The 72,089-nt window shown below is 35.8% G+C and overlaps 2 pseudogenes; one reads left to right on the forward strand and one right to left on the reverse strand.

The window, feature by feature from the left end:
- The first annotated feature begins 26,084 nt into the window (after positions 1-26,084).
- On the forward strand, positions 26,085-45,870 carry LOC105704623 (peptidyl-prolyl cis-trans isomerase FKBP2-like; annotated as a pseudogene).
- A 355-nt stretch (positions 45,871-46,225) lies between these two features.
- LOC105704622 (kelch-like protein 11) lies at positions 46,226-47,348 on the reverse strand (annotated as a pseudogene).
- Positions 47,349-72,089: the final 24,741 nt, after the last annotated feature.

The raw sequence follows: 72,089 nt of genomic DNA on the forward strand, positions 1-72,089 counted from the left end.
GATGATAAAAGAAAAGCTGTTATTTCACTCCTTCTCTAAAAGCAAGCCACTCTCTTTTGTGCATAATAACTAAGCAAGACAAATTCCAAGTTTCCATTTCTAAGACTCTGATTACTCTTATTATTTCATCAATATAAATTGCAGTATGAACTATGCAAATGTGTATTCTAATGTTGCATGTACTATACATCTACTTAAATCTTTTTTATTCCTTTTCTTCTATGTAGCAATATAAAGTTTTTTACCAACTCAAGTTTTAAAATCACTAAGCTATTTTTCATGTTTGAATATTGTGTGTATGTATGTGTGCACACACACATCTATGAACAATCAATAGCACTGCATTTCTCACTATATGTTTACAAATTTATAAAATTAATTGGGCAGTCTGCTTTTTTCAATCAACATTGAATTATCCTTCTACTTATAGTAATATAACATAAATGAATACAGTTTATGCATTTTAACTACAGTAGCTTATTATCTTATACATTGGTTCTTATTTTCAAACTGTGTACTGGTAAACATTTATGGATATTCTCCTATAGTGCACATCAAGAATCAAATTTCTGAGCATTTGCAGGTGGGTGCAAGTAGTCTCAGCTATTCCAGAGGCTAAGCCAGGAGGATCACTTGAGCCTCGACGTTCAAGACTGTAGTGTGCCATGATCACAACTGTGAATGGCCCCTCCATTCCAGTCTGGGCAATACAGCAAGACGGCATCTCAATTCAAAACAGAGAATCATTTGCACTAAACATTGCTGACTGGCTGTCTCACGTGTTTGTACAGATTTGCACTCCCACTACTTGTTTCCAAGTTCATTTTTCTCCCACCTCCTCCCCACTTGTTATATTAACAGATGGCAGCAATTTTTTACACAATAAAGATGTAAAGCAGATCAATATACTATAATAACTTGGGAAGATGCCCAGAACATACTTTATTCTGGAGAAAAAACAAGAGCAAATGTTGAATTGGAAGGTTCAGTATGACCTAATTTTGGTTGAAATATACAATAAGCATGTGTAATAACAAATTACAGGATCTGAGCTGATGCATATCAAACAGCTTGAATCATTTATAATCATTACCTTAGGAGCATGAACTTGAAGTACAAGAATAAAAAACTAAGCTTTTACTTGTGATACTTTGTATTACTTAAAATCATTATAAACAGCAAGAAATACTTAGTAATTACAAAGTAATTAATTGTAGTCAGTTAAAAAATATAAAGAGAGCAGAAAGAGCATTCTAATATCATTGTATATAAAATATTTCAAGGGGTGGCTCTGTTATTTCAAGAATAATCATGCTTCTAAGACAGTAGTGAGAGTCATAATGTACCGCCATATAAGCTGTGCAATACACAATTCTAGGAATACCATCCATACAAGTTACTCTTTAAATGGCACCTCCTAGAGTTGTACAGTGTATAACCAGACTAGTGGTAGGTAATAGTGCTGTTAAGAGATACTTCAACTAATACCAAAGATTTTAGAATGTCTAAAATTGTTTTTTTGCTACAGATCAAAATGGTCAAATAACAGTCTCGGAACTGGAAGTTCTTAGATGCCAGCTCTTACCTCAGACTGGATGAAAACCAGGATAGTAGTCCTGAAAAAATTAGGTCACCACATGGCGTTCAGATGCTCAGTTGGGCATCCCTCAGGTTCTTATCCTGGCTGTATATTCACTGGTGACTCAATTCCAAGGCCCTGGATTTCTGGGCAGCTACTGTCTGCTAATCTGCTATGGTTAAGGTTTTACATCAGGTTCTATAGAGATTAAATGCAAATTACATGTAGCCTTTTTAAAGTTTTTGCTATATAGATAGGCTATTGGCCATGGTGTTGTTCCCAGAGAGGTATCTGCACTTAGATTTCCTCTAGAGTTGCCAGGTATTTTAAGATATGCCTCAACAAAAAACAAAACAAAACAAAAAACCCCACTTAATTTTGCTTGAAATAATTGTGCTTTATGTTTAGAATTTATTAACTACTCTGTTAATGGAGACTACCTAATAAAGTAGTAGCATTAGTTTCAAAGCAAAGATTAAGACACATGAATGCAAAGTATTAACAAGCATAGAATATATTTTTTAACATAAAAAATACTGTTTCTGTCTGAAATAACCAACATCTTTTCTTTGTCTGTAAAGGTGGTCATGCAGAATTTTTGACACAGGTTGTTTTATTAGTATTAGCTTCTAGAAATTCTTCATTCACTATACAATCTTAAGAAGAACATACTAAAATTGATAATTGGTTAGGCATGGTGGCTCACACATGTAATACCAGCACCTTGGGAGTCTGAGGCAGGCAGGTCTCTTGAGGCCAGGAGCTCAAGACCAGACTGGCCAACATGGCGAAACCCCATCTCTAATAAAAAATACAAAAATTAGCTGGTGGTTGCACGCCTGTAGTCCCAGCTACTTGAGAGACTGAGTTAGGAGAATTGCTTGAATCTGGGATGCAGAGGCTTCAGTGAGCTGAGATAGCACCACTGCACTCCAGCCTAGGCAACAGATAGAGACACTGTCTCAAAAATGAATTAAAAAAAAGTATAATTATAGAATTTGCTTTGATAAATGTATATGCGTGTCATATTAATCTTGAGCATCATAATTCTTAGTGATTTTTGGACCTTGAGTGATTTCATCAATATAATCCTAAAACATATAATGGGATGTCATGAATTTTTATTTTAATTAAAATATTTATTAACATTGGACTTAATTTTAGCAGAAACAATCAGTGAATATTTAACTATAGCCATTGACACATGCATATAATCATAATACATATGGATTTGATAAAGGGAGAATAAAGGAAACACAACTCGTGCCTTTGTTATATAAATTTTATTTGCAAAATTAAAACAATGCTATTTGTCAGCCTCATACTGATCACAGGTGGCTGGAAATTCCTTCATAACAAATTTATGCTATTAATAATACATGGAAGTTTTCTAGGGAAAGCTATTATAAAAAAGGTGGAAAATGAAACTTTAATTTCTTAAATAATAAATTCAAAATTTAAAAGATGCAATAATTTCCAGCACTATCAGTCATCATCATAGTCATTGTTTCTATGGCAATGGGAGCATAATATCAGGTTGTGTATATAAATTGAATGTGGTGTGAATATGTGTAATATATTCAAAATATGATAATCAGTTTCACAGTTTACACAATTTTTTAAGTTTAAAAGTTGTTCAAAATAAAGTTTAAATATATCTAATAGATACTTGCTAATAGTAGTATTTTAAAAATCCTCATTTCAATTTGGTTATGTAATTTTTAAGATTAAACTTCTCTTAATTGTTTACAATGTATGAAATACTGAAACACTGCCTTGTGCATTAATACACATTCACCTGACATTTGAGAACTTTTTTTTTTGCAGAGTTTACTAGGAAAAAAACAATTTAGCTGGCCTTGGCTGATAGAAGTAGAAGTAGACTTTTTATAGTAGAATTCATGATGAAAGGAAGAATGGTATTTGATAGTGAGAAAAAAAGAAGGTGGACTGAGAGTGACACAGAACCTAATCTTATCAAAAAAATAGGGAGTTGGTCTTAAATTTGACATCAAGGGGATTTGATATGATGTGGAGAGGAAGTCAAAGCCACTGAAGTGACATTAGGTGATAAAACGTGGGAAAAGGAAATGCTCTCCTTCAAGTCATGCAAATAATTTTTCAACGGTTCATTACGTTGGCTTTCACCCTTCCCAGAAGAGTCTCTATTACTGCCCCACCCTATCTGATCTTGCCATTACGATCTGTTGGTAATTTTCCACAGCACTACATTCCAAAACATACACATATGTCCGTATTTGGCACCTTAGAATTCTCCCAACAAAGGCAGATTCCCATGCAAAAAAAAAAAAAATCAGAAGAAATCAAAAGAAAGCTTAGCCAATTCCTCATATAACCTGTTGCCTGGTTTTTGTTAGACCTGCCCAGATAAACCTTAGGTCTTGGGAAGAAGGAAAGTTGCTCATTGTCGTGGATCGAGTACTCGTAGTTGTGCATATGGCGTGTTTCTCCATGATTAAGAAAGGTTACATTTATTTGGGAAAAGGGATACTGAAGTGAACCACAGTTCATTTGGCTTCCTGATTACTCTCAGCTTGTGTACTGTGTAGTAGTCCAATTTCCCTTCATTCGGTCAATTAATCTTCTTATAACACCAACATAAATTGTTCTCTGTTAAAGTCTCAAGAGTGGTGTGCTAATGTGTTTCCTGCTTTGCAGTTGTAATTCACTTAAAACAGAGAGAAATATTTATATTTTAAATGAGATTTCTGATGTATTATCCTCACCTTTTTTTTCTTTTTTTATTATATATTTTATTGTGTTTTAGGTTTGGGGGTACATGTGAAGAACATGCAACATTGTTGCCTAGGTACATACATGGCAATGCGGTTTGCTGCCTTCCTCCCCATCACCTATATCTAACATTTCTTCCCATGTTATCCCTCCCCAACTCCCCACCCCGCACTGTCCCTTCCCTAGTTCCCCCGACACAGACCCCAGTGTGTATGCTCCTCTCTCTGTGTCCATGTGTTCTCATTGTTCAACACCCATTTATGAGTGAGAACATGTGGTGTTTGATTTTCTGTTCTTGTGTCAGTTTGTTGAGAATGATGATTTCCAGGTTCATCCATGTGCCTACAAAGGACATGAACTCATCGTTTTTTTGTGGCTGCATAGTATTCCATGGTGTATATGTGTCACATTATCCCTGTCCAGTCTATCATCGATGGGCATTTGGGTTGGTTCCAAGTCTTTGCTGTTGTAAACAGTGCTGCAATGAACATTCGTGTGCATGTGTCCTTATAATAGAACAATTTATAATCTTTTGGATGTATATACCCAGTAATGGGATTGCTGGGTCAAATGGAATTTCTATTTCTAGGTCCTTGAGGAATCACCACACTGTCTTCCACAATGGTTGAACTAATTTACACTCCTACCAACAGTGTAAAAGTGTTCCTATTTCTCCACATCCTCTCCAGCATCTGTTGTCTCCAGATTTTTTAATGAACCCCATTCTAACTGGCATGAGATGTCTCTATAACAGAATACTCAAGCCTGGGTAATTTAAAAAGAAAGATAGTTTATGTGGCTTGTGATTCTGGTGGTCAGAAAGTTCGAGTTTGGGCAGCTGCAATTGGTGAGGACACCAGTTTGGGCTGCTTCAATTCACGGTGGAAAATGGAAGAGGAAACTCTTAGATTCTATTATAATCTACATTCAAACCTGAGAAGTGTTTCATCTTTTGTTTCTGTCACAATCCCACCTTAATATTCCTGTAAACTAAGATTTGTATGTAGTGTTAATCACTACTAAAATATTTCTTTGTGTCACTCTTGTGTAACAGCAATCCTTTTTTTGTTTGTTTGTTTGTTTGGTAATCAAGTCAATTATTCTAAATGAAAGGTTCATGTAGTACAGCTTCCTATACCAAAACTTGGGCTAATTTAGATGTGTCTCTTTTCCTAGATTCCATTGAAAGTTACTAGCCACAGAACTACTATGTAAAAAGAGCCAAGTTATCATTCCCATGTATACTTTATGCTACTCCCTAACTCAAGAAGTTTGCCAAGGATAGTTATGGGTTTCTACTTTATCTTGCTACCATAAAAATAATATAAATCAATGAAATTGGGAAAAAAGACAAAAAGTCAATGGTAAAAAGCTGATTTTTTAAACAATCAATGAAATTGATGAAACTTTACCAAGACTGATGATGAAAAAAAGGCAGAAAACACTTGCTATCAATATCAGAAGTGAAGTAAAGAATATCACTTCAGACTCTGCAGACATTGAAAGAATAAGGGAATACTGATAACAATGCTATACATAAAAATTTGGCAATTAAGATAAAATGGACCAATATTCTAAAAAGCATAAACTGTCAAAAATCACCGAATAAAAGTAGATAATTTGAACAGCCTTAATACATTTTAAGAAAATAAGATTTATAATGCAAAAAACAATAAAGAAAACTCCATACCCATGTGGTTTCCATGGAGAATTCCACTGAAAATTTAGGGAAGAATGAACATCAACACTACACAAAATGTTTCTGAAAATAGAATAGAAAGAAATATTTCCAAATTTATTTTATGGAACTAGTTTTTCTCTGATACTCAACCAGACAAAGAGAGAAAAACACAATGCAAAACAGAACCTACAGACCAATATTGCTTATAAGTATAATGCAAATATTCTTACCAAAATATGAGCAAATTGATTTAAGCACAATATTAAGAAAATGGTACATTGTGATCAAGTGACCCAGAGCAGTTCAATATTCAAAACTCAATCAATGTTTAATTTAAAAAATTATGCTGTCTTACATGAAAATGTTGTATGATGGCAAGTAATACAACTGTAGCATATGTTAAAGTAATAGAACACATAGATGATACTTAGAGACTTGAGAATGATCAGTAGTGTGCTACGTGTACTGCCATCTCAGAGAAGTCATCTTCACCATGCATATACTTTCTCATCTTAAAGAATAAGAATGTGATGCTCTCCTGACTTTTCAACAGTTAAGCCATTTTATACCTGTATTAAATTGTATTTTTTAGATAGCATTCAATTTTAACAGGAGTTTGTTTTATATAGTCAAACAACATCTATTTTATCAAACTGCTTGATAATATTTCCTAATTACTACACTCTAAAATGAACTTTTCTATTTTAAACAAGACTACACATCAGAAAAAAGATAAGAAAAATTCCACTAAATTCAGGGTAAAGTCTGGTGTACTTATAATCCCATTTACTGTACATTGTAATTTAGTTCAATTATTTTTCTCATCACAGTTTTTGCATAATAAATTAAAGATAATCTTCACCCAAGAGGTGAGTACAGGATTATTGGCTTCAGCAGAATCAGTGAGAGTAACTGCTAACTACCATTTTTTATACCTGAAAACACTCAATGCATCTTATTTTACACTCCTGTGTCAAGATATATTAAGATGCATTAAAACCAGAAGAGTTTAAATCAACCAGGCAAGACAAATATTTAACAAGAAAAGCCTGCAAAAAGATGGCAAAGCTCACTATATTTCTCATATTTTGATGGAAATCCACTGTATTATGTACATTGTTGTTTTTATATGATTTAATTAAGAAATAGGAAACCACCAAGATTGTGTTGTTTTTCACATGAGGGATTTCAATCAAAGCAATCAAGGTATCAAGAAATGTTACCTTTTGTGTGTGTGACAATATTCATGATATTAATAACAAATTTTATTAATTAAAATAACTCTGAAGTGAGAATGTAAAATTTTCAAACAATTTGTGTGCTTCCAAACTGAGGTTTTAGGACATTCTTTATCTGAATAAAGTTTAACATTAAGAAGATTCTGATCTAATGAAACTGAAGTTTCTGAAATACTTACGGTTTATATTGATATATCTTCTTTATTGTTACCTTAGGTTTTGATGCACCCATTACTCTTGCAAGTGTGCATTTACTCATTTTGAGTAACAAAAGTACACATTTTGTTTTACTTGAGCAAACTGAACCTATATTAATTTCTTGAGGTACTAAAACGTGTAATTACATTTCCAAAATGGTTTTGAAAGCATATTAGCATTTCAATGTAGAAATACTTCTAAACGCAGAAATAAGCATTGAGGCAGCAACACATAGCTCACTTGAAATACCCTGACCAATTAAAGTGAATAACATATCTGCAAAAAACAAAAACAAAAACAAAACTAACAACTGATGTTTAGTATAAGGAATACCTGTGTCATCTCATTAAGACAGACATAAAATTCAGCAGAGGTCTTATAGCATAAATTACAGGTTTTGGTATCAGAAACTCAGAGATAGAAGTACTATAACCTTGCAGAAATTACCTAACAGCTTTAAGCTCAAGTTTCATCAGTTATAAATTTGTAGCCAATATCTCATTGAGTTGTTAGAAGATAAAACAAATTAATGCATTCAAAGCACTTACCACTACCTAGCATTGAGTAGTTGCTCCAAAGAAAAACAGTATAAGGACATAAGTATAAAAACAATTAGGGAGCATATGGTTGCCACGCTATTCAGAGAAATCTGCTTGCCTTCTTACTAACCTAGTTGGCACAGAAGTCAGCTAATTTATTTTTCACTCATTAGAACTATTAATACTTTTGTTGCTAATTAACTAACAGCATCCCAGCTGGGCATGATGGCATGCACCTGTATTCCCAGCTGCTTGGGAGGCTGAGACAGGAGGGTCCCTTGAGCTTAGGAATTTGAGACCAGCCTAAGCAACATAGTGAGACACCCATCTTGAAAAAAATATTAAAAAAAAACAAAACAGAATCCCTATGGGAATCCATTTCAGGTTAAAAAAGGCAAAGAGGCATAAGTTAAGGAAAAGGTGTAAAAATATATTTATTGAAGTTAAGCATTAAAACTCTAAGAGCATACTTTTCCATGCCTTGCAATGATGCTGCAGAATGGACTATAGTGATATAACATGTGGGCTAGAGCAACTCTCATTTACTAAACATAACTTTGTCATTTGCCAACACCTGCTAAAGTCCATACCAAGGAGCTGCTTAAGGGGTATCACTTTGAAATTATAGAAAATTCTATTTGTTTTATGTGTTCTTCATGAATAAATCCCCTTTAAATTTTGAAATCCCTTCCTTCCTGTCAGTTAGTGCCAACTCTAGTCAGAACCACCTACACCCAGAATCTTAGCCAGCTATGCATAACAGTTTGCCCTTAGCCATCAGAAAACATCAAGCCTCTGAACAAATGAGTACAGGACTTACCTTAAGTGCCAGTTATTGAAACTTGGATATAAACCAAACCCCAAATATGCTAGCTATGGATTCCGTATTTTTTTTAAACCAAGAATGTATCATCTTGATCCAATTATTTTCCAAAGGGATTCTGGGGTGAAACTCAGAGGCAAGAACATGTTTTTCTCCCAAAATAAACAAATAGACTTGACACTGAGAGAGAAATGTTGTAAATTTAATCCTTTCCCAAATAGGAGGCGTAAGTTCAGAGGGTATGATTTTCTTTCCATCTTGATTGTGCTGTTTTAAGACCAGAAAGTGAGCTCCTGATATCCCAAAGTAATTTTAGATAATTATTGTAAACGGATGATTTGAACTGTCATTGTACTACCTGTGGAATAATTAACCCACCAATTCTAATTTGTTCTAAAATACAATTTGTATAGACTCTGTATTAGTCTGTTCTCAGGCTGCTAATAAAGACATACTGGAGACTGGACAATTTATAAAGGAAAGAAGTTTCATTGACTAACGCTTCCACATGGCCTCATAATCATGGTAGAAGGTGAAGGGGAAGCAAGACATGCCTTACATGGTGGCAGGTAAGAGAGAGCTTGTGCATGGGAACTCCCATTTATCAAACCATCAGATCTCATGAGACTTACTCACTACCATGTGAAGAGTATGGGGGAACCACCCCCATGATTCAATTATTTTCTGACGCCGCCTTTGACACATGGTGATTATTACAGTCCAAAGTGAGATTTGGGTGGGGACACAGACAAATCATATCAGACTTCACATATTTTGAGATGTGAAAATATAAGCAATATGCATAAGTGACAGGTCTAACAGCAACTACCCCAGGAACAATGACTGAACTTACTTCCAAAGCTTTTTTAGAATTTATTTCCATTTGACACAGTGTACCTAAATCTCAGAAATTGTGCCATCGAGAACTAAGTGGCTTAATTCCATGCATTAATGGGAAATAAATAGTCAACAGTTGGAGGCTGGCTGGATGCAAAAATAGGTATGAAGATTTAAATAAACATATTTTGCTAGAAGGAAAGGAAGTGGGAAAGAAGAATATGAGATTAGAAACTGAAAACTGGACTTATCCCAGAAAAAAAATACTAGCTGAATGTCACCACTTTGAATTTTAGGATTTGGCAAAAAAATATAAAAAATGGCTGCTGAAATTGGGAGCACAAGTAAAGTATTTTAAATAAAATAGTCCAAACTCACTAATGTCAAAATAATTCATTGAATGCTTACATATACAAAACATAAGGAGTAAACATATTTTAGTGAAACTGTGTAGGATTGTATATTTAATATTTTAATATTGATTTTAAGTATCCTTAAATAATATCAATAAATAGAAATGAATCTTGTAAAAATGCAATACTTCTTTTCAATTAAAACATTTGTTCATGACAAAAATATATGTATTTTTTCAGATTTATTTTTAATTGACATATAAAATTATGTGTGTTTATTATGCATAATATAATTTTTGAAGTACATATATATTGTAGAATGATTAAATGTAGCTAATTAACAAATGCATTACCTGATATAGTTATTATTAATATGGTGAGAACACTCTCTTAGCATTTTCTTTTTTTTATTTTTTTTAATTGCATTTTAGGTTTTGGGGTACATGTGAAGAACATGCAAGATTGTTGCATAGGTGCATATGCGGCAGTGTGATTTGCTGCCTTCATCCCCTTCACCTATATGTGGCATTTCTCCCCATGCTATCTCTCCCCAACTCCCCACCCCCCGCTGTCCCTCCCCTATTTCCCCCCAACAGACCCCAGTGTGTAGTGCTCCCCTGCTGAGTCCATGTGTTCTCATTGTTCAACACCTGCCTATGAGTTAGAACATGCGGTGTTTGATTTTGTGTTCTTGTGTCAGTTTGCTGAGAATGATGGTTTCCAGGTTCATCCATGTCCCTACAAAGGATGCAAACTCATCGTTTTTGATGGCTGCATAATATTCCATGGTGTATATGTGCCACATTTTCCCTGTCCAGTCTATCATCGATGGGCATTTGAGTTGGTTCCAGGTCTTTGCTATTGTAAACAGTGCTACAATGAACATTCGTGTGCATGTGTCCTTATAGTAGAATGATTTATAATCCTTTGAATATATACCCAGTAATGGGATTGCTGGGTCAAATGGAATTTCTATTTCTAGGTCCTTGAGAAATCGCCATATTGTCTTCCACAATGGTTGAACTAACTTACACTCCCACCAACAGCATTAGCATTTTCTAAGAACACAATACATTATCATTAATTATAGTCACCAAGCTGTTAAATCATATGTATGGGTCATTTTTTCAGACAAAATATGTTGATATGAAAAACCAATATTAAAAAGACATTTTAAAATGCTTCAAATGATTTTGTTGTTGAGTGGGCCAATGAGTAAATGACTTTCCGAAGTCTGTGGAAAGGAAATTCCTGATTTTTCATCTTGAAAGATGTTTTTCAATGACAAATAGAAACTGCCATTATCTTACTGAGGAATGAATATATAATGAAATGTCTTCTGGTGTCTGCTCAAAGAAAGTTTTGAAAGCTTCTCAACTAGGTTGTGAAAATCCTACCCTTAGGGGTAGACACAGCTTTAATCAATACTGTTGTATTATTTTGATTTTTTATTTTTTGGGTATGTTCCTGGATATGTGTTTTTCTTTTACAATTTCTGTTTTTTCTTTCTTTCTTTCTTTTTTTTTTTTTGCTATGGAGTCTCACTGTTTCCCAGGCTGGTATGTGGTACCATGATGTTGGTTCATTGTAGCCTCTGCCTCCCAGATTCAAGACATTTTTGTGTCTTGTCTTAGCCTCCTAACTAGCTGGGACTACAGGCACACACCACCATGCCTAGCTAATTTTTGTATTTTAGTAGAGACAGGGTTTCACCACGTTGGCCAGGCTGATCTCAAACTGGCCTCAAATGATCCACCCACCTCAACCTCCCAAAGTGCTGGGATTACAGGCATGAGCCACTATGCGTGGTCTACAATTTCTTGACAGCACTGATTCTTCTCTATCTTTCTAGGACTACCAAGAATCATTAGGTATGTGTTTGATCCTGGTTGTTTTCTTAACTCAGAAACAAAGATCACTCAAGAGCTTTAGACCATAGGAAGAAGCATAACCAAATATATCTAAGGTGATCTAAATGTCCATTAAACACTACAATCAGTTGTTAGTCACTAATCTTAGGTTATTGTGTGAGGTCTTCAAACATGACATCTTAATCAGGTCCAAATTAGTAACTGCATGATGGAAAATAGTTTATAGAAATCTCTTTCTATAAACACTGAGGGATTTTTTTAATTATTTGAAAAAGACAAACATAAATCACTAAATAGAACTTAAAGCATTTTAAATATTATTATTTCAGGAATTTTTCATTTGAAAAGTGCTAAATAAAGACAAGTAGCATTTAAACAACCAATCCAAATGCCCATCAATGATAGACTGGACAAAGAAAATGTGGCACATAGACACCATGGAATACTATGGAGCCATAAAAAATGATGAGTTCGTGTCCTTTGTAGAGACATGGATGAATCTAGAAAGCCTCATTCTCAGTAAACTGACACATGAACAGAAAAGCAAACACCGCCTGTGTTCATTCATAGGCGGGTGGTGAACTATGAGAACACTCGGTCACAGGGAAGAGAACAACACTCACAGGGCTAGGTGGGGGGGTGGAGGGGAGGTGAGGGAGGGACGGGGGAGTGGAGAGGATGGGGAGGGATAACACCGGGAGAAATGCCTGATGTAGGCGATGGGGCAGTGGGGAGTTGAGATAGCAAACCACCATGGCATGTATAGACCTATGCAACAATCCTGCAGTATGCAGGATGTGCACATGTACCCCAGAGCCCAAAGTACAATTAAAAAAAAGAAAGAAAGAAAATTATATCTAATAATTATGTTGTTGATGGCTTTATTTTAAATCAAGAAGTATTTTTAATCAATGCTAGTATTGACATGAATTTGGCATGTTCATTTTTTGTGATTTATTGTTGTTATTGGTGGTGGTGGTGGTAGTAGTATTATTTTTAGCAGCCTTACTCTGAAATCTGGAATGAGAAAGACTTGAACTTTTTTTTTTTTTTTTTTTTTTTTTTTTGAGACGGAGTCTTGCTCCGTCGCCAGGCTGGAGTGTAGTGGCGCAATCTTGGCTCACTGTAACCTCTGACTCCTGGGTTCAAGTGATTCTTCAGCCTCAACCTCCTGAGTAGCTGGGACCACAGGCGCGTGCCACCACGCCCGGCTAATTTTTTTGTATTTTTAGTAGAGACGGGGTTTCACGATGGCCAGGATGGTCTCGATCTCTTGACCTCGTGATCCGCCTGCCTCGGCCTCCCAAAGTGCTGGGATTATAGGTGTGAGCCACCCCACCCGGCCAAGACTTGAACTTTTATGATTGATAATGAATGAAATAGTTGATTGGTAGAACAACTGTTGGTAATATCTAAGACATGACTTTTTTTTACTCCAGATCTTCATTTTTAGAATTGGGTATAAAGTGATATGTTAAAATGGCTTTTAATTTAAAATACAAGTAATCAAAGGAGAAATGGCTTGGTGTTCAGATCAGCATGGCAGAGATGGGCAAAATTACAATGGTGTGTTGGATGTTTCCTGATGAATTTCTCTGAAGACAATGGAGACATGACAAAGATGAGACACTTCCAGCAGACCTGAGTTAAAGCTACACAGCTCAGCAGGACTCCATTTATCTGCCTCACGACACTACCAAATCACCACAAAATGTTTATTTAATTTAGATTATAATTTATTGGATTCATTTGAAAAATTCATAGTGCTATAAATTATTTTTAATTTTTTTATTATTATACTTTATGTTCTGAGATACATGTGCAGAACATGTAGGTTTGTTACATAGGTATTCACGTGGCTTGGTGGTTTGCTGCACCCATCCACCTGTCGTCTACATTAGGTATATCCCCTAATGTTATCCCTCCCCAATCACCCCACCTCTTGCTATCCCTCCCATAGCCCCACACCCTCCGACAGGCCACAGTATATGATGTTCCCCTGCCTGTGTCCATGTGTTCTCATTGTTCAACTCTCACTTATGAATGAGAACATGCGGTGTTTGGTTTTTTATTCTTGTGTTAGTTTGCTGAGAATGATGGTTTCCAGCTTTATCCAAATTTTTACGAAGGACATAAACTCACCCATTTTTTTATGGCTGTATAGTATTCCATAGTGCATATGTGCCACATTTTCTTTATCCAGTCTATCATTGATGGGCATTTGGGTTGGTTCCAATTCTTTGCTATTGTGAACGGTGCTGCAGTAAATATACGTATGCATGTATCTTTATAGTAGAATGATTTATCATCTTTTGGGTATATACCGAGTAATAGGATTGCTGGGTCAAATGGTATTTCTGGTTCTAGATTCTTGAGGAATCCCCACACTGTCTTCCACAATGGTTGAACTAATTTACACTTCCACCAACAGTGTAAAAACGTTCTTATTTCTCCACATCCTCTCCAGCATCTGTTGTTTCCTGACTTTTTAATGATTGCCATTCTAACCGGCATGAGATGGCATCTTATTGTGGGTTTGATTTGCATTTCTCTAATGACCGGTGATAATGAGCTTTTTTTTCATATGTTTGTTGGACACATAAATGTCTTCTTTTGAAAATTGTTTGCCCATATACTTTACCCACTTTTTGATGGGTTTTTTTTTTCCTTGCAAATTTATTTAAGTTCTCTGTGGATTCTGGATATTAGCCCTTTGCCAAATGGATATATTCAAAAGGATATCTAAATTAGTTTTTAGAAATTACTCGACAGAGAAATGAGAGCATAATTGCAAAAATAATTTTCAAATTCACTGTTTACTTGCAAACTTTCTTCCTCCAACGGTTTGAATGAACAAAGAAAATCACTTTTACTTTTTAACTAATAAATAAATGTAAAAAGTTTAACTTTTTGCAAGATAGATACCAATTGTGCAGAAGATGAAACCCTGTTTTATTTGTGTTGTTAGTACCTGTTTTCACATATTTTTTTTAATCTTAGAAATAAAGCTAAAAACAAAGATCTCATTATATTGTAATAAAATGGTACTATATAAATCTGTGCTCATCCTGCCTTAACATACTGGAATCCAAAAGGAAAATGAAGCAAGGGGAAAGCCACAAGGGGAATTCCACACAAAGCTAATGCTGCAATTAGTTATTTCGTATACACACACACACACACTCTTCAGCCATACCCCCTAGCCAGTAGACATAGAAAAGGAATAAATGGTGCATTGAAAACAGCATTGATCTGAAACCTAAGATATCCAGATTCCTTCTGTCACTACTCATTACCATGGCCTTGGTTATTTTTTACTTCTCCAAGCCTCGGCTTATATATATGGAAAGCGAGAAAGTGGATTTGTGGGATTTTCTGCATTTTAGTTGGCTGTGTAAAATTGAGTCATTTAATAATGACCATTAATAGATGTCAAACATGCTACTGGGAAATAATTAGGCTCCACAGACAAGTGCTACTAAGGTGAACACTAGTTAATATTTGAGGAAGCTATGATTTTTTACAACTGCTTAAAAATTTTAAGAACAATAATGTGCTGTAAAATACTAAGAAAGAACCTACTTTAGTAAACATTTTTTTTTAGTACTTAAAGAGAAATTTTCACTTTACAAAACCTGAACCATTGCAATGGACTGGTGGTTTTACTCTTTACATTTTGCTTAAATATTAATTAAATATTAGAATGTCTTCTCAGAGCCTGGCAATCTTGATATTAGTGAAGCTGACTAGGAGACACATGGGTCATAGTGGGGAATGAAATTGTAATATCATATTCTGCAGGACAATTACTGAAGAATTATGTGAAAGTTAGTTTTGAAGTGACAGGAATATTTGAAGTGTTGTATTTGTTTCTGCACAGAATAGTGACTTACTTTCCTGTGCCCATGCCAGTTTGGAATCCTCCACTTCAAAAATATATCAGCTTCTGTTACCAATCTTTAGGTAATATACCAGATAGTTGGGCATAGTGGCTTATGCCTATAATCTCAGCTGTTTGGGAGGCTGAAACAAGAGGATCCCTTAAACCCAGGAGTTTGAGAACAGACTGGACATGATGACAAGACCCTGTCTCTACAAAAAAAAAAAAAAAAAAAAAAAAAAAAACAAACAAAAAAAAAAACTTTTAAAAAATTTAGCTTGGTGGTGTGCCACATGCCTGTAGTCCCAGATACTCAGGAGGCTGAGGCAGGAGGATCTCTTGATCCCAAGAATTCAAGGCTGCACTGAGCCATGATTGTGCCCCTGTACTCCAGCCTGGGCAAGAGGGAAACACTCAAACAGAAGATTTAAAAGCGCATCCCACCAACCTGGGGGAGGCAACAAGATTATCTTTTTATAATAAGGGATGGAACTTTGATTTAAGAAAACAATTATTAAAATCACTTATTTAAAGAAGACTGCTTCCCACTCATGTTTCTTAGTCTGCTCAGGCTTCCATAATAAATTACTACACATTGTCTGGCTTAAACAATATACTATATATATATATATATATATATATATATATATAACATTTCTGGAGGCTGGGAAGTTCAAGATCAAAAACTTTCTGGTGAGGGCTCTCTTCCTGGCTTGCAGATAGCTGCCTTCTTGCTGAGCTTTCACCAGCTATAGAGAGAAACAGAGCAATGTATCTGGTGTCTTTTTAAAAAAAGGACTTTATTTCAATCATATCAGTGCCCTGCCCTTGTGAGCTTTTTTAACTTTAATGACTTCCATACTCCAAATACACTTACATTGAGGACATGGTTCCAAATTATGAATTTTGAAGGAGACATAATTCAGTCCCTACCATTTTATCCCTGGCCCTCCAAAATTTATGACTTTAGTCACATGCAAAATTGGTGGATTCCACTCCAACAGCCCCCCAAATCTTAAGTTTTTCCAGAATCAACTCTAAACTCCAACATCTCATCTAAGTATAACTAGATCAGATATGAGGCTTGAGATACACTTTATTCCTAGACAAAATTCTGTTCCAGCTGTGAACTTATGAAATCAGAAAAGTTATGCACACGATGGTGAGACATTCGTGGAAAAGACATCCCATTCAAACAAAGAGAAACATAAAAGAAGGAAGGGAGACAGGTTTCAATCAAGTCCAAGACCTATCAAGGCAAATTTCATTAGACCTTACGGTACAAGAACCATCTTATTTGTCTTGAATTTCTGCCTTCCAGGCCCACTAGTCTGGCAACATCAGCCTCACACCTCTATAGGGCAGCCCTGTCTATTTGGTGCTAGAGAACAGTCCCTGTCTCCCAGGTTCTCTTCTAAATTACTGCTCTCTAAAACTGAGGAAGATACAGCCTTGAGTCATATGCCTGAGGTGGGAGTGGCAGCCTGGAGGATCTCTGAATTGCCTTAGGCACTGATTCTTCCTCTATTTTTTTTTTTTATTTTTAAGAATACACATTTTCAAAGTTAAATAGACTTATGGTCCTGTTATAGATTATTCTTGTGGAATCCAACAAGCTCAACAAGCTTGCTTGCTTAATTTCATCCTGCTTTCTCCTTTAGTTCAAATTGACAATGTCTCTGCTGCTATAATCCCATCTCTCTTAAATTCTGCTGTTGAAATAATTGATTAAATCTATCCATAATCTGTTTATCAAATGGTTGTTTAGCTACATTGTTAGTGTCCTCTTCAAAGAAGACTTTCTCTCTCTCTCTCTCTCTGTTTTTTTTAATTTGCAATATGGAAGACTGAGAATTTTCCAAAACTCAGAGTTCTGGTTTATTTATGGTAACAATTTCTTCTTCAATTCATCTCTCTCTTTTCACGTTTTGCTATTAGCAGCAGGGAGGACAAAAGCCACTCATTCAATACTTTGCTTAGAATTCTCACCACAGGTTTTACTTTCCACAAAACACTACAACTCTATTCACCTAAGTCTTTGCCACTGTATAACAAGAACTGTTCTTCCTCTAGTTTAAACAACTTGATCCTTTACTTCATCTGTGATCTCATCCATATTTCTAGTATGCACTTCCTCACTCTTCCAATCTCTACACATTATCCAGTTCCAAATCTACTTTCACATTTTTAGGTATCTTTTACAATGGAACCCCACTCCTGGTACCAAAATTATTCTTAGTCAGCTTGGGTTTCCATAATAAATTACTATAGACTGGGTGGCTTAAACAGCAGAAATGTATTTTTTTCACCCTGAACTCTGGAGGCTGGGAACTCCAATATCAAGATGCTAGTCAAATCAGTTTCTGTTGAAGGCTCTCTTACTGGTTTTCAGATGACTATCTTCTCACTGTGTCTTCTCATGGCAGAGAGAAAGTGTCTTTTATCATAGAAACACTAATCGAATCAGATCAGGCCCCACCCTTTCATCATTAATATTAATTGCTTCCTCACTCCAAACATAGTCAAATGGAAATTAGGACTTCAATTTACAAATGTTGAGAGGATACTATTTAGTCCATAGAATTATGATCTCTTATTTAGATATATCTTCTTAACTTTTAATCCTTACCTTGATATATAAGCACAATATAATCACTACTCTACCACTTGGAGCAACGATTTGCTCAATCCCATGTGACACTATGAGAACCTTATGGTGCGCATTTCAGAACCATCTGCCTAGGGGGAATTAAAGAGAATGTGTTAATGTGTTGACTTTCTTCCCACTCTCCTTCCAATGGGCCTTCCACATGGCAGTCCCTGAAAAGCCCTGGTGAGAAGTTGAAAGTGAGATGCTGCCAGGTTGTCTCCATGTAAAGTGGTTGGAGCATGTCTGGAACTTAGCAAAGCAGTAGCTCAAACAGAAGGTGAATCTGAGAGTCTTTGAATTGGTGACCAAAATATGAGTGTTTCAGGCTGTTATAAATTTAAAATGGCCACAAATCCTTTTACACGCTTCACATTGAAAGGAAGTGGTCTATGTTCCTTCTTTTTGAATCTGGGAAATTCCATAATGGAATATGGGAGAAGGGAGGCTGTGCCAAGTTTCAGGTTTAGTTTTTAAAACAATGTCAGTTTCTAGTAGGTTCTGTTTGTTGGAATACTAGTTTCTTGCAAACCAGTTATCAGGCTGTGGAAAATTCAAGTGATGTGAAGAAACCGCATGTAGACAATTTGGTCAATATTTCCAGCTAAACTCCCAGCCAAAGCCCACATCAACTGCCAGGCAACTGATTGTGCTATGTTGAGACATCCAACCCAAATCCAGCTGTCATCTGACATCAGCTACACACAAGAGTCCCAGGGAGAATGCTCATCTGAGGCTACTCAACCCATCAGACTATGAGAGAGAAAAATAAATCATTGTCTTATGTCACAAGATGAGGGCATACAATTGACATGGTAAAAATTATTATATTAAATACTCAACAGTAGGAGTTTATAGCTAATTGAAAGTGGTTAATATTTTACTTGCTAACATTTTTATGCTATTGTTGCAGCTTATTTTGAGAGAAATGTCAGTGTATTCCTAGCTGTCTTTTTATGTTTTGTTTATTTACATTTTCTTTGATGTACATATATAGTGAAGTTATTAGCACAAATATATGTTAATAAAGATAATTAACCTGTTACCTCACATAGTTATTCAAGGTATTGAGGACAAATATTTTGTCTAATTTTTAAATTCATTTTTTATCAACATTGCCTGTCACCAATATTGGCACAGAGTAGACATTTAAGATGACTATGTTAAAAAAGGTAAAAGTTTACCACAATAGAATAGTATTTGAGTGGAAAAACGAAAGACCAGTTAGTGAGGAGACCATGAAAAAAAAAAAAAAAACAACAAACCATGACTATCCAATCTTTGTTTATAATAAATTGGTGAATTTTTCTCCTATGATATGAACTAATCTCTTTGTAATTTCCTGATCTTAATCAGTAATTAAAAATCTACTCTGTGAATTACAGATTGTTCAGACAAACAATTTAATTTGCCCACATTTTCTCTAGACATGACTAAATTAGGGGGCATTCCCACTGCAAACCAGTTTTATCCAAAGCACCCATAATATGACCATTGTTTTGCTAGTGACTTTAACAATAAGATGCATTATACAAATATTTTAAAATTTCAATTATGCAACCCCTTGTTATTGCTTTCAGCTACATTTAAATAACATGAGTAGATAACTAGGATATGGTCCACAAAATGACCTAGGGCATTGAGTGAAGGTTAAAATCGTCAATTAATGTTTTAATGTTTTTATTATTTTTCTGAATAAGCTTTTGATTGTTGGCCTTTTATACATATAAACATTTCTCTATTTTGTTAAATGTTTGTATTGAATTATTGTGTTACCATATTTTTATTTATGTTTCAGAATGGTACATAAAGAGAATTATTGTATTAATTACATATAAGGTTGCTTTTTAATGATTTATTCTGCTCAATGACACAAGTATCATCTTCGTAATAAAATGTTTCATAACATTCTTTCTATTTTAGGGACTATAGAAATGGGGAACATATCTTCCTTTTAAAATAGAAAAAAGGCCACGTTTTAGAAAGTGCATTCATATGACATTAATTATAGTTTATGAAAATTTGTAATGCTGATTTTATAATAGTGTTGCTTTACTGCCAGTCACATTAATAATCATTCTTTTATTTACTATGATAGCATAATGACATCGTAGAATCCGGTTTGATCACATACACATGCATGCACATGCATAAACACACACACACATGCACACAGGCACACAAAAAAGGGTGTGCTCAACAGGCATTGATTATACAAAAAGACATGCTCTCTCACATCTTTCTGTGTCCCTGATCCTGGAAAGATTGATCAAAAGAGATCCTCTTTTACCTTAAAAGCCAAGGTCTTTTACTGATTTTCTTCCTTTTTCTTTCCATAACTTGTCAGGCACTTAGAAATTGTAACTACTCTGAGTATTAATGCTTCCTGCAGTAACACATCTGTAAGATGGCAGATGCCTGCTTTTAGAGAAGGATACACTAATGTTACACCAGAGCCTAATATTGATATATAAACTCTATAGTTATAAAAGAGTTATGTGAGAGTGTTGTTAAATTTTGCATGTTGTACTATTTAATAATATTTTACTATCCTTTTGTCATTCAAATAAAAGTCTCATTTTTTTCCAGGAATATTTTGCTGCTGTATTTTCACCACTGAGAAGAAAAACAACAAAAGGATGCTCATAGTTCTTAAGAAAAGAAACTTTGTCGGTTGGTATCTAGGCAAAATTGAGAATTATGATCATAATTAAAAAACTAGTAGCCTTTCGGAAAAGGTTAAAAGCTATACATGTTTGAGAAAAATATCTTTGCTCATTATAATACCTGGTACATCATGTTATAATTAAGATTGTGTCACTCTTTCCATTATAAATGACTATTTTAAAGACCCATAAAACAGCTATAAAAATGAGCTCCAGGCTCAACTTGGCATGTAAAATATTAACCCAAGAGAATTTATGTTTTTTATTTTTATTTTACTTTTTTACAAAACTGTCTTTCAGGCCTTCTTAAAATAAAGCAAAATTTCGAATAGATTTTTTCTTTCAGGTGCCTTTTTGGCACTTCATAAATCAAAACCAGTCTTGCTTGTTAAAAACCAAATCTTGCAAGTACTTGGTGAATTAGGAGAGGTAATCATTTTGAGTGCTTCAAATGGCTCCTTTAAAAGTGCCTTAAATATTTTAAACATTACATGTGATCACTAAATATCTGAAGAGTTTTATAAGCCACCTACTAGGAAAACTTTTGCTTCTTTCCTTTCCAGATGGCATTAAAAACTTTAATGATGCCAAAGTATAGTGTAAGACACTTTGCTATTAGTGGTGTGATTCACTATTTCAGAATTTAGGTTCCATAAGACAGCTCCCTGTGGCAAGCCATTCCAGCCTATTAATCCCTTTGTGTAATATTGTCTACCTGTGCCCACCAGGTGTGCACAGTGCTTCACTTGGCTGATATGCACTTGCAAAATACACCCTGAATATTCAACCAATTGCATATCTAGAATAGAATTTTTACAATACTCTCACCATTACAAAAAATACACTTTGTCACCAATGCATAATAGACTAACTATAAATCCAGAGCGCATTTGGCCCAACAAGACTCAACTGCAGAAGCAATTGAACAGTTAACATGTAAAAATTATACTTTGTATAGAGTCAATAGTTAAGACATTCTTTATGTCTAGATGAGATTCTTTATTATATGAGAATTTTTTTCATCTCAAATAGAAGTCTAATCAACTCTGAAGATGAGGAAAGTGATTTCTCAGTGGGTTCTTCTCTGTTCTTGATATCTGTCTACCAAACCTGAAAAGAAAATGCACAAAATTGGCTGGTATTAGATATCAAAATCATTTTAATATAAATAAATATGATTATGGCTTAGACATTTAAAAACTTTAATTTAGGTGATTATTTGTGTTTATTAACATAATTCCTTTTGTTAAGTGAGTCATATTGTTCAGGCCCATGAATTCTCTGTACTTGTTGCACTCTTCCCAAGCACAAAATGCTACTCTAAATGTTTTCAGTTGTGTCCTCTCATTTAATTCTCACAGCAATGGATATGGTTAGGATTTGTGTCCCCACCCAAGTCTCATCTTTAGTTTGAAATCCAGGTGTTGAGGGAGAGACCTGGTGAGAGGTGATTGGATCATGGGGGCAGTTTCTCTCATACTGTTCTCATGATAGTGAGTGAATTCTCACACGATCTGATGGTTTTATAAGGGACACTTCCCTCTTCACTTTAACACATTCTCTCCTGCTGTCTTGTGAAGAAAGTGCCTGCATCCTCTTCAGGTTACAACCTGAGTGTAAGTTTCTTGAGGCCTTCTAGCCATATTTCCTGTTAAGCCTGCAGAACTGTGAGTTAATTAACCTCCTATGTTTGTAAACTACCCAGTCTTGGTTAGTATCTTTATAGCAGTGGGAGAACAGACTAATACAGTAAATTGGTAACAGGAGTGAGGTGCTGCTACAAAGACATCTGAAATTGTGGAAACAAATTTGGAATTGGGTAACAGGCAGAGGTTGGAACAGTTTGAAGGGACCAGAAGAAGACAGGAAGATGTGGGAAACTTTGGAACTTCCTAGAGACTCATTGAATGGTTTTGACCAAAATGTTGGCATTGATATGGGCAATGAACTTTCTGCTGAGGTGGTCTCAGATGGAGATGAGGAACTCATGGAGAACTGGAGCAAAGGTCACTCTTGCTATGCTTTAGCAAAGAAACCGACAGCATTTTGCCTCTGTCCTAGAGAGCTATAGAACTTTGAACTTGAGAGTGATGACTTAAAACTTATGTATAAAGGGAAGCAGAGCCTAAAAATTTGGAATATTTGCCACCTGACAATGCAATAGGGAAAAAAAAAATCATTTTCTGGGAGAAATTCAAGCCAGCTGCAGAGATGCATAAATAATGAGGATCCAAATGTTAATTGACAAGACAATGGGTAAAATGCCTCCAGATAATATCAGAGATCTTGGCAGCAGCCCCTTTCATCACAGGCTGAGAGGCCTAGGAGGAAAAAATTGTTTTCTAAGCTGGGCACAGGGTACTCTCTACTCTGTGCAGCCTCAAGACTTGGTCCCTGCATCCCAGTCATGGCTAAAAGGGGCCAACATATAGCTCAGGACATTGCTTTGGAGGGTGAAAGCCTTAAGCCTTTGTGGCTTACTTGCAGTATTGGAACTGCAGTGCACAGAAGTCAAGAATTGAGGTTTGGGAATCTCTGCTTAGATTTCAGAGGAGGTATAGAAAAGCCTGGATGTCCAGGTAAAAGCTTGCTGCAGGGACAAAGCCCTCATGAAGAACCTCTGCTAGAGCAGAGTGGAAGGGAAATGTGGAGTTGGAGCCCTCACAGAGTCCTCACTGGGGCACTGCCTAGGGTAGCTCTGAGAAGAGGGCCATCATCCTCTAGACCCCAGAATGGTAGATCCACTGACAGCTTGCACCATGCACCTGGAAAAGCTATAGACAGTCAATTATAAAAAAAAGCTATAGAATGCCCATGAAAGCAGTTAGGAGGGGAGCTATACCCTACAAAGACACAGGAGTGAGCTTCCCAAGACCATGGGAACCCACCTTTTGCAGCACCATGACCTGGATGTGAGACATAGAGTCAGAGGAGAAGATTTTGGAGCTTTAATATTTAATGACTGTCCCACTGGGTTTTGGTCTTGCATGGAGACTTTAGCCCTTTGATTTGGCCATTTTGTTCCCATTTGGATTGGGAGCATCTGTCCAATGGCTGTACTACCATTGTACTTTGGAACTAACAAAACTTGCTTTTGATTTACAGGCTGCTAGGTGAAAGGGATTTGCCTTGTCTCAGCTAAGATTTTAGACTTGAACTTTTGAGTTAATGCTGAAATGAGTTAAGACTTTGGGAGACTGTTGAGAAGGCATGATTGTGTTTTGAAATGTGAGGACATGAGATTCGGAGGGGAGCAGGGGTGGAATGATATCTTTAGGCTTTGTGTCCCCACCCAAATCTCATTTTGAATTGTAATCCTTAGGAGTTGAGGGAGAGACCTGGTAGGAGGTGATTGGATCATGGGGGTGGTTTCCTTTATGCTGTTCTCATGATAGTGAGTGACTTCTCATGAGATCTGGTAGTTTATAAAGGGCTCTTCCCTCTTTGCTTCTTTCACATTCCCTCCTGCTGCCTTGTGAAAAAAGTGCCTACTTCCCCTTCACCTTCCTCCATGACTGTAAGTTTCTTGAAGCCTCCTACTCATGGTTCCTGTTAAGCCTGTGGGACTGTGAGTCAACTAAACCTTTTTCATTTCTTAATTACCCATTCTCAGAGAGTATCTTTATAGCAGTGTGATAACAAACTAATATAGCAACCCTGTGTGTTGGTGTTTATTTGGCCTCCAACATAATGGTGAGAAAACTGAAGAGAAAAGAAACTTACTTTTCCTAGTTATGTAGAGCTGATGTTTAGACTCAGAGTATAACCTCAAATAAATAGCCATTATATTAGGATAATTCCAGTTTTGTAGGCAGCTCCCAAACACCTTTGTGACTTGCCACTGATGAAGACTAGTTCATCTGGTTGTTTACTTTTGCTGCACAAATGTCAAGAGAAAGTAAAACTTTTTTTTTTTTTTTTTTTTTTTTTTTTAAGTTTGGGATTACAAACATGAGCCACCTCACCTGGTCTAACAGACAAATTTCTGATGAGCAGTCTCTTCTCTAGCTGTTTACAATGACTCAAGAACTAGTCCTGTCAAATCTCTCTGGGATGCTTCTGACTCAGCAGATTCTCTTCCAGTTATATTCTCTGGAAATATGTGTACTAATGGAAGAGAATATCCCTAAAAGCATTGCTCCTGGACAAAAAATATTTGATAGCCCAAACACCTTTCAGCAATTGACCACATAAGTTGTGCTATATTTATATGACATAATATTCCAACTATAAACCCACTGTCATGATTAACCCACTATGGCCATATGCAACAACCTAGATGAATCTCACAATGTTGAACAAAAGAAGCCAGACCAATGTACACTGTATTAATTCCCATTTAGATAAAGCTTAAAACACTCAAAACTAAACTAAAATGTTAGGGCCGCCTACTTAGGTGGTGAAACTATAAAGAAGACAATGAACTTATCAGCATGAAACTCGGGAGAGTGACTTCTTTTTGGGATGATGAAAGGCATTGCAATCAGGAAGGGAGCAGGATGAGACTTCTGACAAAGTTCTGTTTCTTTGCCTGAGTGCTGATTACAAGTGTTTCCTTTTTTAAATACCTTAAGCCATAGATATACGTGTTAGGCACTTTTCTGTATATGTATCATTTCACAATAAAAGAGCTTTAAAAAAAAAAAAGAAAGTAAAACTTTTGACTTTAATAATAACAGTTGATATACAGACAGTATATACACACATTATTTCACAAAAACATAGCCCTGAAGGACCAATCATATCATAAATGATATCTTCTGGAAGTGTTGAATAGGAAGGGTGTGCTTTTTATTCTTTACAATGTGGCTAGAAATTATTGGATACTTTTCTATCTGCAGATGGGGTCTATAGCCTCTATTCTTAGATCCGGACAGGCTTCGTAACTCTTTCAACCAATAAAGTGTGACACTGTGATTTCCAAGGCTTGGGAGTTAAAGGTCATTCAGCTTCTGTCATTATGTAAGGAATTGGCAAGGTCACTATGTAAGAAGTTCAAACACTTTAAAGCTGGCGTCATGAAAGGGAGCCCACATGGGAAAGCCACATATGGGTGTTATGCTGAAGAGTTCCACATGAGCCCACTCTTCACAGTGTCCCAGCCCAGGCAGTTGACAGGTGAGAGTGGAAAAGCGTCCAGATTATTTCAGGATCCAACTATTTAAGTTGTACTCCACCATTTCGGTCTTTCATACAAGGCCCTAGTCATTGCAGAGCAAAGAATGTCATCCTTGGTCTACCTTATCTGAATTCCTGACATGCATAGTCTGTAAACATATTATAGTTGTTTCTGCTCAACATTTACTCCTGGGGTGAGTAAAAATGGCAGACAGTTATTCAGCCACATTTGAAAAGAAATAAGTTTAATTTCTGATCAGACATTAAAATAACAGGTCAATTTGAATATAAACTTGCTTTAGAAATATCTAACCACATTAAGTTTGTGTATTTCCAATTGTAAGGAGTTCAGATATACAGAATTTGTGTTTAAAATCTTGCAATATCCAGTCTACCAAAGATATTTGTTTTAGGAAAGCCCTTTGAGGGAAAAGACTAAACACATCTTGTTACTCGGGTTTTAGCTCTCATCTCCTTACAGTGCTAGAGACATCTCAGTAAAAACAGAATGCAGGCATAAACATGAATAGTACTGATTATAGATGCACTGTAGCTGAAACTAAAATCAAAATGTCTTGACCTTAAACTATGTGCCTTTGTTTTTTTATGACAACATTTCTTAAAATCCTCAGTCTGAAGACTTAGAAAAAATGTAGCAAAATAATATAATGATTTGTTCCTTAATATTAAGGTGCATATTAAATTAAATTTGATATCTTAGGAGTTCAGCATAATGCCTACTTTGAGATCAATACAACCAAAAAGTTATGGTGAGATTAATTATTAGTGTACCAGGAGATCTCAATATAAGTCAAATAGCTTTTGTTTAGGTCCCAAACTGGCAGTAGCTAAAACATTTTTTATATGTGTCTTCGATACATGGATCCAGGGTTACTGTGTAATTGTCTGAATGGAAAACTTTGCCTGTCACTCAATTATAAGTGTATGTACAGAAGTATTTTGGGGGTTAAAGCACATTATTTGTTTTTAATCATTTAAATATTAAAATAATAACGAACTTCTTATAAGTGGTCTTTACATTTGGGATTATCTAGGTCAAAAAAATCTACCTTTGTTATCTCAATAAAAATTTTAAAAGTCTACATAAGCAGAAATACATACAATAATTTAAGTTAGTCTTTCAATGATGAAGTAATTTATGCACCAATTTTTTTTTTAATTTCTAGACCAAAATATCACATTTTACATAAATTCTGCCTTTGGACAATAAATGTAAGGACAAGAAACACTTGTTCATTTTGAAATATAACAGCCACTTTTAAATACCCTTGAACCAAGAAATAAAATATTTTAACAGTGTGACTAAAGTACTGAATGCAGATGAAAAAGTTTTGCAAAGTGCTCACTACCATACAATATCATGACATTTTGTAAGCAAAGCAATATATTATCTATATTAAATTGAATCTTTTTTTTTTTTTTTGAGACTTGACAGAACTCAGTCTTGTTCTGTCACCCAGGCTGGAGTGCAGTGGCATAATCTCGGCTCACTGCAACCTCCGCCCCCTGGGTTCAAGCAATTCTCCTGCCTCAGCCTCCTGAGTAGCTAGGATTACAGGCGCTCACCACCACACCCGGCTAATTTTTGTATTTTTAATAGAGACCGGATTTCACTATGTTGGTCAGGCTGGTTTTGAACTCCTGATGTGTCGTGATCTGCCCACCTCAGCCTCTCAAAGTTCTAGGATTACAGGCGTGAGCCACCATGACTGGCTATTAAATTGAGTCCTTACCTGCACAGATTTTCCAACATAATTTTCTCTTTAGTAATAAACACATCAAATTATTTCTTTCTTAATTATTGCCAAATAGGTTCGCTCATGTATACACACACACACACACACACACACACACACACACACACACACACATTGAGACAGGGTTTGGCTCTGTCGTCCAGGCTGGAGTGCAGTGGCACGATCTCGGCTCAAGGCAATCCCGCATCCCAGGTACAAGCGATTCTCTTGCCTCAGCCTCCAAAGTAGCTGGAACTTCAGGCGCATGCCACCAGGCCTGCCTACTTTTTTTGTATTTTTAGTAGAGACAGGGTTTCACCGTGTTAGCTAGGATGGTCTCGATCTCCTAACCTCGTGATCCACCCGCCTGAGCCTCCCAAAGTGCTGGGATTATAGGTGTGGGCCACCGCGCCCAGCCTATTTATTCACAATATTTACTTAGTACTTTGTGTATGCCACACGTTTTATTGTGCTACTGTTGAAACAGATAGCATGGACTTTAACTTTGGGGAAATAACTGTCTTATTGGTGATCTCCATCTTCTGGCTGCTTTTCTTATTAAAAGTAGGTGATAGGGAGGAAGGCAGCAAATCACACTGCCATGTGTGTACCTATGCAACAATCTTGCATGTCCTTCACATGTACCCCAAAATCTAAAAGGCAACTAAAAAACAAAAAGAGTTTCCTTAGAGGTTCTCATGACTTTCACTTCTCTCACCCTTACTAATACTTTCCAAATCTCTAACATAAAGCTTTTCCTTTAGTTCTTTATGTATATGCCAAGAGATGTTATTCTGGATGTCCAGCATAAACTTTATCTGAAGGCCCTAAACATTGCCAGCCAATTTGTTCTTACTCCATGAAGACCTATGTTGGTCGCTGGCCCTACTATCCATTAGCCCAGGGTTCTCAACACAGTAGGTTAATATTTAAGCTCATTTTTTTTGTGTCTATCTGTTAGGTTTTGCTTCGAAAAGAGTAATATCCCCCCAATGACATATGAAAAACTGCTCAGCATCACCAATCATCAGAGAATTGCAGATTAAAACCACACTGAGAAACCACCTCACACCTGTCAGGATGGCTATCATCAAAAGGACAAAAGATAAGTGCTGGTGAGGATATGGAGAAAACACATCCCACTGTTGGTGAGAATGTAAATTAGCTTAGCTGTTATGAAAAACACTATGTAAATACCTCAAAGAATTGAAAATAGAACTATCATGATCCAGTAATCCTACTTCTGGGTGTATATCCAAAGGAAATCAAATGAGTATGTTGAAAAGATACCTGCATTCTCACATTCATTGCTGCATTATTCACAATAGCCATTATATGAAATCAACCTGTGTTCATCACAGATGAATGGATAAAGAAAACGTATCTACACAATGGAACACAATTCAATTTTTTTTAAAAAGTAAACTTGTTGTTTGTGACAACATAGATGAACCTGGAGGATATGATGCTAATTGAAATAAGCCAGGGATATGATATCATTTATATGTGGAATCTAAAAAAGGCAAAATCCCAGAAGCAGAGAGTAGAATGGCGGTTACTAGGGTCTGAAGGGAGGGGAAGGGGCAATCAGGGATATATTGGTGAAAGGATACAAAATTTCAGTTAGATGAAAGGAGTAAGTTCAAAAGATCTATTGCAAAACATGAGTGCTATAGTTAATGACAATGGATTGTGTCCTTGAAAATTGCTAAAAGGGTAGATTCTACATAATCACACTGTAAAAATAAGTTTGTGAGGCAATGCAAATATTAATTAGCTCAGTTTTGCCATTTCAAGCAAACACTATACATACATATATGTATATAAAACCATCATATGCACTACAAATATACACAGTTTTTAAAAATACATTTAAAAAAATGATAGTCCCCAAAGATTCTTAAGTTAGATACTGCTACATCCTTGCCACAAGGTTGGAAGGAAAGTGCACTTAAGATCAAGTTCTGCCTCAGACAGAGACAAACAACACGAACTGGTTTGAAATATCTATTCTGCAAGTTTGAACTCACAGAAGAATAAAGTTATAGGTCTTCATTCTCTGTGGGCTCAACCACACCCTTATACTCATTATTCACTAGAGGAACTCTTCCAGTATCATTATTTTCTGCATCAAAGTGTCTAGAAACCCTCCTGAGTCAATGGAGTGAGCACAAGAACTTTAGGGAATACAGTGTCAATGCTGCGGCAACATGTCTCACCAGAGTTTGTTACACTGTTCAAACGAGATTTGAGGATATATCTTATATATTTTAACTAAAGCATATTGCTTGAAAACTCTTCTAAAAGCGTCAATAAGAACCATTTAAATCTTTCTACCCGCCCATCAGTAAAGTATGACTGTAGATATGATAGCTGAGGTTTCATGTGTCTGGGGTTTCTGATATAATACTAATTGATGGTCTTTAAAACTAAATTCCTGATTAGGCAACTGATTACAGGAGCATTTCAATTTAAAATAATAGGACAGATAAGATCACTGTGCCCATGCCAATGTATTTAAAAATAAAGAAGTCACGACCAATTAGTATTTGAGGTGGATCCCACATTACCTAGATTAGGAATTTGATCAGGCAGTCCTGAATATAATTCCTGATTCCACCAGCTATATAAACTTGGGTAAGTCAAGTGGCATCCTGAAATCTCATGTTCTTCATGCATACTGATTCTATTCATTGATATGAGGTGCCTCGTAGGTGTCAGTCATTGTGGTTGGTCTATGGGATATAGCACTTCGCAAAAATCAGTGTCTACCCGCATGGAGGTACAGTTCCTTGGGACAGCTCGAACTTGATCAATGATTAAAAACATAAAATTATACCTTTATGCCTGTGATAAGTGATATAAAGGTAGAAAATTAATGGGACACAAATGAGCAGAATAAGCAAGTCTAATGGGTTAGAGAAAGCATTCTCAGGAAAGTGACATTTGAACCAAAATTTAACCCAAAATTTATTCACATAAACTTTGAATGAGTGGAGCATAAAAAAGAATAGTGTTTTCAACATTCACAGATGAAGGTGAACTATGTGCTAATTTAAGACTAGAGACTTGCGTAGGAATCTGAACATGGATGTAGGGTCTTATTAGGAATTTCAACTTTTATCCTGAATGCCATGGAGAGACATAAAAGAGCTTTGCTAGAGTTGTCATGTAATCAGAGTTTCTCCTTAAAAAGATCACTCAGGTTGCATGAAGGCAACATGCAGCAAGATTGCAAGAATAGATTACAGGAAGCCACTATCATTAGAAAGTACCAGGCAAAAGATGGACATGGGTAAGTCCATCAAAAGGGATTTGTTCTACTCCTCATCCCACTATGGTTTACTTCTACAAGTTTCCAGTGCCAGTCATATATATATAAATAATTAAAGTCTTTGGGTCTTCAGAAGAAAGCACAGTTTTTTTAAAGGCAAAAATATTCTACCTATTGTTTAGATATATGTCACTAAAGCACATAGAAAAAGTAAATTATGTAGAAATAATTTAAAGTTAGAATAAACAACTTGTGACTCTTTAAAAACAGCGACTTGGCTGGGTGCGGTGGCTCATGTCTATAATCGTAGCGCTTTGGGAGGCAGAGGCGAGCAGATTGCCTGGGCTCAGGAGTTTGAGACCAGCCTGGTCAACACAGTGAAACCCTGTCTCTACTCAAAGAGAAAAGAAATTAGCCAGGTGTGGCAACATGCACCTGTAGTCCCAGCTACTCTGGAGGATGAGGCAGAAGAATTGCTTGAACTTGAGAGGCGGTGGTTGCAGTGTTGCAGTGAGCCGATCTCCTGCCACTGCCCTCCAGCCTGGACGACAGAGCAAGATTCTGCAGGAAAAAAAAAAAAAAAAAAAAAAAAAAAACCAACAAACAAAAAAGCAATGATTCAGTGATAACAGAGAGAAATGGACAATAAGTATAAAATTATTAATTAGGTATCTATCTAAAAGGGACTTTAGGTATAATAAAATATATACCTCATGTTTACTATGTTCTAAGTGCTCAGTCCACTATTCTTTTCAATAAGAGAAAGTTTGGATTTTGATTATTTGTTTACTGTGTAACTCCTAGGACTCATTATAAAATCTCAGAGACTTTATCATGTTTAATATAAATAAAAGTATATTTTAATGACTTTTTTTAACTTAGTTATTTAATTTCCATCTTCTACCAAAAAAATACAGATACATGAAAATGAAGGGGACAACTTCATGCCGCATGTTACCAGCTTATAAGCACTTGGAAAGGCTTGCTTTACTTACACTGTCTTTATCATGAAACAAAAACAAATGAGTCAGTTATGTCCCTTTCAACACACTATAAATCTTTGATGTCTATACAATGCCACATGAAAATACAAGAAGCTCTACTGTCAGAGTCTAACCACCGAATGAACTTGACAGTCAGGAAATACAGAAAGCAAACTTGGGAAGTACAACACAGGCAATCTGTATCTGGGATGATACAGTGTTTGGGAAAAGATAACATATGGCTCGTGCGGTCTTTGAGGATGATGTCACTGTGTATATACCCTGCCAACATCTCTGATATAAACTTAGGGGTCGAGGAATTGTACTAGAGGACTAAGGCAAATAAATATGTTGGGCTAACCAAAGGGAATGAAATATAGGTTTAGAATTTCCTAGTTATGAGTTAACATGCTTCTCCAGAAGATAAGCTAGAAAAAAAAATCTGGGTTTAGAGTATCGAGTCCAAGACACTGAGAACACACAGGCTCATAATAGTACAGACATGAAAGAAGAGAAGCAATGAATTATCATAGTCAGTAAAATTTATATGCAGCCAAATATAGAACCCGATTTTTTCCTCCTTTCTAGGAGAAATTACATCCCTCGAAATGTAGTCATCTATACAAGAAAGAATAGATGCAATTAATTCTCTATATTCACAATAAATAGTGAGAACACACAGATTTAAACTTATAAATAATTCAAATTGTAGTTTGTTTTAGCAACAGTATGTAACATTTGGGCAACCAAAGACAATCAGACAGAGACTGACGTTGCCTATAACCTGAGCAATTCCTCCATAACTATCATTTTTGGTTTTATTTTTTCCACTCCATTTTAAAGATGTCCTTGTAAATTAAATTGTGATACTACTTTAAAATATTAAAGAACAAAGACAGTGAGTTAGAGTAACCATCTTGTATGCTTCAACTTCTTGATCACCTGGAAGTGATTCTGGAATACAGATTTCCCCCAGGGGTCAGTCTAAGACACAAACGCAAAAGCTATCTATACGAAAAAAATACACTCTTTAATGAGAAGAACAGAGAACTCTTCTAATTTTTATTTCTGCTACTCAGATAGCTCAAGCCTGATTAACCATGAGGCAATATAACATTGTGGTTGAAGCAAAGCTGAATCTAAATCCCAGCTCTGTTTTTATTGGCTGTTTCAACTTGCACAAGTTAACGTCCCCATCTTTAAAGTATGAGGAATAGCAGTCCTTACCTCATGGAAATGGTTAAGGATTAAGTGAACTAATATTTAAAAGGTTGAGAATAGTGTTTGGCTCATAGTAAGTACTATGTAAGTATTTATTTTAATTTTAAAACTTGAGAGCATTTCCTCTGAGGGAGCTATTTCATATTTTAAGATAATTAATTTTCTGTGTCAACTTAGCTAGACTACGTTGCTCAGTTTTTTGATCAAGTACCATTGTAGATGTTGTGAACGTGTTTTTAAATATGTTATTTAATATTTAAATTAGTAGACTTTGAGTAAATAATATTACCCTACAAGATGGGGATGGGCTTCATCCAATCAGTTGAAATACTTAAGAGCAAAGACAGGTATCTGAAGAGGTAATTTTCTTACAACATTTAAAAATATTTTCTTTTTTCTGTTCTTTTTTTTCTGTTATCTCTTGTTAGATCTTCTGTTAAATAACAGAAGGAGATTTCTAGAATCTCCAGAAGTTAATCTTTATACATACCTTATTAGTAGACATTTGAAAAACTACAGTTCAACAATCTAGAAAGATAAACTGATATTTCTCAAACTTTTTAGATTGGTATTTCTAGAACTCCTACTTACTGAAATGATAATATCTGTTTTTCTTTTCATGTCTTACTGCTTTATGTCTCAGTTCTAAATTCTGAGATATTTCCATGTCTTTATTTCCAATGCCCTCAGTTTAATTTTTGTTTAAGCAGTAATATGGTTTGGCTGTGTCCCCATCTCATCCTGAATTGTAGCTCCTATAATTCCCAGGTATCATGGGAGGGACCTGGTGGGAGGTAATGAGGTAGTTGAATCACGGAGGCAGGTTTTTCCCGTGCTGTTCTCCTGATAGTGAATAAGTCTCAGGTGACCTAATGGTTGATAAAGGGGAGTTCCCCTGCACATGCTCTCTCTTTCCAGCTGCCATAAGACCTGTCTTGCTTCTCCTTTGCTTTTTGCCATGATTGCGAGGCTTCCACAGCCATGTGGAACAGTGTGTCAATTAAACCTCTTAGCTTTATAAATTACTCAGTTCTGGGTATGTCTTTATTAGCAACATGATAACAGACTAATATGAGCAGTCATTTTTTTTTTTTAATGTTCAAGTTCCTTCATACTCTCTGATAGTTCACTTTTCATATTCTGATCTTATGTTTTGGCTTAAATGTAGAGGGTTCAGCTCATGTTTACCCAGAACCTCAACATGCAAACTTATTTGGAAATATGATCTTTACAAATGCAGTTAAGATGAAGTCACACTGGATACAATGGGCCATAAATCCAATTTAATAAATGGTGTTGGGAAACAGCCTAGTCATATGCAGAAAGCAGAAACAGGACCCCTTCCTTACACCTTAGACAAAAATTAACTCTAGATGGATTAAAGATTTAAACAGAAGACCTAACACCATAAAAACCCTAGAAGAAAACCTAGGCAAAACCATTCAGGACATAGGCATAGGCAAGGACTTCATGACTAAAACACCAAAAGCAATGGCAACAAAAGCCAAAATAGACAAATGGGATCTAATTAAACTAAAGAGCTTCTGTACAGCAAAATAAATTATTATTAGAATGGACCAGCAACCAATAGAATGGGAAAAATTTTTGCAATCTACCCATCTGACAAAAGACTAATATCCAGAATCTAAAAAGAACTTAAACAAATTTACAAGAAAAACAAACAACCCCATCAAAAAGTGGGCAAAGGATATGAACAGATACTTCTCAAAAGAAGACATTTATGCAGCCAACAAATGTGAAAAAATGCTCATTATCTCTGGTCATTAGAGAATGCAAATCAAACCACATTGAGATACCATCTCACGCCAGTTAGAATGGCAATCATGAAAAAAAATCGAGAGAAAGCAGATGCTAAAGAGGATGTGGAGAAATAGGAACATTTTTACAGTGTTGGTGGGAGTGTAAATTAGTTCAACCATTGTGGAAGACAGTGTGGTGATTCCTCAAGGATCTAGAAATAGAAATACTGTTTGACCCAGTAATCCCATTGCTGATTATATACCTAAAGGATTATAAACCCTTCTATTATAAAGACACATGCATGTGTATGTTTATTGCTGCACTGTTTACAATAGCAAAGACTTGGAACCAACCCAAATGCCCATTAATGTTAGACTGGATAAAGAAAATGTGGCACATACACACCATGGAATACTATGCAGCTATAAAAAAGATGAGTTTATATATTTTGCAGGGACAAGGATAAAGCTGGAAACCATCATTCTCAGCAAACTGACACAACAACAGAAAACCAAACACCGCATGTTCTCACTCATAAGTTGGTGTTAAACAATGAGAACACATGGACACAGAGAGGGGAACATCATACACAGGGGCCTGTCCTGTCAAAGAGGCCCCAGTGGATGCACTGAGCAAGGATGCACTGAGAAGGAAGAAAATTTTGAGGAGGAAAAAATTAGAAAATGATATCAGAGAGGTCACAGGAAACTAGATTTTGTAGAGCTCTCAGCCTGTAGTAAATAATCCAGCTTCTGATATAAGTGAAATGTGAAATTGATATTGAGTTTTGGAAGAACATTCTTTAAGTATCTGTACAGTTCACTCCTCTGTCTCTCACTAGTTTTATGATCAACTAATTTAACCTATTGAGGCCTCAGATTCTTGCAAAATGGGAACAATAAGAGTACTTCCCTCAGAGTGTTGCTGGAAAGATTATCTGTGATGATGACTGTCCATACTGCTTGTTTTTGATATTATTATTATGGTTTAGGATCTTAAATGCCAAGATGAAGTGAAGTCTGGGGGGTATGCAATTAGTTTGAGAGGCAAATAGGAAATATTTTATTTTATTATGTTAGCAGAAAGGCATTATGCAAAAGTAGCATAAAACCAGAGCTATTAGACTTCTCTCCTCCTTCCCTTACAAGGGAAGGCAAGTAACAATATACTGAATATAACTTTGCTCAACAAATATTTGAAACCATAGGTGGTTTTCTTTGTTTTGAACATAGGTAATTCTCTATACAAAAGAGGTTTGAGAGAAAAGAATGAGAGATCTCTTCCTTTTACAGAGAAAGTATTTACATAATCTTATACATGATCTAATGCCAAAAATGCCAGAAGCTTACAGGATAAGAGGAATTATTACAATGAATACACTTCATTGTGTTTATAAACTTAGTTTGTATTTCTCATTATTGCACCCCATCTATAACCATATTTGTAGTAAAACTAGATGATCTGTAAAATGTTGTATATGTAAATAAGTATATAACCTGTTGAAAATATCCAAGAACATTTTATAGCCATTTATCCTCTGCATTCTGGGCTGATAACTCTTAACCATATGTAGTATCTGTAGTGTGAAATACTACCAATGTTAAAGGCAGTTAAAATAGCAACCATGCTCATTTCTTCCTAAATTTCTTTGCTTTGGACACTTTCAGGCTGCCGCTGAACTGCACAGAGAGATTTTTCTGGATCAAATAGTCAGAAAGTTCAATAACTTTTTTGAACATGGAAAAGTTAAGGTTGATATGTGAACATATTTATTCACGTTGCTGTATTCCATGTGAAAGTAGCCAGCTCCAAGGAAATCATCTGCCTTCTGGAACCTCTTTCTACAAAACAAAATTGAATACAATGCTTTGTTTTTTCCAATTTGCTTTAACAAAGTCATTGGAAATCTAGAAAGTAGGTAGTGATACATTTCCTTGGAAATTTATTTATAAATCTTTGAAAAATTTATAATACAATATGTTTAATGATAAAAGGAAACTATAGACTCCAAACTTTCCTCTGCCTTTCACATAATAAAAGTTTGAATCTACTGAATATATATTTATTTCTCTTTTCTATAGTCTGAAAATTTTCAGAACTCAACAAAAGTCAGAATTTTTCTGTAGTTTTCCTAATTACACGTGGTTTACTTGTGGATGTGGTTTACCTATAGAAAGGTAATTTCAGAATAATTCATGAAAAACATTAGCATCCTTTACAAATGCAGAGAATGATCACAGAACATTTTCATAACATCCAATAAGATCTGGCCCTCCTTTTCAATTTGTAAATAGCTAGAGGATGAAGCCCCTTTCACAAGCCACTTTCACGAAGTTGTGTTGTTTTCAGTAGGTTATCCTTTAATCACTAACTGAGGAGAAGAATCTGGGGCTAAAATATAGTTCAGTTCCATATGGTATCTGCATTCCTTGGGCATGATGCAAATATATTTATTGAGGAAGTTAACAGTCACTACAAAACAGGCCAAGTCCAAAATTTGGAGATTATTTGAAGTATAATTTGTACTAAAGAAAAAAGAAATGAGAAAAAAATCAGAGTCAGGATATAAAATAAATTTCTTACAGTAGATCCTTTTCACATCTAAACTAAGTGAAAGAGCCAGGCATAGCGGCTCACTTCTGTAATCCCAGCACTTTGGAAGGCTGAGGCAGGTAGATCACAAGGTCAGGAGTTGGAGACCAGCCTGGCCAACATGATGAAACGCTGTCTTTACTGAAAATACAAAAAATTAGCCAGGTGTGGTGGCACACACTTGTAGTCCAAGCTACTTGGGAGGCTGAGGCAGGAGAATAGCTTGAACCTGGGAGACGGGGAGGCTGCAGTGAGTGGAGGTCTTGCTACTGCACTCCAGCCTGTTGACAGAGTGAGACTCTATCTCAGAAAAAAAAAAAAGAAAAGATGTGAAAGCCACTGCTGTGGTGTAAATTACACTATTAACTTCCTGATTTTGCATTTCTATTTTTTGTGTGAAGAATTGAGTTGTTTTTATAATTTTAGCTATTCCTGTTACAGAAATTATGTATGTACCTCTGTCTTTTCCATGAATAGTTAACCTATGAGCTCATCAAGATCCTTCTATCTTATCTCAAAGCTGACATGGGTTGAAGTGGACATCTACCTTCTCACTGCAATAATTCCCCCATATCTATCTGATCTATTTTTGCTACCATCCTGAGTTTTTCCGATTCAAGAATGTTTAATAATTACATTATTTATCTTTTTGCCATCAACTATCTCTTCTTCAGGAAAACACTATATTACTTCAGGCATGTTCTCTATCATGACTAAATTTATTAGTTTCTATCTTTTAGGGCTACACAATCTGTGTGTTCTTTGAACATTTTAAAGCACAGAATGAACATGTAGTAGACTGATTAGGAACACACAAACTTCACAAGTGTAACTAGGTTTGAATCCCATCCATACCACTTAACAGCTATGTGAATGATAGAAAGATAATTAACTTTTGTGTACCTCATTTTCTCTGTAAAATGGGTCAATAGCAGTAAACTTTATGAGTATAAAGAACAAATGAGTTAATTTATGTAGAGCAATTAGTGTAGGGCCTGGTAAATGGTAATAACTTGCAGATTTTAAGTATTATTAGAATTTATTTTGGCAATATTTTTTCCCTTGAGGGAGTCATCCAAAGTATGTTTCTAGTAATAAAGGAATGCATTGTGATGACTTAGTTTGCCCATATTAAACATTTGCCAAGAAAACATCTGGAGATGAGCTGGAATCTCAATAAAAGAAGTTGGTGGACAGCAAACAGTAGAAAAAAATCCATTCATGTACAAACAAAACATCATCCATCAAGAAAAAATACATGATGATTATTAAAAGCAAAATAAACCAATAATTTTAGCCTGAAAATTAAAAGAAAGAAATGAGAAAGAAAAGAAGAAAGGAAGGAAAGAAGGAAGAAAAGAAACCAATCAGGCAAGTGGGAAGTTGAAAATATAAAGAGAGCTACTCTGCTTTTGAACTGGAAGATTTCACATTAAAAAAACACAATATAGACAATATAATTCAAAATTAAATTATTTTAAAATATGAAGCTCATATGAAATAATTAAAAGATGAATAACTTGATAATTATTTTAAGTAAAACTTAATAGTTGCTATAGTATGATTTTACATCATAAATGTTATTTGAATGGCAAGACTAAATATAAAAGCATATTTTAAAGTTACAACAATGAAAACTGTGTCACTGAATCATTGACTGATATTGAAATAGAGTAGCCATAAAATTGATTATCACCAACATAAAAACTTCAAATAAGAGTTTTATTTTAATAAATGATGCAGTAAAATTGATCAGGTAGGCAAAAATTTTAGCGTTTTCCTCTGTAGCAAATAAATTGTTAAGAATAACAATTCAAAATAAAATAGCAAAGAATTGTTTGGATTAAAAGCAAATGTTGCTAAGTATTTATTTGAGATAAGGAGACATTTATCTGTCTAAAGGTCATTCCAACAGATGAAAAGAAGTACCTTTCTGATCTGAATAGTCAGAAGACCAGGACAGGAGCATAACAGGGAGGTAGATTGCTTTTCTGGTGATCTGAAGGACAACTGAGATATCTTTCTACTTTCTTCCTGATGAGACCTCAGTGCATTACACTGAGAGCTTTCCCAGATGCTTCTGTCAAAATTGGGACTTCTGCTCACCATTGAGGTATTGCATATAACCACTGGCATTAGCTGAGGCCAGTTTTTATCCATGGGCACCTGCTACTGGCCTGAAGGCAGAACTATTTAATCCAGTGAAAAAAATACTGAGAAAGAAATAAAAGTGTGCATGCCACTGGGAAACAAGATATGCTTCATGGGATCTCTACCATTTCGGCCTTATGGGAGACAGGGAACTTACTCATACATCCAGCACACTGTTACAACCAGCATCTAAAAAAGCCATCATACAAATATTCTCTATAAGCAAGAAACTGATACAGAGCCTTGGCCACTGAAAGCATCCATAGTCAAAGCTAGGTGACCATAAACTACACACATTAAAGTCACATCATTGAGGGGAAAAAGTTTAAAATAACCCAGTCAAATCAAAAATAAATTCAGAAATAAGAAGAAGAAATAATGTACCCAAGTGAGAAGGAACCAGAAAAAAGTAATTCAGGCAATATTTAAAAAGGCTTCTATAACATACCCAAAATATCACATTAGTATTCCAGCAGTGGATCCAAACCAAAATGAAATTTTTGAAATGCAAGAAAAAGAATTCAAAATGTTGATTATTAAATTGCTCAGTGAGGTCCATTAAAAAGTTGAAAACCAACATAATGATTTCAAAAGAAGCAATTCAGGGTATTAATGAAAAATTTTTAAAGAGGTATATATTTTAAAGAAAACCAAAAAGAACTTCTGGAAATAAAAAGCATATTTAGAAAACTACAACATTCAGTGGAAATTTTTAACAATAGATTAGACCAAGCAGAAGAAAGAATTTCAGAGCTTGAAGACAAAGCTTTTGAATTAGCCCAAGCAGACAAAAATGAGAAAAAGAATAAAAAGAAATTAATAAAGTTTCTAAAAAATATATAAGATTATGTAAAACATCCAAATATAAGAACCATAGGTTTTCCTTAAGGAGAAGAAACAGCAAAAAGTTTTAGAAATTGTAATTGAAGGAATAAATGAGAAAAACTTCCCTAGTCTTGGTAGAAGTTTAGACATCCAAATATAAGAAGTTTAAAGAACTCCTGGGCGATTTATTGCACAACAAAGACATCATCAAGGCATATAGTCGTTGGGCTATCTACAGTTGATGTGAAATAAAGAATTTTAAGAGCAGTGAGAAAAAGCATCAGATGCCTTACAAAGGAAAATCAATCAGACTAACAGTAGACTTCTCAGTAGAAACTGTACAAGCCAGAATAGATTGAGGTCCTGTCTTTAGACAGGACAAAATACCTCTCAGCCAAGAATTTGTATACAGGAAAACTAAGTTTCATTATTAAGGGAGAAATAAAATATTTCTTAGACAAGCAAGTCCTGATGGAGTGTGTCTCCAAGAGAGCAATCATATAAGAAATGCTACAAGGAGTTCTAAATAGTTAAACAAAAGATTGATATTCTCAAGTACAGAAACAACTGAAAGTATAGAACTCACAGGGCTTATAAAATAGTAACACAATGAAGAAAACAAAGCAAATACGTAACACACAAAGTGATGACAGAAACAGTATCTCACATATCAATATTAAATTGAATATAAATAGTCTAAATGCCCCACTTAATAGATATAGATTGGCAAAATGGATTAAAAAAACATAAGCCAATGTCTTCTATCTTCAAGAGACATATCTAACTCATAATGATTCTTACAGATTCAAGATACATGGGTGGAAAAAGTATTTCATGCAAATGGAAACAAAAAAATGAGCAGGGGTAGCTATCCTTATATCAGATAAAACAGACTGTATAGGAGCAACAGAAAAAAAGACAAAGCAGGTAATAATATAATGCTAAGGGGAACAATTCAACCAGAAAACATAACAATCCTAAATACATGTGCACCTAATTCCAGAGCTCCCAAATTCATAAAACAAATACTAATAGACCTAGAAAAAGAATTAGACAGCAACACAATAATAGTAGGGAATTTCAACACTCTACTGAGAGCACTAAACAGATTATTGAGGAAGAGAATCAATAAAGAAACACTAGATTTAAACTAAATTCTAGAACAAATGGATGTAACAGACATTTATAGAACTTTGTACTCCTAAACAAGAATATGCATTCTTTTCATCAGCACATGGGACATTTTCCAAGGTAGACCATATGATAGGCCACAGAACAAGTCTCAATAAATTTAAATAAATCAAAATCATATAAAGTGTCTTCTCAGACCACAGCAGAATAAAACCAGAAATCAATTCCAAGAGGAACCTTCAAAACTATACAAATACATGGAAATTAGCAATCTGCTCCTGAATGATCTCTTAGTCAACAATGAAATCAAGACGGAAACTAAAAAATGTTTCAAAATGAGTTACAGTGACAAAAGTTATCAAAACTTCTGGGATACAGCAAAAGCAGTGCTAAAAGGAAAGTTTATAGTGTTAAACATCTACATCAAAATGGCAGATCACAAATTGGCAACCAAATGTCACCTCTCAAGGAACTAGAGAAATAATAACAATGCAACCTCAAAACAAGCATTTGAAAATAAACAACAAAGATCAGAGCAAAATTAAATGAAACTGAAACCCAAAAAGCAACACAAAGGATCAATGAAATGAAAAGTTGGTTATTTGAAAAGTTAAAAAAATAAAATAATAGATCATTAGCTGAATTTACCAGAAAAAGAAGACAGAAGCTTCAGATCTCAAACAGAAATGAAAATGCAGACATTACAACTGATAACATAAAATATAAAAGACTATTTGAGACTGCTATTTTCTTTAGTAGTCTCTTACTCTGTTGCTCAGGCTGGAATGCAGTGATGCAATCACAGCTCATTGCAGCCTCGACCTCCTGGACTCAAGCAACCCTCCCACCTCACCATCCCGAGTAGCTGGGACTAGAGACATGTGCCACCACATCTGGCTAATTTTTTAATCTTTTTATTTTTGATAAAGATGGAGTCTCCCTATGTTGTCCAGGCCTGTGTCGAACTCCTGGGTTCAAGTGATTCTCCTGCTTTGGCCTCCCGAAGTGCTGGGATTACAGATGTGAGCCACCTCGCCCAACTGAGACTACAATGAACACCTCTATGCACACAAACTAGAAAATCTAGAGAAAATGGATAACTTCCTGGAAACATACAACCCCCTAAACTTGGATCAGGAAGAGACAGAAATCTTGAACAGACCAATTACAAGCAGTGAGATTTAATCAATCATAAAAAGTCTCCCCACAAAATAAAGTCCAGGACCAGAGAGATTCAAGTTGAATTGAGCCCGACACTCACAGAAGAATTGGTATCAATTATACTAAAACTATTTCAAATGACCGAGAATGAGGAAATTCTCATTAACCCATTATATGAAGCCACTATCACACTGATACCAAAGCAGAAAAGGAGATAACAGCAACAACATCATCATCAAGAAACTACAGACCAATATCCATAATGAACACAGAGGCAAAAATACTCAACAAAATACTAGTAAACCAAACCCAACTGTACATCAAACAGATAATTTACTATCACTAAGTGAGTTTCATATTTGGCATGGTTAAATATACACAAGTCAATACAAGTGATTCACCACATAAATAGAATTAAACACAAAAAAGCGATTATCTCAATAGACACAGGAAAATCATTTGATAAAATCTGGCATCCCATCCCCTTATTGTAAAAATCCTCAACAGACTAGGAATAGAAGAAACATACCTCAAAATAATAAGAGCCATCAATGACAAATCCACAGCCAACATTATATTGAAGGGTAAAGTTGAAAACATTCCCACTAAAAACTAGAACAAGACAAGGATGTCCATTTTCACCATTTCTATTTAACATTGTACTGGAAGTTCTAGGCAGAACAATCTGGCATAATAAATAAACAATGCACATACAAATTGGAGAAGATGAGTCAAAGAATCTCTGTTTGTGAATGCTATAATCATATACCTAGGAAACCCTAAAGATTCTCCATAAGACTCCCGAATTTAATAAATGAATTCAGTAAAATCTCAAGTTAAAAAAATCATGTACATAGATCAGTAGCACTGCTATACAGCAATAATAACCAAGCATAGTTAAATCAAGAACTCAATCCTTTTTAAAATATTTACAAACAAAATCAAATACTTAGGAATACACTTAACCAAAGAGGTGAATGATTTCTATAAGGAGAATGACAAAATACTGATAAAATAAATTATAGATGACACATACAAATGGAAAACCATCCCATGCTCTTGATTGTAAGGATAAATATTGTAAAAATGACCATATTGCCCAAAGCAAGCTAAAGATTCAATACAATTCCTTTCAAAATACCAATGTTACTTTTCCACAAAATTAAAAAGACGATCCTGAAATTTATATGGAATTGAAAAGAGCCCAAATAACAAAAGCAATCCTAAGCAAGAAGGACAAATCTGGAGGGATCACATTACCCAATTTTAAATTATACTACTAGGCCCTAGTAACCAAAACAGCATGATAATGGTGTAAAAGTAGACATAAAGACCAATGGAAAGGAGCAGAAAAGAGAACCCAGAAATAAAGCCAAATACCTACAACCAAAGAAGACAAAATCTCCAACAAAGAAGACAAAAACACACAGGTGAAAGGACACCCTATTCAATTAAGTGCTGTAAAAATTGGATACTCACATGCAGAAGAATAAAACTAGATTCCTATCTCTCACCATATATAGAAATTAACTCAGGATGAATTTAAGACTTCAACCCAAGACCTGAAACCTCAAAAATTCTAGAAAAAAACGTAAGAAAAACTCTTCTGTATAGTGGCCTTGGCAAAAATGTATGACTAAGATCCCAAAAGGAAATACAATGAAAACAAAAATAAATAAATGGGACCGGACTAAACTAAAAAGATTTTGCACAACAAAATAAATAATCAACAGAGTAAACAACCTACAGAATGGGAGAAAGTATTTGCAAACCATACATTTGGCAAAGGGGTAATCTCTAGAATCTACAATGAAGAACAAATCAGCCAGGAGAAAACAAATAATCCCATTAAAAAGGAACAAACAATATAAAAAGATATTTCTCAAACAAAGGATATACAGATGACCAAGAAACAGGAAAAAAATGCTTAATATCACTAATCATCAGAGAAATGTACATTAATACCACAATGAGATTGTTCTTTATCTTAGCCATTATTAAAAAGTCAAAAAGCAATAGATATCGTTTGATATGAAAGGGAATGCTTTATGCACTGCCAATGCGAATGCAAATTACAGCTTCTATGGAATATAGTATGGAGGTTTCTTAAAGAACTGAAAGTAGACCTAACATTTGATCCAGCAATCTCATTACTGGGTATCTATTCAAAGGAAAATAATCATATCAAAAAGATACTGTACACATATGTTTATCAGGGCACAATTTACAGGTGCAAAAATATAGAATTAATTTAAGTGTCCATCAGCCGATGATGGAATAAAGAAAATGTGGCGTATGTGTGTGTATGTACCATAGAGCGGGGTCGGAAGCAGAGGGGGCGGAGCGCAGGCGCTGGGGGCGGGGCTTCAGCCGTAGGTCGGTCGGGGTCTGTGCCCAGAGACAGGAGGCTGAGCTGGGCCCAGGTCCTGACAGTACTGTCCATCTGCCTGAGCGCCGTGGCTACAGCCACGGGGGCTGAGGTGAAAAGGAAGCTGCAGATCGGGGTCAAGAAGCGGGTGGACCACTGTCCCACTAAATCTCGTAAAGGGGATGTCCTGCACATGCACTACGCGGGGAAGCTGGAAGATGGGACGGAGTTTGACAGGAGCCTACCCCTGAGCCAGCCCTTTGTCTTCTTCCTTGGCACAGGCCAGGTCATCAAGGGCTGGGACCAGAGGCTGCTAGGGATGTGTGAGGGGGAAAGCGCAAGCTGGTGATCCCATCCGAGCTGGGGTATGGAGAGCTGGGAGCTCCTCCAAAGATTCCAGGCGGTGCAATCCTGGTGTTCGAGGTGGAGCTGCTCAAAATCGAGCGACGATCTGAGCTGTAGCCAGACTGGGGAGGGGCGGGGGAGAGGCCCTCATCTAGGGACCAGACTGTTTAAAAAAAAAAAAAAAAACTTAGAAGACCCTCCCCCCAAAATATATGATTTTCCCATTTGTCTTTAATAAGACCTTATTTAGTTAGCACAAACAAACCAAAGACAAAGATTGCAAGCTAACAAAATGACCATGTATTAAACTGAGTTTCCCATTCTTTACTTTTTAACTATATTTTCTTTATATGGGATAATAACCAGTTCATGTAGAAAATAAGTTATTGACACACTTTTTAAAGTAACAGCCTGCATAGCTTCAGCATCATGAAACGAGTATAACAGTTTTAAGTTGCACGCTTGAGAGAGCCTAGCATTCAATCCGAGAGCTTGGCACTCGCCGCGTGTTTAGGGCGTGCGTGACGATGTATCTCTTGCATCTGTCTGAGGCGGTCCTTCTGCCACATTGGGTTTGGAGGCATAGGATATCTCTGTGTGCCGTGCAAGTACCGGTATGGGATCCTCACGTGACAAGCAGTGGCTCTACAACGAGGTTGTGGCATAGTAGGAAGCAGCATCCACCTCTTCCGTTCCGCACAGTATCGGTAGGCTTCTTTCCGATACTGTTTATCAATATCATCACTGTTTTTCCAGCCTCCAGTAATGAAGACATCATCTTTGTAATAGCAAATGGCTGCTCCTTCAATGCTTAGGACTTCCGGAGGCAAGCTTTCAAGGATCTCATCAGACACTTGGCTGGCAATTTTTCTTACTGCCTCTTCGTTTTCTAAACAATAACTCTTGGGACAACATGATGCTGTCTGATAAAAGTTTGAATTGACCACAGACATTTAGAAAAAGCAGTAATTGTCAATAAGTGGCAAAGATTGCATATCTTGCCACTGTCGAGTCTTTGTGTCATAGCAAGTAATTACAGCCTTTAGTCCATCTTCAGTGTCCCGGTCCACAGGAGTGCGGGCGGCAATGTATACAAACCGGTCTTCAATGCCTAGTGCTTTGACATCTCGAAGAGTCTTTGGTGCTGATTCCAAGTTGTGCCATTTATCAAGCTCAGGATTATAAACAGTCACATCTTTAAAACCAGGACTAAAGTTGCCATGTCCTCCAATGCTACAGAGCTTCCCTTTGGCTTCTGTCAGCCTAAAAAAATGCTTTCTTGTCATCGGACTACAAACATGTTCCCAAGTATTCAAATTCAGGTTATACTTTTCTAAAGTTTTAGCAAACCCTGGCTCCATTGATCCTGCAACATACACGTAGGATTCTGTTATTGCAACAGCATGTCCATCGAGATGATTTTGAATATGTGGCAGTTTTACCCATCTGTCCTCATCCACAAAATATCCCACACATTCACTTAAATAGTCCCCTCCTTCTGACACACCTCCAATAACCATGATCACATTCATGTTTTGCCCATAACGAGGCAGTAGTGAGACATGAGAAGTGGGGTGCTGGAATATGCACTCCATGTTTTTTTTCTTGCTTAAAAACTTACATATAATTTCATAATAAACAAGTTTTCACTATAATTTAGGGCATATTAGTCCTCCAACGGACATTTTATGCATACAGAAACTCAAATGTGTTTAACTGAAATGCAAGAAGAAAGTTGATAAAATTCTTATGAACAGAGTAATTAGAATCAATATCTGTTTCACATTAAAAAATAACTCTACAATCCATCTTGGAAACTTTTGAAATAAACTTAAGTGCAATATACTAAAAAAAAAGTTAACCCCACAATAAAATTAAAATTGGTTTTAATAAAAGTTTTGGAGTCAAATGATTATAAACTATAAACATTCCTCCTCTCCAGCAAATATACAAAAAGCTTCCCCTACTCCAGTTTGATGCTGTAAAATCATACATGCATCCCAAACTCGTACGTAATTGAAATTTCTTTTCGTAGTGTCACCCATTACTTTAACATATCAGAGAAATTTACGTAACAGCTGAGGAAACAGAAATAAGACATAAGAGGTGCTTCAATACCACCATATTATCTACTGAGACCACAGTGTGGGCAACAGAGTGCAGATTCATTTAAAAATATTTTAAATATCTTACATAGCAAATTATAAGAATATTGCCATAAAATTCATCATAACCCTGAAGTTTAAGAATGATTTTCTAGACAAGTTCTAAGCATGCCTACCTAATATTTACGCCCCACTTTCTACTTGCAAACGAAAGCTATTTATTTAGTTAAGTAATTCCTTTTTTTATTTCCCTTTCTCATCTTCTTTTGCAAGCATGCCATTTGAACATACTTGTGGCCAATGAGATGTTATCAAATCTGGTTGAGCATTTGCATGGATAGGTTGTTCTCTTTCAATGAAATCGAATAGATTTTCTGGGACCGCTCTTCCTTGTCTGTTCTTTTTCTGAATAATGACATGTTCTCCAAAGCTCTCGTAGCTACCTTCAAACACTTAGATAAAAGCATGAGGGTGAAATCATTAAAATAAGTTAAAAATGGTATAGTAAAAAGATGACCAACGATCCTTTATCCCATGTTTAAGAAATGATCTGCTTCATCTACTGCCATCTCTCAACTTACTCACTTGAAGAAAAAAAATACTTCAGTCATTCTTAGTTTTATTTTCTGTTTAATTGCAGCTGACAGCACTCTTACCTGATTGAAAATATGTATCATGAACAAATGCTATTCTCCATACCAATGGACTTGACGGATGAAATCCAGATGGCCATGTCAATAGATGTAGAGGAAAGTTTTAAAAAAGGAACAACTTATAATTTAGATAAATGCAATGTAGGAATAAAGAAAACTGTCTAAATCTGATAAAGAGCATTAGCTTGAAACCTGAATCAAACATAATTAATCGAGGGATATTCGCAGCATTAGCCTTGAAACCGTAAAGTGCATTTAAACAACACACAACACATGCTGTTAAACATGACTATACCAAAATGACATTTACTTATTAAAATAAATGGATGCTGAATGGGGCATTTATTATTTTTTCTCAATGTTTTGACTGCAGTTCCAAACAGTAAGAATATTGGAGAACCACACCAGTATTAAAAAGAGATGTGCAGTTAGACACTGGCATGCACAACTTGCTAAACTATAGTCAACCTTCATTAAATTCATTAAAAAACAGCAGACCACATTCCCTAATTGCATAGAAAGGAAAGTCTGGATTATGCACGAACCATAACTATTTTTTCTTAGTTCTCTCTAGGGTTAAAATGGGAGATTTTCTGGAGCTTCCTGAAATGGAAGAAGGTTGCTGGCATTTCCAGCATTTGTTATGGCCAGCAGAGCCACCCAGCTGTACAACTCCACAAGGCATTCTTTCAACTTGTTCAGTGACAATCTCATAAGCTATGAAGCGATTATGCTTTGGCATGAATGCATATATTTCCTCTGAGCCAAGCAAATGCCATGGAACATAACTGGAATGTGTTGTGTCGATGTGGTCCCAACCTGGAGAGCTAGCTTCCTGACCTACTTCTATCTGGATGGATATTTCCAGAAGCCAGGAGATAAAAGTAGGTTATAAGAGGCCACCAGAGAGTTAACCTTGGGGAATTACTGTGTAATTATCAAATCTGAGTGGGCATTTGCATGCATCTAACAGAGGAGATTCTGAAGACTCCATTAACACAGCCCTTGGAAAAGAAACTATTTAGATGCTTGTCACACTCAGAGATATTGACAAGGAAGGCAGATCTGCAAAAAAACCCTACCTAGATATAAAGAATTTTGCTGTCTCTAAGCATTCTTTTTCTCTCAATTAAGGAGGATCCGCTATATCAAAAGAAGAAGAGAAGTAGTAAATAAAACAAAACCACGAGACAAGCAAAACCTGGGGTTTTAACCAGTCCTCTTAGATGGGTTCCCTAGCTATGGCCTCAACTGAAACGGAGAGAAGAAGCCTTACATTAAATATAAGCTTGAGTTTTTGGGTTAAACTGGGAATTTAAACCCCTGAAGAGTAATAGTAATTATCAAAAATTAACTTATATGTGCAACTGCAGGTGACCCAAAGCCAGGGACCTTTCTGAGTTCTCGTTATACAAGGACAGATAAAAGAGGTTTGACATAACACATATGTTAATGAAAGGAAGAAAAATAAACCAAGTTTTGATAGCATTTAATTCAGTTCTGAAATTACAAAACCCAGAATAATTTTAACTCTAAACATTTTTGAGAGATTTAAAACATGCTAACATGTTAATCTATTTATTTTGAATAAACAATATCAGACTTGATTTATATATAAATAATAAAATGTGCATTTAATTTTCTATAGTCATAATCAGAATGAAAGATAAAATAACACATAGTTGTGTGATTCCTAGTTTATTTTTTGCCTTCTAATACATTTAACAAATCATCTATTCTGCCTGGTTTCTTATCTCAAATTCCATATTTCTATTAAGGGATTAAATCTCTAATTGGGTCAAGATAGACAATTAAATCGTTTAAGCTCATCTTAAAATGTATTGGTGTCATGGGTGAATGTGTGGGATATTTGACTTCAGCAGTCAGCACATGTCAGAGGATTGATATTTTCTTTCATATACCATCTTTTTAGTCATATAGGATTAGTGGTTTGGAGTCTTTCTGATGCACATTTAATAGAGCTATATTAAAGGGATTTCCTTTCTTTCAAGTGTGCTCTGCGATAGTGAAAAATGAGGAATGTTTCAATATCTCATTTTATTGCAAATGTGGATTTTAGGACCACTATGATTAAATAAGCAAGTGGACGAGGTTGAGATTATAAGGTTGAAAGCTATTCCCAGAGGAAAGAAGAAGGCAAAGAGAGGAGAGAAGGCTAGGAGGAGAGGACATGGTTGAAGGAGGAGTCAATCACATGGACTGGCAATCACATGCCAATCACATGGACTGGCATTGTGATTACCAGGACCAAATGCTTTGAATGACACAACTAGGTTTGTGCATAAAATCAGATTTTCTTCTGGTTTCTGAGTGTGACATGTTCACTGAAAAGCATTTGAAATAATTACAAGATAATTATTTTAATCAGGAGTCCATTCACTTTCATAATAGATTTTGAATTACTAAATCCTATTTCTGAATTTTATCCCTCTGGTCAAATATAAAATGACTAGGGAAATTATTTTCACTGCTGAGGTTTATTAGAGATATTCTCTGAACTTTGCTACCCATTCAGAAGATCTTGCCCTCTCAGTTATTGGCTGTGTCTGAGAGAAGCCTCTGGTGTTGTCATGAAAGCCGCTGTGACCTCTAAGTGGAAGAAATGCATAGTAACCAAATGATGAGAGCAAGGCAAATTATGTTTTGATTAGGACTGTATAACAACTAAATCTCACTCATTTACAGTGGCTGTTCAAATTGATGAGCTGAAATGTTTATATGTTGATATCAACTCTGCCCTGGTTGGTTTTTATTCCAGGGTATTTGCAGAGTTCCCACTTTCAAATTCACGTAGAGAAAATAATCCCCATCAGGACATCTGGCATTGTTTTTGACCTATCGCTTCCCTCAGCCTTTGACTGCTCATTTGTTTTTCTTTCTAACTTGTTCAATTTGGAACAACCCTGTTGTAGTCTTTACAGCCTCTCTGTGGTGTTTCTTCATCGTAAAAAACAACATGCAATGCAATATAAATCTTTCCACCACTAATTCCATGAAGCATGCACTATATTATAAAACAGGCAAGTTGCCAGTGATCAACATCCAATAGCCTATTATTTATTGACGTTTAGCATTGATATCAAATAATGAATAAATATATTATTCGGTAATTAACCATATTTTCTTGCTCATGAATCCTAAATTTTTCAGAAGACTTTGATAACCAAAAATATATAATATTCTACTTGGTTAAAAATTTTGGTTCACTTTGAAAAATCATAGCAATTATTATGTTTTTCAGTTATTTGAAAGGATAAATTGTTCATTGGACTAAACAACTAGTCTTTTTCTCTTCAAATAATTTCATTTCTCCAATATATTGGGAAATATATTTGGAAGTTGTATACTAGAGTGATGGATAATGATGTCATTCATCTCCTGATTGATTCATATTTAATAATAATGGTACTTATGCTTATTAAAGGAATTTGACTTCTCTCATCCATTATTGTGGTAGTTATACTACTGTCCTCTTTTAAAAAACCTAGATTCTAAAACCATTTTAATCAACCTCCAACCATGGGCAAATTACTTCGTACTTGGCTTTATGTACCTACTAAAAGACATGCTACATAGTGAAAACTGTCATCCAATGTTTTATCTGAAAATATGTATTCCAACTATAGTAAGTTACCAGTGGATCCACATGCCATGCTATTTAAAAATTAAAGACATGTAGTTTTAGTTAATAATTTTTAGAATTCAAGATTAGAGATGGATCAGTCTACAGCATTGAGTTTATTACATCAAGTCAATGGGAGAATAAGTAAAAGGGTTTTTTGGTTCTGAAAAGAAAAGAGGGACAAAAAGATGTCTGGTTTTTACTTAGATGAAACCTTCAAACTGCTCAAGATATGGTCTTCATTGATTTAAAAATAAAACCCAAAGTATTACATTATATATTCCTAGTTAAGTATACATAAAAGTGCTGGATTTAAAATATTAAGTTAACTTTATTCTTATTTATGATCAGTTTAAATATCAATATAAATATAAACAAGTCTTACATTAAAAGATTATTCCTTTTGGTATTTATATAGCCCATTTATGTTATTTAATTAACTATAGGAGGATCCTTTTTGTAGATTTTGCAATTTGTTTCTCAGTTTAATACAATATATTTTAATTAAAAATGTAGTTTCTACTCATTGGTAAATATTGCATTATTCATCACTAGGGTACAGGATCTAACAAATATGTAACATTTTAAAATAGCAATGTTGTCACATACTTTAGGAGCTTGATATTAAGGAGAATGTGTTTGTTTAATAACAATAAAGGGAAAGAAAAATATTTGTTTTTCTAGCCTAATTTGTATTTGATATTCGTAGTAAAAATCTCCTTTGGCTTCTGTGATAAATATATAGCGTATTTATCAGCTGCCTTCCTTAGAGTATAAAGTAAAGCAAAGAACTCTTGCCATGTCCATCTAAAGTAAACCTGATCGTAAGCCAAATTATTCTGAAGTGCCTGCTATATTTGGATCTTAGAATATTTGCCAAATGTGTAACTTGCCTTAACTGTGTATACTGTATAGTCAAATGTCAACAGTGTAGTTTCATCACTAAAAACCTTGGCTTTATGCCTCATCTTGCAATTGAGTGCAGACTTAACGTATAAAAAATGTATTTTATATAATCTAGTGTCAATGAGCATGGTTGTTACTATGATAAAATTAAATATCGCCAAATAAAAAATAGGTCTTTGCACTAAAGCCATGCTTTGTCTTTCAGTAATATTAGATGTCAGTGAGAAAAATGTTTTTCTTTAAATGTTTTAAAGATAAAATAAAGAAACTTGCAGAACCCACAGTATACCTATTACCCTTGTTCTCAAATTTGGAGTTCTAAAACACTCGCAGTGTTCATGAATAGGTTATAGGAATACACCAAAATTCTCAGGGACTTAAATGGAGGTCCAAATGGGGGAAAATACATGCATCTTCATCCAAAAAAGCAATTCTATTCTCTTGGAGATGGTCAAGCACCAGTTTGGAAATGAAAAATTTATGAAGATAAAGCTTTTATCGTTCCAGCCCAACCAGCTAAATCAACATTTCAGACTAAAATTTGGTGCAAAAATTTGCCATGAATTCTAAACTGTTTACAAAGTGCTGCTGTAAAATTTTAAAGCCATATTAACTTTATTTATACTAGAAATTTTTCAGCCTAATTCCAAGGATGAGTATCATCCTTGGAACTCAGGGTGTTATGAATCTTTTCTTAATGCCTGCAAAATTTTGATAGAACAGGCTTTGTAGTAGTCTGTTCTCACGCTACTACTAATAAAGACTTAACTGAGACTGGATAATTTATAAAGGAAAGAGATTTAATGGACTTACATTTCCACATGGCTGGAGAGGCTTCCCAATCATGGCAGAAAATGAAGGAAGAGCAAGGGGTGTCTTACATGGCAGCAGGCAAGAGAATGTGTTCAGGGGAACTCTCCTGTATAAAACCATCAGATCTCCTGAGATGTAATCGCTGTCATGAGAATAGCACAGGAAAGACCTTCCTCCATGATTTGATTACCTCCCACTAGGACCCTACCATGACACATGGGAATTATGGGAGCTACAGTTCAAGATGAGATTTCAGTGGGGACAGAGTCAAACTATCATTCCGCCTGTGGCCCCTTCCAAGTCTTATGTCCTCACATTTCAAAACCAATCACATCTTTTCAACAGTCCCCCAAAGTGTTAATTCATTTCAGCATTAACTCAGAAGTCCACAGTCTAAAGACTCTTCTGTCACAAGGCAAGATCCTTTCACCTATGAGCCCATAAAATAAAAAAGCAAATTAGTTATCTTCCAGAGAAAATGGGAATATAGCCATTTGGTAAGTGTATCTGTTCCACATGGGAGAAACTGGCCAAAACAAAGGGCCTACAAGGCCTATGCATGTCTGAAATTTAGTAAGGCAGTAATTAAACCCTAAAGTTCCAAAATGATCTCCTTTGACTCTATGTCTCACATCCGGGTCACCCTGATGCAAGAGGTGGGCTTTCATGGTCTTGGGCAGGGTACAACCTTGCTTTACCCTGTGGCTTTGCAGGGTACAGCTTCCCTTCAAGCTGCTTTCATGGACTGTCTTTGAGTGTCTGTGGCTCTTCTAGGTACAAGGTACAATCTGTTGGTGAGTCTACCATTCTTGGGTCTGGGGGATGGTGGCCCTCTTCTCACAGATCCACTAGGCAGAGGTCCAGCAGGGACTCCGTGTAGTAGCTCCACCTCCACATTTCCCTTCTACACTGCCCTAGCAGAGGTTCTCCACGAGGGCTCCTCCCCTGCAGCAAACTTTTACCTAAACATCCAGGTGTTTTTACATATTCTCTGAAATCTAGGTGGAGATTCCCAAACCTCAGTTCTTGACTTTTGTGTACCCACAGGCTCAACACCATATGGAAGCTGCAAAGCTTGGCACTTGCGCCCTCTGAAGCCATGGCCTGATCTGTACCTTGGCTTCTTATAGCCATAGCTGGAGTGGCTAGGACACAGGACACCAAGCCCCTAAGCTGCACACAGCAGGGGGGCTATGGGACAGGCCCACCAAACCATTTTTTTCTCTTAATCCTTCAGTGCTGTGATGGGAGAGGCTTCTTGGAGGGTCTCTGACATTCCTTGGAGACATCTTCCCTATTGTCTTGGTGATTAACATTTGGCTCCTCACTACTTAGGCAAATTTCTGCAGTCAGCTTGAACTTCTTCTCAGAAGATTTTTTTTAAAACTTATTTTTCTATCATAGTATCAGGCTGCACATTTTCTTAATTTTTATACTCTGCTTCCCTTTTAAACATAAGTTCCAGTTGCAAACTATATCTTTGAGAATACATGAAATTGAATGCTTTTCACAGCACCCAAGGCATATCTTTTAAATATATATATATATAAAAAATTGTGTTTTAGGCTTTGGGGTACATGTCCGAGGCACATCTTGAATGCTTTGCTGCTTAGAAATTTTTTCTACCAGATGTCCTAAATCATCTCTCTCAAGTTCAAAGTTCCATGAATCTCTAGGGCAGGGGCAAAATTCCACCAGTTTCTTTGCTAAAACATAGCAAGAGTCACCTTTATTCCAGTTCCCAACAAGTTACTCATGTCATCTGAGATGAGCAGCATTTGGTCAAAGCCATTCAACAAGTCTCTAGGAATTTGCAAGCTTTCCCATATCATCCTGTTATCTTCTGAGCCCCACATGTTAGTATAGTCTCATGCTGCTAATAAAGTCATACCCGAGACTGGGTAATTTATAAAGGAAAGAGGTTTAATGGACTCACAATTTCAAATGGTAGAGAAGGCCTCATAATCATGGTGAAAGGAGAAGAAAGAGAAAAGGGACACCTTACGTGGTGGCAGGCAAGAGAGCATGTGCAGGGGAACTCTCCTTTATAAAACCATCAGATCTCCTGAGACTTATTCACTGTCATGAGAACAGCACAGGAAAGATCCACGCCCATGATTCAGTTACCTCCCACCAGGTCCCTTCCATAACATGTGGGAATTATGGGAGCTCCAATTCAAGATGAGATTTGGGTGGGAACACAGCCAAACCATAGTAGGCTTGCATATGTTGGGTTAGGGTAAGAGATGGGGGTTAGAAAATCTATATTCTTCATCAGAGGCTTCAGTGGATTTTGACCCATTCAAAAGTTAAAAATCACTGCTATATTCCATTCTATTCTGATACTTGGCAGTTTTCTATCATTATACTCTTCTATCATTATCCTTCCTTGAGCAGTTAATTTGCTGTAGGCAAATATTCTGAGTAGTTGAAATGAAAGTTTCAGTTTTAATTGTTTTCTCCATGATGTAATTTAATAGTGATCTGGGTAAACCTAAAACACCACTTTTAATAGAGTGATACCTTAATAAAACACACTTTCATGGAGCTTTGTTAAATATGTCTGCAACAGTGTGCTACTGTTTCTAAAAAACATTTTCTATTTTACATTATACAGATATGAGAAGACTTCCATTCCAACAATTACAATGAGCTCAAATGCCTTCAGTCTTAGAACAAAACCAGATGTAAATTATAGGTACTTTAAAAAAAAAATAGGTCCTTTAAAATGAACTATTTCTCCCACCCCAGGGTTCTCTACTGTGATTTCACTTAAATATTGCTGGTTTTTAAGTTAAAAAAAAAAAAAATTTAAAAAGACAAATTTTGAGTATAATTTTTATAATTAATATATTAGTAACAATATTTTTCTAATTGCTAGTACTCTTTTGTACCTTATTGTTAATTTGCTGTTTTTAACATAGACACTGAAAAGAAAGCTTTTTAAAAATATTTTAACAGCTTCTTTAGGGGCCCAGTTCATGCTCAGTACAGTCATCAGAAATTCCACTAAGCTTCACAACATTATTATATAGATTTTTATAATATCTAGCTTCTTAAAAAAAAGAATTAAAATATGGTAATTTAGACTTAAAATATTTTAACTTTTTATTTTGAGAGAACTTTAGATTTACAGAAGAGTTACAAAACCAGTGCAAAGAAATCCAGCATAACTGTCACCCAGATTCTCTTTATGTTAACGTTTTACAGAGTCATAAAATAACTGCTAAAGAAAATAACTCTACTGACTTCTTTGGTGGGGTAGGGAATTCACTAGTTTTTCCAGTCATGCTCTTTTTCTCTTCCTAGCTCCCATCTAGTATCCCATGTATCTGTTGGTCCTGTATGCTATGATCTTTCTATCTGCAACAGTCTCTCTGTCTTTGCTTGTCTTCTATGACCTCGACACTTTTAACTACAGTTATTTTATAAAATATCTGTTTATGTGTCCCAATCAAGACAACGTTCCATTCTCTCTACTTCATATCAGTAGATACATGATATTGATATGTATTACTGATAATGTTAACTTTGATTAATTAGTTAAAATGATAGCACTTGGATTCTACAACTAAAATCACTATGTTTCCCTTTATACTTAAGAAATATTTGGGTAGAGTGGGGAGATTCTTTGAGTTTATAAGTATCTTGTTTCCACTTAAACTTTTACCCACTAATTTCAGTATCCATGAGCGGATCTTGTCTGCAACTGTGATGTTCTAGTAGTAATTCTCTATTTACCCCATTTCTTCTACATTTATTAGTTAGGATTCTTTTGTAAGGAAGAAATGTTCCCTCTCTGTTATTATTTACACATTCTGTTTTTTTCTAACATCAGCATGGAATCATGTGTGATTGTGTTATTATTGAAGACTGTTATTTAGAAACCAAGAACTGGGTGTCAAGTGTGCTCATTGCTAGAGGAGTTTCTCTGTTTTTAATAGTTCTTGGTGGATAGAGACAGGAAATATATGTATGTTTATTACTACATGCATTCACACCTATCTGTCATACACATGTGAATGCATGTGCACACACACACAGACACACACAAATTCATTTAAGCACCACAGGTGTCATTCTTTGGACTATATTTAATTGTTGCACTCACATTGTTCAGTTAGAGCAACAGAATTCTATGAAGTTGGTGCTTTCATTTAGGCTCTTAGACCCTTTCCACATCTTCCCATCATTTTCTGGTTTTATTTGTTTGCTTTGAGCACTTCTTAACTTCAAGTAAGAAAGTACTTCAAGTAGCCACAAAATACTCCAGGGTTACTTTATATTTTCCCTGCCCAATCTCTGAGATGTTCCATATTTCCAAGATGTTTTGATATTTTTTATTGGAAAATAATATTTAGAAACCAAGAACTGGATGTTAAATGTGCTCATTGATAGTGTAGTGTCAGTGCTTTTAGTAGTTCTCAGTGGATAGAGACAGGAAATATATGTATGTTCATTAATACATGAATTCACACCTTTCTATGTGTTAATACACATACAGTTCCTTTCAGCACCGTGGGCATCATTCTCTCTTTCCTTCTTTTCTTATTTATAACTTCTTGGGAAATCTGACTTTCATTATCAACAATATATTTGTTTATCTTTTCAACCTTAGTATACAAGTAAAATAATTTAAGAATTGGTAAGTCATTACCAACTAGAATATAGTGTTTGTGTACAAGTTGCCTTTAGCCGTACAATATTCAGTCAAAATAATGTTTTTCAAAGTTTCCAAGAACAGCTCCCTTCTTCCTCATCTCCTTGAGTGTGGGTATGTGATTCATTTGTAAGACATTTACATCCATTTATTGCAATCTACATTCCATGATTCCCCATGTACTGACTGGCATTTTCCAACATTCTTATGCAGTGATAATTATTTTTTGTGCTGTACAGATTGATTTGTTTAGACAAATGCATACAGCCATGTATCTACCACAATAATTCCATACAGAAGGGTCCTATCACTCCCAAAATATTATTGTGGTAACTTCTTATCGTCAAACCCTCCCCCTCTTTCCCAAATCCTGCAATGAAAGATCTGTTGTTTTGTCCATATAGTTTTGCTTTTTCCAGTGTCTTATGCAACTGGAGTCATGACATATAAAGCTTTTGGGGTCTGATTTTTTTTTTTTGGTACCTAAGAAAATGTATTTTAAGATTTATGCATATTGTAGCATAAATAAATATTTTGTTTCTGTTTTTTGTGACTATTATTTTTCTTGCCAGGAAAAATATTAAAAAGAGAATTTAAATCACCCAGGCTAGAGTACAGTGGCAAAATAATGGCTTATGGCAGCATAAAACTCCTGGGCCCAAGTGATCCTACTACCTCAGCTTCCTGAGTAGCTGGGACTATTGGCAGGAGTCATCACATTTGTTAATTTTTTTTTTTTTTTAGTTTTTAGAAACTGGGTCTCACTATGTTTCCCAGGCTGGTCTTGAACTCCTGTCCCAAAGTGATCCTCCTGCCTCAGCTTCCCATAGCCATGGGATTACAGACATGAGCCACTGAGCCACGCTGACCTCACTTTTTTATTTTCTTTAATAAAATTTATCTACTATAGTCCAAATTTAAAAATAGGTGACATTGATTTTCTTTCAAGTGTATAAGAAGAAAAGTTTCTTTGTTTCCATTTCACTTTCCATCTGAGCTATAATGAACAGAGTTCCAAGGGAAAGGGGATAATTACTAATGAAGCTGACTACTGATGTTTAGGAGGGAGTAGAATAGTGTATGGGGACAATTATTTACCAAGTAATTTTATATTCATGTCCAAAGTCTCTACAGAAACATACAAGTAGTTAAAACAAATTTTAAAGCATCATCATTTGTAGAAATAAAGAGAACTTATTTAGGGAAAGTATTATGCCCAAGCACAATAGTCTATCATCAATAATCAGGGACTGAGTTCAAACACTAACTCCAGTGCTTAAAACTCATTTACAGCCCATAAGGCCAGTGTCTCAGCTTCCTCATTTTTATGGTAGGATAACAATATCTACATCACAAGAGTTATTTTGAACTTTAAAGAAGATACATATTTCAAAGTGTTTAGCATCATACTTTGCATCTAATAAGTGTGTAAAAAATGTTAAGTATATGTAGATATTTATTCATGTATCTCCTAGAGAAAATTCCCTGCCTGAAACATGTATTTCTAATCTAAATGGCTAAAATTAGGTAATAAATTCCTGAATGTAATGTTAGAAGTCTGCTGAAAGGGGAAGCAGATTGTGAGAGGATTCTGTTGAATCATTCTTTGTAATAGTGTGACCAAAGAAGGCTCTCTAAACTCTGGTTCACATGGACTTTTCCAATTTTATCTGACATTCCAAAAAAGGGGTCAGAAAAGGGGCCCCAAATAGCCCTATGTATGTGTTTATGCTTATAAATGGTTGATTTATTAGTTAGTAATTGGTAAATATGAAAATATGTAAAAGATATACACAAAAGACACATCCACTTATATTCTACATTGGACAGATTTTTATTGTGAATATTCACAGTCGATCTTTCCTAGGTTGCAATAATTCTATCTGTGTGACATATTTTCTATCAGTACAACTTAAAACAGTGTCAGCAATAAAATAGAAATGAATATGTGGTTGTTATTTAACCATTTAAATGCATCTCCACATTCATTATCTTATTTGATATTTTAACACACAGGTACACACACACTCACACACATTCACTCACAGATCTTCTGAGGTCAGAATGGCTGATCTTGCTAATCTTATTTGAATTTTCTCTGTGTTATTGCACTGCCTCCTTAAAAGATTTCCTGTCTGTAATCCTTTGCTGTTTCCATTCTTCTTTCTTACTACTGCTGAATAATTATCATCAGGCATCTATCATCGCTCTACTTCAGAAGAGTTTAATTATTTCTAATTATTATTCTAACTATCAGAAATGGTAAAAAGAAATAATCAAGAAAATAAATAAATAAAATATGACATATCTTTTCCTCTAGGAGAAGATATCCTTCTAGATCAATGCCGTAATTAAGTATGATAAGCACTATAACAGAAAGATACAGAGGTCATTGTAGAAGACAGAAGAGAGACATCTAAGTCAGACTTGGTAGGCAGAAAAATCTTCCTCGATGAAGAAATGTATAATATGAATTTTGAAGGCCCAGAAGAAAGTCCAAGATGGTAAAAGTCTAGGCATTTCATTTTCAAGGCACAGTAGCTGTTAAGGCACAAAGACATGAAACACATGGGGACTATGGATGGTTTGGTTAATGGAGGGGGACAGTAGTGGAGTGGTAAATAAATGATGAGAGGCTGTAAAAATTCAGATCATGAAAACATTTGTGGTAAATATCACCATATTAACTTAAAAAACTTTGGAGAAAATAGATGCACTTCAAGTCTCTAAGTAACATGATTGTAATTACAGAAATATTGCTCTTTACTCTGAAAATAACATAGATGATGGATTGGACATGGGGTGTGAGAGCTGGTGAGGCCAAGCAGCCAGGCAAATGGGTTTTGCAGTATTTCAGGATGCAGCAATGAGTGTCATAAATTAAATAGTATTTATGAGACTGCAATAAAATTAAGGCAGCTAGAAAGAGATAACTCAGAAGAATGGGGAGAAGATGGCAATTGAATTCATGAATTTAGGAAACATATCTATGGTGTGGACTTGTGGGTAAATGGATATCTCTTGCATGCAAATGTGGATGTAAAAGGAAGAACAAGTGTAAGAAATTAATGCAGCACATTTTATTTGGAATAATCTTTGTTTAAAAGTAGACATCTGATAGGCTTTTATTTTATTTTATTTTAAGAACATCTTGCTCTGTTGCCCAGGTTGGAGTGCAGTGGCAAGAAATCGGGTCTCTGCAAACTCTGCCTTCCAGGTTCAAGCAATTTTCATGCCTCAACCTCCCAAGTAGCTGTGATTACAGGCACACACCACCATGCTTGGCTAATTTTTTGTATTTTTAGTAGAGACGGGGTTTCACCATGTTGGCCAGGCTGGTCTTGAACTCCTGAGCTCAAATGATCCATCCACCTCGGTCTCCAAAAGTGCTAGGATTACAGACATGAGCCACCATTCCAGGCCTGATAGGCATTTAATATATGTCAATTGCTGGACACAGAGACATTTTTAGCCAAGACTTTTAAAAATATTTTATTTACTATAAAATTTTTGCTGAAGTTGCTTATCAGCTTAAGGAGATTTTGAGCTGAGTTGATGGGGTTTTCTAAATATACAATCATGTCATCAGCAAACAGGGACAATTTCACGTCCTCTCTCTTTCTATTCGAATACCCTTTATTTCTTTCTCTTGCCTGATGTCCCTAGCCAGAACTTCCAATACTGTGTTGAATAGGAGTGTGAGAGAAGGCGTCATTGTCTTGTTCCAATTTTCAAACGGAATGCTTCCAATTTTTACCCATTCAGTGTGTTATTGGCTGTGGGTTTGTCATAAATAGCTGTTATCATTTTGAGATTCAATCCATTAATACCTAATTTATTGAGAGTTTTTAGCATAAAAATGGCTGTTGAATTTTGTCAAAGGACTTCTCTGCGTCTATTGAGATAATCATGTTGTTTTTGTCTTTGGTTCTGTTTATGTGATGGATTACATTTATAGATTTGTGGATGTTGAACCAGCCTTGCATCCCTGGGATGAAGCCGACTTGATCATGATGGATAAGCCTTTTTATGTGCTGTTGGATTCAGTTTGCCAGTATTTTACTGAAGAAGTCTTTATAAGAAGATTTGGGCACACAGAGGGACACCCTGGGTTGGTGTGCACCAAAGAAAGACCGTGTGAGGACATAGCAAGAAGGTAGCCAACTGCAACAAGGAGAGAGGCCTCAGAAGAAAAAAAGAGCCTGCTGACATCTTGGTCTCAGTAAGAAAATAAATTTTTCTTGTTGGAGTCACTCAGTCAGTGGTATTTTGTTATGTCAGCCGCAGCAAATTAATTAAGCTGGGAAGAAAGCAATTTTACAAAAGGATGAGGACTAAGTTGTAGGAAGGAATGTGGGTAACTCTTACAAGCTTTATAGTTAAAGGCAGCATTTGTTAGCATAGAGAGAATTTTTTTCTTTTTTTTTTCTTTTTTCTTTTTTTTTTTTTTGAGACAAAGTCTCCCTCTGCCGCCCTGGCTGGTGTGCCATGATGCAATCTTGGCTCACTGCAACCTTGTGCCTCAGCCTCCTGAGTAGCTGGGATTACAGGCACTGGTCTCAAATTCCTGACCTCAAGTGATCTGCAGCCTCAGCCTCCCAAAGTGCTGGGATTACAGGCATGAGCCACAGTGCCCTGCCAAGCGTAGAGAGAAATTTAAAGTGGAGAAACAGCTCTAGGGTTTGTTGGCTGGTTTTGTTTTGTTTCAGATAGGAGACAAGTGAGCATGTTTATATACAAAGCATGTTTATACATATGTTTATACACTAAGAATGTTTATACAAATGTTTATATGCTAGAGAAGAAGGACTTTTTAATGGCCTAAGGTTCTAAGAAAAACTCAAGAAGAGGCTAATCACTCATGCATTTATTCATTTTGAACCAAGATACTGGTACCAGCCGTAAAGACAGCAGTAAGAATCATTGAGGGAATACAAAGACAAGTAAGGTATAGATATTTCACTCAAAGAACTTTCTCTGCAATGGAGAAAACAAACACGCACACAGTATATTAAAGAGCAGTAGAAGGAGTGTTAGACCAAAACATACAGAACCATCTGGAAGAAATGACCCCACTGCACACATGTGGTCTGGGTACGTTGTTTAGAGTAGGCTATACCTGACCTGAATATTAAAAGACAATAGAAATCATTCAGCAAAAATAAAGAAGGATAAGGTTAATAAGAAATTGATAAAGTAAGCTTAGTAGCCTTTGCAAAAGCAGGAAGGCAAAAGAATAGCATAAAACAATACTGTTGAGAAGATATGCTCATTCTTTAGATAGAATGAATTGCTTCTTTTGTCACACACTAAATTAGTTTAGTTTAACTGAATTAGTTTAACTAAAGTGTGTGTGTATGAAGGGGGAATTTAATAACTATGCATTTGCAATAATTTTGCAAAAACTCTATTTGCTGCAGGGCAAAACATCACTAATAAGATCTATATTGATTTGGAGTCCAGAGCATTTAGTTACTGGAATATCATAAAGGCCACCAATATGTCGGTTTCCTACTGTAATTTCCACATTACAGCAAATTTAGTGGCTTAATATAAACTTACCTTGTAAGTGCAGAAGTTAGAGGTCTGAAAAGGGCCTCACTAATTTAAAAATAGAGGAATCAGTAGGACTCTGCTTCTGGAGCTCCTAGAACAGAAATGATTTCCTTTACTTCCAGCTTCTCAGGGATGCCCAAATTTCTTGGCTCATAGATCTCTTCCATCTTCAAAGCCAACAAAGACCTTTCAAGTCTTCCACTTGTTACATCACTCTGATACTGAATCTTTTGCCTCCTTCCAAATTTAAGAAACTTTCTGGTTATATAGGGTCTATGTGGGTAATCCACGATAATTTCTCCATCTTAAAGTTGCTAGCATAGTCACAGGTTCCAGAGATTAAGATATGAACATCTTTGGGAGGCTGTTATTCTGCCTTTTTTTTTTTTTTTTTTTTTTTTTTTGAGACAGAGTTTCGCTCTTGTTACCCAGGCTGGAGTGCAATGGCGCGATCTCAGCTCACCGCAACCTCCGCCTCCTGTTTTAGGCAATTCTCCTGCCTCAGCCTCCTGAGTAGCTGGGATTACAGGCACGCGCCACCATGCCCAGCTAATTTTTTGTATTTTTAGTAGAGACGGGGTTTCACCATGTTGACCAGGATAGTCTCGATCTCTTGACGTGATCCACCCGCCTCGGCCTCCCAAAGTGCTGGGATTACAGGCTTGAGCCACTGCACCCGGCCTGGAGAAGATTTTTGTAAGTAAAGGATGTGTGAAACTATTTGTATATTTTAATTATTTAATTATATTTATTTGATAACTATTTAAATGATAACAATTTTGATCAATGTAAAATAAATGTTTAGTTCAAGTCTCGAAACTGATGTTACTAATATTGTTACATTCGTAAATGAGGGCAGTTGACTAAAAATAGCAGCACACTCTGCTACTATCTCCTGTGGGCGTGCTTCTTCCCATATGGCTTATTCTTACCATGAGATCAATTGGGAAATCATTATTGCTACAATATATTTTCGGATTTATTTCTGAAAATTCACTATTTTCATCATGAATTGTATCACATCATCAGTGTGCACATTTAGAGAAATGTAATAGAATGGCCATAGACGACAGGTTATGCTTATAGGATTCTACCACAGCAACTGGAGCATTTACATCTGCCTAAACTTAGCACTGAACTCAAGAAATAACCCCTTTAGGTATTTTCCATGAAGCTTTTCTCAGAGTTTACCATAAGGCTTACAAGACTACTGTTACTATACTTTGAGGCCTTAATATTTTTGTTGAGAGAAGGAATATTTTATAACCAGAAAATTAAAAATAATTTGATTAAATTTATGATCAATGTACAGACATTTACTTATGGCAGAAGGGTTGCTTGGGAACATGGTTTATCTTTCATCATTTCATATTAATAGGAAACCAGAAAACAGCTTTCTTCTGCCAATCTTGACAGCTAATAATAATTATAATAATTTATCTGGTCCCAGTTGTGAGAGGAACACCATGATTTCTTGTAACTCTCTGTGCAATGTCATCAGTTCTCTTAACAACCCGGCAACTTATGTGATATTTCACTTTTCGCATTCTCTTCCTTACCCCAAATTACTATAGCAGAGTTAGGTTTTGATCTCAAGTTTTTCTAATTCAAAATCCTATAAATTTTTTTCACTTATCTCAACTTCAAAAGAACAGTAATGGCAGATGTTTTCCAGAGAAACTGGCATTCGTGGATATTGCAGCCAATTTGTTCGTGTGTGTGATGTGACACATCCATTCACAACTGGACATGGTTCATGTGCTTTCGCTCAGATGACCACATTTAACACTTTATCCAACTTCAATCGCCTTGTCTCTCTCTTTACATTTTTAATTGATCAGTAAATACAACCAATTCTGATTTTGAAAATTGCCTCAGCCTCTGTAGGTCTTCATTTCCTCTGTTATGGGATTCCAGGAGGAACGTCACAGAGGTAAAGTGCTAGTTTCTTAACAACATATTAAAGCTACATACAGTCAACCTAACTTGTTGATATTGATCTTGGTCACCAGTTAAGGTGGTGTTAGGTTTCTCCACTGTAAAATTACTACTTTTCAACTCTTTTCATATTGTACCCTTTGGAAGGAAGTCACTACTCCCAGCTGACACTGAAGAAGTGAGTTATTTTGATTATTTGATATTTTTCTACAAGGCAGATTTGTTTCTTCTCTACTATCTATTCAATTGTGTATTGATATTTGTATGGACTCAGGCATTGATTTTATAATTTGGAGCATAATCCAGTGCTACTTTTTTTACTTTGTTGCCCAAATTGTTCCAGTTTTGGACAGTTGGAACTTTTTCAGTTGGGTTCCTCAGGCCCTTTGACATGCCTCTATCATTATCGGTTTTTCTTTCTTCTTCTGCTCTTTCTCCTTCTCCTTCTCCTTCCTCTTCCTCCTCCTCCTCCTCCTCCTCCTTCTTCTTCTTCAGGACTTTCTGGCATTATAAACTATAGCTCTAGATTCATCTTGTATATTTAATCTATTTTAAGCTATCAAATAGCATTTACATTGTGATCCTATTTGGGTAAATAAATTGAATTTAGATGCATATATTATAATATGGAATAATATCAAACATTAATAATGGTTATGCTCTCTCTGTTTAATGGTATTATTAGTGATTTAGTTTTTCTCTTTTTGAAACTTTATTTTTATTATGACATATTACTTGTGTTAGAAATCAATAATATTGGACGACCAGAAAGGAAATAAAAATATTCTGAAGGCAATAATAACTTCTTTAAAAATTAGTGAAGCCTGTATCTGTAGACAGGACATGAGGCAATTTTAAAAAGTGGCAGGTGCCCTCTACTGGTCAGCAACTTAAACCCTCTGTAGACTCGGAGCAGCATCCTTTAAAACAAAAGCCCCCCATTTTCTGAGCACTGATATCTCAAGAGGTAAAAAGTACTTGGGTTTTTGCTACAGATTACATAGCTACGTATTTGAGGGGTCGCTATGTGAACTTACTTAAACATTGCCTCCTATAAACGTGAAGTCTGTACTGTGAATTGTGAATTAGAAATGGATATGTGTGAGAACAGGCCTAGAAAAATATCACACATGCTGACTTGCCAATGTTGTACCTCTTGAGTCTAATCTACAAAAAAATCTCCTTGGATGAGAATATTTTGTTCTTGACCTCTCTGCTGAGAATGTGACCATGTCTGCTGCAGAGCTTAAATAAATAATGCTGAGACTATTCATTACAAAGCTCCCAAGGAAAACAGAGCAATTTATTTTATGTACTACCTTAATTAAGTTTAAACTGCCTAGTGTGAATTTCTGATGAAGAACAAAGACATAATAAGTGATTTTGCCTAAGGAAGTTCATGTGCTGAGTCAACACTTACTGAGCACGGTTGTATTTTCTATTAGACGCTGCTCTAAGAAGCTGTGTGCAATACAGCATCAGATGTTGCAGAGCTCTGCAAATGTGGTGCTTGCACTTGTGAGCAGAAACAAACAATAGGCAATAAACTTGATAAATGAGTGAACAACTTGATTGGTAGCAGATATAAAGAAAACTACAGTGTATTGAGGGCCACTGGGAGAAGTAGGGCTGGAGTTGCAGACAGATCGCCGTACGAAATAGAAGAGACAGAGTAGCCGTCTTTAAGAAGATGATGTTTGAGTAAACTAGCAATAAATAAATAAACCATAAAATTCTTTTTATAAATTCTGAGAGTCATGTTTTATATAACAAATGGTAGTTATTTCTAATTCCTCCTAGGATTAAATGTGAATATTTTAAGAAGGTCTCTAGGACTCTGTAGATTCAGCCTTCAGCCTGGTTCTCCAGCCTGTTTGTTACCAGTCCCTGTCTTTCTTCACTCTGCTTCAAGCGTATTTACTTTTGTTTGTGTGTTTATTTATTTTACATAGTTTATTTAATGACCAAAGCCATTCCTAAGTCTGAATCTAAACACCTTCTTTCTCCTCTGCCATGACTCTGCGCGTCCCACCATTCCTACCCTTTAATTCTCAATTGAAATACCGTTACCTCTATAACGCCTTTTCCAGATCACACCATCCATCTCAAACTAACAATTCCTCAAATTTCACCTTCCAATACTTATCACAGTTATATTTAAATTCCTACTTAGTGAATATTGTCTTCTCCCAGCTTCTAGCCACACTCCACTCCTGGACTGGAAGCATTTTGAGATCAGGGGCTTCATCTCTACTGTCTTCCCATAACTTCATATAGTAGCTCATCATAGTTGCTTAATGGATATTTGCTGAACAAATGAGTCAAGCTTTATTATAGTTCCCTGCTGCCCCATATGGGTAACCTTGATTATCTGAATTTAGGAGAAATCTCATGGAGGCACCCTTCGTAGTACAGAATTTCCCTCATGCCTTCTTTGTTACGAGATAAATTTAAATCATGGGGACAAGAAGTCAGGCATGAGAGGCAGAGATAATTGATTCAATAAATATGGCGATTTTCTCTTAGAAGCTCGTATTTTTGTATGTTCCACACTTTATATCATATACAATGATGGAATTATGGGAAAGTGAAACATCATAGTTTTGATTATAGTAGTGATTGATTTGGCAACAGTCTCAAAGCCGAAAAGAGAAATGGGGAGAATGGGGATAGTCCCTAAACAGCTGATCCATGCTGCCAAAAGACGGCTTCTCAAATTACTTTGAAGAGCCAGAGATCCCTTAAATAAAAGGATAAATGTCTAGGTTTATGCATTTGAAGAGACATATTTCTTTAAGGCAATTTTCTCAGTGCTGACTACACATTGGAATTACTAGGAAAGATTTTATAAATGTAGGCTATACAAGTCATACCCTAGGTCAATTATATCAGAATCCCTAGGGCCGAGACCTAAGTATTGATGTGTTTTTTAAATTTCTCAGATGTTTCTAAAATACAACCAAGGTTCAGGATTATTGATTTAGGTAAAAACAATTTACTCTATTAATATGTGATTATCTCAAAAAAGGTGTAAATATCTCTAGATGAGTATATGTGTATATATATATGTAAACAGTTTAATTATAATACATGTGATACTTATAAATAAGATAAATAGAAATTAAACAAAATGAAATGCCAGATTCTTTCTAGTTTACTCATAAGTTTACGTAGTGAGTAAGACAAGGTTTTTGATGAGGGTAGACAGGGCGATAGTGGGAGTGAGAAAGTTCTGGAGCATGCTATCTCAATTGGGTAGTAAATGGCTGGGAAGGGTTAGGAGATGTTCTAGGATATTAGCAATCTAAAAGAAGACAAGGAAGAGTATGGAGGGAATGTGGACAGAAAAACTTGAAGTTAGAGATGACAAAGTATATTTCAACATTCCACAAGTATATCTAGATATGTACTGAACCCCAAAGAGAATGGGGCCTTCAGTGGTCCACAGGCTGAATAAAAATTGCTGTCCCCAAAGGGTCTTAGACAGCAAGGAGTAAAAACTGTATAAAAATCTATTTGGTAGAAGCAGTAATTGGGGCCATGATCATAAAGCTGGAAACAAAGATCTTCCATTTCTATAATAATTAACAGGAGTGACACTGTGCCTGTAAGGTAAATAGAATTGGATGCAACACACACACAAGCTTGTGAAGCTTGTTTTGAGAAATCTATGCTCGACTCAATTTTATATTCTTGAAAGACATTCTCATCAGTTTAGATAATTGACTTCATCAAATGGTTGACTTTCACTTAAGTGTTACTCTTAATTCAGACTGTAACCCAAAATTCTGACCATGTGGACTTAATTAACTCTAAAGTGTTTAAAAATTATTTCAGACTTGAATCATCTAATATATTGTTCATATCAATATGAGCCAAGAAATTTAAGAAGACTCAAAATATGAGAAGCAACAAAGGTAACCTATCCCTTACATAAAACAAATAAACTTGGATTTGAGATTCCCTAACCATGGACATAGCTAGTCATTTTGAAAGAACAAGTTCCAGTTCTGCTGCACTGGCATTCTTGGTAAGTACCATGTATATCTTTTAATTCTGAACAAATACTGTGGTAGATAACAGTTGCTTCTCATGCCAGTTCAACTGAATTAGACTCAACTGGGCTTCATAGGTGCAATTGAAGATTAAGGATGGCAAGATCTCTGTGACATCCTCTGTTCTTTAATGTTGCCTAAGAAAGGAACATGGGGCCAGGCGTGGTGACACCTGTAATCCTTAGCACTTTGGGAGGCCAAGGAGGGTAGATTACCTGCGCTCAGGAGATCAAGACCAACTTGGTCAACATGGCAAAACTTTGTCTCTACTAAAAATATAAAAAAGTAGCTGGGCATGGTGATGGGTGCCTGTAATCCCAGCTACTTGGGAGGCTGAGGCAGGAGAATAGCTTGAACCTGGGAGGCAGAGGTTGCAGTGAGCTGAGATGGTGCCATTGAATTCCAGCCTGGACTACAGAGCAAGACTCCAACTAAAAAAACAGGAAAGAAATGAAAAGAAAAAAAGAAAGGAACATGGCAAGCCTACACACCAGGTGTATTTTCCAGTAGTATTTCTAACTTGAGGCAGCTGGGCTCACATTGCACATAACAAAATTATGAAAATGGTAAAATGGAAGCTGAACTCAGAGAAACCAGGAACCAGATACTTAAATATTATCAGACCTCACTCTCTACCCTATATCTGCCTCTCACTTCCTATCAACTTGATCATTTTTACCGGTGGCTTCAGAGGATAATGATAATATTTACTTAATTTAATACCTCCTATCTCAATTAGTTCAAATATTTTATGCACTTAAATACTTATTGGCATTCATTCCATGCAACAAATGTAACACCAGAATGCCACTCAAAAGAAAGTATCCATTAAGTTGGAATATCTCAGCATTGGCAATACACAGATCAAACAAAAGCACAAAATGATTTAGCTTAAACTCTCTATTAATTAATGAGACTATTTTCCTGGAGAAGCTTTTCAAAGCACTTAGCCTGGCAAAAACTGGCCCTTTGAAACTGTATTCCCAAAGACAAGTTGTAGCACCCAGATGGTTACAGAGAATTGTTAAGCCTGGAGGATGAGAATTTGTGTCCACCACAGTTGAGAATCAGAACGGAGGATAAGATGAGGAGAAAGAAGAAAACAATAAAGTCTGTGTAGTTTGGAGGTCGTGGTTCCAGAGGATATTGAAGAGAAAAGGTAACATAGGGATGGATGCTAGAGGCCGCTACTATCGACTGAATGTTTCTCCCCAAAATTTGTATGTCAAAATCCTAATGTACAATGTGAGAGTGTTTTGAGATGGGCCTTTGAAAGATAATTAGATCATGACAGTTGATTCCTTAAGAGATTAGTGATCTTATTTTTAAAAAGGGGACAGAAAACTGCTTGCTGCTGCTTCTCTGCCTCCATCTCTGTCTCTCTGTCTCTCTCTCTCTCTGTTTCTCTCTGTCTCTCTCTCTCTGTCTCTTTCTTTCTCTCTGTCCCGTATGAGGAGACAGTGGGAAGATAGCCATCTGTGGAGTGGAGGAGTGCCCTCAACAAAACTGATCTCAGATCAGACTTGCACCCTGATCTCAAACTGCCATTTTATTCAGAACTATGAGGAATAAATGTTTGCTGGTTAAGTCACTTAGTCTACGGTAATGTGTTATAACAACCCAAACTGATGATGATAGCCACTATCTGATTAGATGGACCCTTTGCTGGGTTCTAAGGAATTTATTTCTTGTTAGGTAACATACTCTGGTATCAGGATTTGGAAAACAGTATAAATATTCATTCAGACTAGTTATTTTGGCTGTGCTGGTAACTAGACCTACCAGAATAATTCTGGCTCAAATAATTCTTGTGACATGCCCTGCTTGTTCTTATAAAGATTAAGCAGTTGACTAAAATTTGTCCATTATTTATTACCAGTGAACTGTGGTATTCCTGGGGGTATTTTCTCAATCCTGTCAGTTCCTTCCCGGCCTCTGCCACTCGTCCATGTTGTATCCCAGCTCCCTGTCACTGGCCATGCCTCATCTCATCGCACTGCTTGCTAG

Source organism: Aotus nancymaae, unplaced genomic scaffold (assembly GCF_030222135.1).
Source record: "Aotus nancymaae isolate 86718 unplaced genomic scaffold, 86718_ANA_hifiasm-v0.15.2.pri h1tg000022l_1, whole genome shotgun sequence".
NCBI classification, from domain to species: domain Eukaryota; kingdom Metazoa; phylum Chordata; class Mammalia; order Primates; family Aotidae; genus Aotus; species Aotus nancymaae.